The sequence below is a fragment of the Daphnia pulex genome, chromosome 8 (genome assembly GCF_021134715.1).
Source record: "Daphnia pulex isolate KAP4 chromosome 8, ASM2113471v1".
In the NCBI taxonomy this organism is placed as follows: Eukaryota; Metazoa; Arthropoda; class Branchiopoda; order Diplostraca; family Daphniidae; genus Daphnia; species Daphnia pulex.
In genome coordinates, this window is record NC_060024.1 from 466,493 (window position 1) to 534,528 (window position 68,036).

The 68,036-nt window shown below is 40.6% G+C and overlaps 10 protein-coding genes across 11 annotated transcripts; 5 read left to right on the plus strand and 5 right to left on the minus strand.

Moving 5' to 3' along the window:
• Positions 1–2,798: 2,798 nt before the first annotated feature.
• On the minus strand, positions 2,799–7,195 carry LOC124201188. Its single transcript, XM_046597679.1, has 3 exons — positions 7,066–7,195; positions 3,475–5,471; positions 2,799–3,402 (listed from the first exon to the last, which is right to left on the minus strand). Exons 2-3 carry the CDS (start codon positions 5,458–5,460, stop codon positions 2,836–2,838), a joined length of 2,553 nt encoding a protein of 850 aa, XP_046453635.1. The 5' UTR covers positions 5,461–5,471; positions 7,066–7,195; the 3' UTR covers positions 2,799–2,835.
• Positions 7,196–7,877: 682 nt separating this feature from the next.
• On the plus strand, positions 7,878–9,773 carry LOC124200905 (pre-mRNA-splicing factor 18-like). The gene is made up of 7 exons (XM_046597267.1): positions 7,878–8,112; positions 8,323–8,464; positions 8,536–8,696; positions 8,770–8,946; positions 9,009–9,138; positions 9,201–9,364; positions 9,438–9,773. Exons 1-7 carry the CDS (start codon positions 8,050–8,052, stop codon positions 9,666–9,668), a joined length of 1,068 nt encoding a protein of 355 aa, XP_046453223.1. The 5' UTR covers positions 7,878–8,049; the 3' UTR covers positions 9,669–9,773.
• Positions 9,774–10,546: 773 nt separating this feature from the next.
• LOC124200906 (26S proteasome non-ATPase regulatory subunit 2-like) lies at positions 10,547–14,674 on the plus strand. Its single transcript, XM_046597268.1, has 10 exons — positions 10,547–10,784; positions 10,867–11,210; positions 11,273–11,665; positions 11,734–11,878; positions 11,948–12,158; positions 12,223–12,456; positions 12,539–12,852; positions 12,918–13,444; positions 13,795–14,000; positions 14,072–14,674. The coding sequence occupies exons 1-10, from the start codon at positions 10,671–10,673 to the stop codon at positions 14,365–14,367; spliced, it is 2,784 nt and encodes a 927-aa protein (XP_046453224.1). The 5' UTR covers positions 10,547–10,670; the 3' UTR covers positions 14,368–14,674.
• A 1,461-nt stretch (positions 14,675–16,135) lies between these two features.
• Positions 16,136–27,143, plus strand: LOC124200907 (sodium- and chloride-dependent GABA transporter 1-like). 2 transcript variants are annotated; one of them, XM_046597269.1, is made up of 15 exons: positions 16,136–16,791; positions 20,970–21,323; positions 21,441–21,458; positions 23,215–23,346; positions 23,436–23,537; positions 23,609–23,777; positions 23,910–24,042; positions 24,204–24,338; positions 24,424–24,527; positions 24,667–24,791; positions 24,998–25,110; positions 25,229–25,360; positions 25,587–25,790; positions 25,887–26,054; positions 26,147–27,143. In XM_046597269.1, the coding sequence occupies exons 2-15, from the start codon at positions 21,050–21,052 to the stop codon at positions 26,255–26,257; spliced, it is 1,920 nt and encodes a 639-aa protein (XP_046453225.1). In that variant the 5' UTR covers positions 16,136–16,791; positions 20,970–21,049; the 3' UTR covers positions 26,258–27,143. The 2 variants fall into 2 exon arrangements, with proteins under 2 accessions (XP_046453225.1, XP_046453226.1); XM_046597270.1 differs by having other exon boundaries at positions 20,973–21,323.
• Positions 27,144–27,512: 369 nt separating this feature from the next.
• On the plus strand, positions 27,513–30,836 carry LOC124201204 (centromere protein I-like). Its single transcript, XM_046597706.1, has 17 exons — positions 27,513–27,641; positions 27,715–27,805; positions 27,868–28,109; positions 28,179–28,290; positions 28,358–28,554; positions 28,623–28,732; positions 28,798–28,955; positions 29,030–29,127; positions 29,189–29,294; positions 29,361–29,467; positions 29,534–29,606; positions 29,666–29,802; positions 29,861–29,985; positions 30,052–30,193; positions 30,259–30,379; positions 30,462–30,541; positions 30,654–30,836. Exons 2-17 carry the CDS (start codon positions 27,715–27,717, stop codon positions 30,729–30,731), a joined length of 1,977 nt encoding a protein of 658 aa, XP_046453662.1. The 5' UTR covers positions 27,513–27,641; the 3' UTR covers positions 30,732–30,836.
• An 880-nt stretch (positions 30,837–31,716) lies between these two features.
• On the minus strand, positions 31,717–32,896 carry LOC124201206. The gene is made up of 3 exons (XM_046597709.1): positions 32,583–32,896; positions 32,242–32,488; positions 31,717–32,177 (listed from the first exon to the last, which is right to left on the minus strand). Exons 1-3 carry the CDS (start codon positions 32,774–32,776, stop codon positions 32,064–32,066), a joined length of 555 nt encoding a protein of 184 aa, XP_046453665.1. The 5' UTR covers positions 32,777–32,896; the 3' UTR covers positions 31,717–32,063.
• A 1,661-nt stretch (positions 32,897–34,557) lies between these two features.
• On the minus strand, positions 34,558–36,247 carry LOC124201208 (60S acidic ribosomal protein P1-like). Its single transcript, XM_046597711.1, has 4 exons — positions 35,287–36,247; positions 34,997–35,159; positions 34,717–34,809; positions 34,558–34,653 (listed from the first exon to the last, which is right to left on the minus strand). Exons 1-4 carry the CDS (start codon positions 35,362–35,364, stop codon positions 34,640–34,642), a joined length of 348 nt encoding a protein of 115 aa, XP_046453667.1. The 5' UTR covers positions 35,365–36,247; the 3' UTR covers positions 34,558–34,639.
• A 352-nt stretch (positions 36,248–36,599) lies between these two features.
• LOC124201205 (endophilin-B1-like) lies at positions 36,600–38,203 on the plus strand. The gene is made up of 8 exons (XM_046597707.1): positions 36,600–36,742; positions 36,817–36,958; positions 37,038–37,166; positions 37,229–37,353; positions 37,417–37,518; positions 37,574–37,687; positions 37,746–37,961; positions 38,020–38,203. Exons 1-8 carry the CDS (start codon positions 36,680–36,682, stop codon positions 38,140–38,142), a joined length of 1,014 nt encoding a protein of 337 aa, XP_046453663.1. The 5' UTR covers positions 36,600–36,679; the 3' UTR covers positions 38,143–38,203.
• Positions 38,198–39,216, minus strand: LOC124201207 (40S ribosomal protein S18). The gene is made up of 5 exons (XM_046597710.1): positions 39,065–39,216; positions 38,719–38,904; positions 38,555–38,656; positions 38,408–38,499; positions 38,198–38,342 (listed from the first exon to the last, which is right to left on the minus strand). The coding sequence occupies exons 1-5, from the start codon at positions 39,065–39,067 to the stop codon at positions 38,267–38,269; spliced, it is 459 nt and encodes a 152-aa protein (XP_046453666.1). The 5' UTR covers positions 39,068–39,216; the 3' UTR covers positions 38,198–38,266.
• A 9,804-nt stretch (positions 39,217–49,020) lies between these two features.
• On the minus strand, positions 49,021–49,555 carry LOC124199599. The gene is made up of 2 exons (XM_046595438.1): positions 49,465–49,555; positions 49,021–49,355 (listed from the first exon to the last, which is right to left on the minus strand). The coding sequence occupies exons 1-2, from the start codon at positions 49,553–49,555 to the stop codon at positions 49,021–49,023; spliced, it is 426 nt and encodes a 141-aa protein (XP_046451394.1).
• Positions 49,556–68,036: the final 18,481 nt, after the last annotated feature.

Here is a 68,036-nt window from a genome sequence, read left to right on the forward strand (position 1 = left end):
TTTCGGTCTTGTTTTTTTTAACTTTTGCATTCTTAAAAAAACGATGGCATCAGCTGAAACTTTCTGGCGGCTTGGCAATAATATTACTAAACATGACGTTGACGGTAGTATTGCTTTAGGTTATCGGAAATTCAGATCCTTTTTTGGGACTTTCCCGAGTGTGTGTGCTGCTGCTTATGACAATTTGTCTCATGCCCGTCCCATTAAATCGCGCCCAGAGCATCTTTTATTGACATTATTGCATTTAAAGCATTATGCTACTGAACACATAAGTTCTGCTCTAGTTGGAGTGTCGGAAAAAACATTTCGGAAGTGGTGCCATATTTTCAATCGCCTTCTCGCAAAAAAGGCCAGTGATAGGAGACAACATGAATTTCTTTGGGGTTTATAGATAATGCTAATTTGTTTTCATATACAGATTGAATGAGAGAATCGGTTCCATAGAGCCCTTAGAGGCTCAAACATTCTGGTCTTAATTGATGGAGTAGATTTCAGAATCATGGAGCCATCGCCATTCAACCCCAAATGGTACTCCCATAAATTTCATGGTCCCGGTCTTAGATACGAACTAGCCATTTGTATCCGAACCAGAGACATTGTTTGGGCTTACGGCGGCCTTCCCTGTGGCGAATGGTCAGATCTTAGGCTAGCCCGAGATGTCTTTATTTTCGGTCTTAGGGAAGGAGAGAAAGCCATTGCCGATCGCGGTTACAAAGACCCAAACTTTTTTGATTTCCCTAAGGGAAACAATGATGGGAAGAAAAAACAGGTTTTAGCAAGGCACGAAACATTGAACCGACGATTAAAGCAATTTGACTGCTTACAACAAAGATTCCGCCATGATCTGTATTTGCATCCCCTTTATTTCCATTCTGTAGTAAATCTAACGCAAATGATGATTGATCATGGGGAAACATTGTACTCAGTTGACTTTTAAATTTCGACAAGAAAATAAATCTCAATCTCATTTCAATACAAATGTACTTCTGTGTACTCTTTTGGTGTACATTTAAGAATTAATTAAAGTTAAACTAAAACTAGGTAATATCTTGTAAAACTCACATTTTACCGCTGCTCCCAGCAAAATCAAAGTGTGGTGTATAAATTCAGATTTAATACTTTGACAGCCACTCGCTACAATAAAATCTTTTAAAAACGACTAATATTTTTCTTTTCTTCCGTTCAAATTACTTGTTGTGTACTGCTACAAACAAAACAATATTTGGTTATTTTGTCTCGTTTACAATGTTATTTCGCAATCAGAGCCATTGTTCCTTGACGCGTGGTTTTTATAGCCGGAAAAGTAAGATACTGTTATTGGTGTTGTCTTGTGACATATTAATTCAAAAGCAAGTTATACCTTCTGCTACTCCCACGAACAACCAAGTTTTTTTTCCAGGAAACACGAGCAATTTTGAATCATTCGAATCATTCTTACCAAGCAACTAGATCGGATTTTCAATCGCTTCATGCTCTGCTGTTGTGAGTGTGATGCGACGGTGTCTCGCTTCTCATATAATGTAATATATGCCGCTTCTGATCCTTGAATTTTTGTCCTAATATCCTTTTGGCAGACAAGAGAATGTTATCCAATGTTGAATGAATAAAATATATTTTCGTTATAAACCTCTGAAGAATAATTTCAATGAGTTATTATTTAGTCTATATTTATCTGTCTTTGGATGTGTAAATAAAATTTAATTATTTTGTGTTTTTATTTATCCTTCCTTGTTACTTTTTCATTTCTTTTTAAAGAGGGTGGTTTTAAAAGTTTTGGTTTTCAGCAGGTGAATGATCTATTACAATAAAACCTTGGCCTTCGACTTTACAACTTACAGTACGAAATTGGAAAGGGGTTTCATCAGTTCATTTTGGCTGTGCCTGTTGCCATCGCCGGGATAGCTTAGGCAAACCTCTTGGTCAAAGTTACGATGGTGGACTTACTTAACAATGTAATTGTTACTTATTGTCGACGATTGCCAGGTGCCCGTTTTGGATCTACTGTGTTGTACGTATGGCACAAAACAGCCCAAATGAGTCGTAAGTTGATTTGAAACTATATTACATCAATTAGCCTGTAGGCCTACATATTTATTTGTCTTAAATTTTTTACTGGTCCAGCGCCAGCGCTAATGCACCAAGAATCAAGTGATGAATAGGCCACCTTCTGCGTTTTAGAGGCGGGCCACGGAGTCGAAACTTTAAACGTAAAAAACTCGTAAAGTAAGTTTAGTTAGAGGCAGGGTACAGAACGGAAACCCGCAAAAACGACTCTTTTCAGTTTTTTTTTTTTTGTATACCCGGCGAATGATATCTTCTTGTTGCTTATATTTAAGGTGGGTACAGTACTGGTCCACTTATAGAACCGGCCTGTGCGCGGTTCTATAACCGGGTGGTTCGATATGCGAGCACTTGATCCCATCCCCATCTACCTTCGATTTTGTCCATACGTAAAAGCTTATTGAGTAAAAGTAACATCAAGTAACATCGAGTTATTCAATGTGCCGTGGGTGGCGCTGAAACACGGCAGAGCCATTTCGGTTCTATATTCGGAATGGTTCTATGATCGGGCGGTTCTATAAGTGGACCAGCACTGTACTGCACATCTTTTTTTACTCGACTGTACGTCATGTTGATACGACCTACAATCTTCTCCATTGGCACGTCTATGACACTGCTGGGACAGGAATTCCTATCTGAGTAACGATTCATAATTTTTAGTACGCCAAACACCATTCACTATTTTTCTCTTGCTAAGGACAATTCATTGATAGGTGACAGAAGTAAAGAACAATTGAAACAATTGAAAAAGTTTATTGTGGTTACTTATCGTCCTTAAATTAACAATCTTCTCGTACGATCATCTAATTCAAAGTCAGATTCATCGGATAAAGTAAAAATTGCCAAACGATTTTTTTCAACCGCTTCGTGATTAAAATCTCCGGAAGAATAGACAGCTTCCTCCGCTTGCAAAGGATCCTTGTCATCTTGTAAGAAACTTCCACCATGATACTCGACGAAACAATTCCTTTTCTTTGATAGGCAGAGAAACACTTTGCATTGAGTGCAGCGAGAAAAAGGTCGGGACTCCCTTTTGCACTCAGTTGTTGCCTGGCACCACTCACATCTTCCTCTCTTTTCGTCGAAAATTGGTAGATGAAGTCCGACAGCACTGAAACGTAGTTCATCTCGAACACTCAGTCTGCTTTTGCGGCGCTTAGGCCCTGGAGTTGGCATGGGATGAAGGATGGGCATCGAACGACCTTTTTGACCAGCTTGGAATTTTTCGGAGTTAAGGCCGTAGGTCAAAAGCCCAAGCGTAACGCTGCGCTTGAACTGGAGAAGATCCATACACGACTCATTTTTCAGAAATTTTTCCTGTGTTACTTCATCCTCTTTGGTCTATAAAAGACAAGAAAAAATCAGTTGTTGTGTAAGCAAAGAAAACTATAATTTTGACAATTTCAAACTCACCAGGTCACAGAAGCATATCCAGCTGTTGACTAGGCACGTTTCCATGAGAGAGTAGAAGAGCCGGTGCCACCATTTCTTTGATTTTCGGTCTCTCTCGTAAAGGGAACGCAGTTGGTTCGCCGTGTCTACTCCGCCCATATTATCGACATACTCGGCGATTGCTTTGGGACAAGTTTTCATTCGGAATGAACCGTCGCTCTGCTTCGTTTTGACCTCAACAATCTCTGAGCCGTGAAAGTTGGAAACTAGACGAAACGATTTAATGTCTCTCCAGATAAAGAGACCTTTTTGGCATGTTCCCGGCTCACCACCGAACTTGGCTACAAATTCGCCCGGCTTCAGGTTCGACTCTTTCTTCTTCATGATCGGTTGGTTCAAACGACTTGGAAGAATAGTCCCAACAGCATTAATCCCCTTCCTGTTGAGCTTGTCCAAAAGGCTTATGCTTGTAAAAAACTGATCGAGGGTCACTACATGTCCCTGCTCTGTAAGGGTCCGACAGAGATCGAGAACAACTCTCTCCACCGCCTCGTTGTTTCTATTTGTTTGCGTTGCACCCAACTGAGACCCGCGATAGATCCCGAGCATATAAGTGTACCCTTGAGTGCAGCAACGACTCCAAATTTTGAATCCTCTCTTAATCGTCTTGCCTTTCAATGTCTGCCTAAGCATCGAGTGGCCTTTGTACTTTACCATGCTCTCGTCGATGCTTTGCCACCTGGGAGGCTTGCGACATTCATTGAAACGAACATTGAGTATGTCGACCAACGGTTGGATCTTTTGAATAGAATCACGCCGTACCGTCAACTGTTCCTCATCGTGTAACTCACCCGTATTTGCACAAGCTATATGTTTGGAAATGAATTTAAACCGCTCACGCGTCATCGCTTGTTGAACTATTCCTAGACCAAAGCCGGAGTCAGGTTGACGTTCCCAAAACATTGACAGCTCCGGTAGACGATGATAACCGATCAGGAACTGTATGCCGAGGAACGCACAAAGTTCGTGTCTGGTGACTAAGCCATCTATTGGCATTTCGGGCTTTTTCTTGCCTTCAGGCTTGCCTCCAATTTTTCGAGACGGTGGCCTGCCTTTTAAGTCGTATCTCCAGGAGCTGCGGATATAGCTATTGGTTGCTTCTAGCAAGAAGTCCAAAGTACTACATCCACCGAGCATTTGCATGAAAACGTTGATGGGAGCAAATGTTGGATTGAATTCAGATAGCACTGTGCCTTCAGGTGCAACTGGAGCAAACTTGATCGCTTTCTCTTGGTACATCAACCCCGGTACATCATCATCAACTCTAGACTGTCTCCAAACGCTCCAATGTCTGACTTCCTTCCAATTACGATTAATGGCTTTCTGATGAGCGATCTTTTTGGCATCAGCCCTATTCCGCGTGTTTAGTTTCACAGGTTCAGAGTTCATTCGTTTGGCCAACATAGACGGGTGTGCTGTAAGCACCCGAGGTCCACGACATTTCAAAGTCGCATACCTGAGACCGATCTTTTTTCCTGAAAAGTACCGTGGTGCTTCGACCTCGTGATCGACGGTTTCAGAAGTAGACCCTTCTTTGGCTGAAGAGTGAATCTGTTTCGGTGATGTGGAGCAACTTGCTGGACTATCATCCATCGTCTTTCTTCTTTTTGTCGGCCAAACTGGAGGTAAATTTATACGTTCCACTGTGAAGTGTGAGCGTTTTGTGACAATGGGCTCTTCTTCCGCATCGCTGGTCCAAGCAGTTTGTTCATCTTCTTCGGCAATCTGCTCCTCCACTGCAACCGGCTCCTCTTGATCATATTGAGAATAGATCGTTTCTGTATCACTATCGATGAACGACTCTTCTCTCTCATCTTTTCGTTCCTTTTCTTCTTTTATTCGCAATATCTTCAACGGAGATGATTCCACGGCTTTAGAAATTGAAAGCGATTTAGCCTCCGATTTCTTACAATTTGTGTTTTTTTTCTTCTTCTTATCTTTGTTCATTTTTATTCAACCTGTAAATGCACAGTCGAATAAACGGGACCTATTAGTTTTCTTGTAATTGCCAATAGGATTACATATTCACTATCAATATCTTTCATTCAGTTACGGAACAGTATAATCCCGAAGTTTTTTTATCAAATATGTTGTCACGGGTGTCTACGAGATGGCGCGTTCCGTTAATGGAACCAAAAATGCGTAAAAAATGGAGAAAAACCATAACAAAACTTTATGGATAAGACGTTATAGGAGTTAATTCACTTTTGGGTGGCATTGTAATACTTAAGTTCATCCTCATTATTCGCTTTGACTGACTATGGGAAAATTTAACGCCTTATTCGCACTGGAAAAATTAATAATTTTTTGACATTTTTTCCGTATGGGAAATGCATTGTTAAAATAATATCAGGGACTTTTCAGCATTGCCAGGTCTGAAATTCCCAGCTTTCTGCAACCATAAATATTTGGTGAAAGGGATAGAGATCCTCAACAATCGATACATCTGGAAGAGAAATGGCTAAAAACGTAAAATATGATATTTCATATACGCAACTTCGATTTCTTTAATACAGATAGAATATTATGAAATAATTCGTGGGGTATTGGGAACCCTGCTAGCAATTTTACGTCGCCAGGACGGACTGTGTGTGTCCTTTCCGGACGATGGGATATCCCATCGGTCCGTCCTGAGTCCGTACGCGGGACATCCAAATGTCGCGCCCAAGGATGTCCCACCGTGGACAGTCAATGGACGTCACCAAAGGACATAGTAGGGAAAGAAAATTTTGGGGATTGAAGAAAAGAAATTGGCGCGGGTGAGTCGGGTCACCCATCCAACTACTTCTTTCACCGATGCTGCTGCATTTTTATTTCTTTGCCACGTCTTCATCTAATGTGGCATATTTCCTTATTTTAATTGTACAATGAATAGAATAATAACCTAGTTCTTATATTTGCACTTAGTAATAAAGTTTTAGATTGAATTATTGCAACAATATTTTAAGGAGGAGAGAATATTAAATATGGAATAAAGCGAAGATTTTATTTCAATTTAATATTTACAAAAATTAATGTATTTTTTATAATTACAAAGAAATCATATCGTAGATTTACAGATAATTAAGTTAAAATAATGTTTTATTACACCGCTCATCTCCAATATGATATTTATAGACTTTATCATGTATGGATTATATACGGTGGGAACTGGGAAGGTAGATGGATGTCAACAGGACATTCAATATTTATTGTCCTAAATGCGTCCAACTTTTCCATCCTTCGGACGTAAAAATTGGACGTCTATTTGACGACCAAAAAAAATTATCCTATGGATATCCCTAGTTGTTCCCAAAAGGGCGAGACGTCCCTTGGATGAAGGGACTAACATAGGATATCCTATGGATATCTTGTGCTAGCAGGGAAGGGCCTGATGAATTCAAGAAGAAAGTTTGAGACAGACATTATTTTCCCAAAAAACCGTGCTTTTGAAGCACGAAATCAGCATGCTGACAGAATCTGGTACTGTTTATTTGTTGCCCTTCGTTGAACTAACACACAGACACTTCGGCTTCCCTTTTACACTCAATGGCAGCTTTTAAATTTATTTACCTGTTATGTGATGAGGTACGAATTGGTTCCAACTTTTCTAGAGGAGTATATTTCACTGACACAGATGAATAATGAATGAATCACTTTGACTCAGTTAGTTGCAAAAGCTTGGCATCGTCTGCAGTTCTGCACTCTCCTTTTGCCTCCCCGGTTGCCGGATCGGATTATTCCATTATTGAAATTTGAAACCATTTAAATCACTTTGCCAGAGAGGTAATAGAATAATAATTTGTATTTTAAATTATCAACCTTTTTTATCATTATTTTATTCTGATTTGATGAAACGGGAAAATAGTATAGAAAAATAGATGAAAACAAAGTTCCAAAACATTCAACCTGCCCCTAGCGGCACATTCTATAGCTCTGGCATAGACAAAGACCACTGGTTGAAGCTCTTCATAAGAAAATTAACATGGCCAACTGTCGCCAGAATTCTTGCTACCCTTCCTCCGATTTCTCCAACCCCGTATTACTTGTCCTGCCCTCTAGTGTACGTTTTCATCTCTACACTCTGCTTACTTCTATTCAATTGCAATGATTAATTGATTTCTCTGCTTTTGTAATTAGCTAATGTCAAAATTTAATACAATTTGACTTCTTAATAAAAATTTTTAAGGCAAAATTACCTAAAACTATTAAACGCCAGCAAAGAATTTTACCAAGACAGAAGGAAAACAATCTTCGTCTGCAAAACCCTTCGTAGCCTCGGTGCAGTACAGTACTTTGTCCGCTAGAGGCACTACAATCGATACGGGAGCTCGGGGTCAGTAGGGATAGGGCTAAAAGGATAGCACAGCATCAACCAGTGGTCTTTGTCTATGGCTCTGGCCTCTGGGCCTCTGGTGGCACTCTCATAGTCTCAAGCCATACTCAAGCATATCTTTATGCAGTTTACTTCGCAGTCTATGGTGCTGTGCTACGACGAAAGTTGTTGATCTTGAATCTTGATTGCTGAAAATCTGGAAAAATATAAACGCTATTAAGATGGATTTTTTGAAAGCTGAAATGGAACGCAAGCGCAAAATGCTGCAAGATAAAGACATTATGGTAAGTTGGGCTTCATCAAGATCGTTGTATATTTAAAAATATAATTCCTTACTCAAAACAACAGATTCATTTTCATTGTGCATTGTCATAGTTTCAAATAATCATTTACAGATGGAAATGCATAGAACAATCGAATTGTGTATTTCTAAATAATGTTAGGTGGAAAATTATTTGAAATTTTACATAATACTCATCAACTTTCTTGTTTAGCCTTCAAGCAAAAAATACTTCAGACGTGGAGATCTGGTTGCGAAAGAGAAGGAAGAATATATAAAAAAACATGCAAATTCATTTGCAGTTAAGCTGTCTGATGGACAAGGCCCTAGCAGAATAGCTGATAATGAAGGAGGAGGTATTCCAAAAAGTTTTACATAACATTTTCAGAGATAACAATGTTTTTTTTATTTGTTATTATTTTTCTAGTTCTAGAGGAAGATGGAGTAACTGTGGCGGTTCTTCCTAGAAAAGAAGTAATTCGTAGATTGCGTGACAGAAATGAACCCATTATTCTGTATGGTGAATCAGACATTGAGGCTTTCAGAAGACTTAGAAAATTGGAAATTTCAGAACCTGAAATCAACAGGGTAACAATCCTTACAGAAAAATGTTGTATATCAGCAAAAAACATCAATATTTTTTGTGATTTATGATCTTTAGGGTCTTCGTAATGATTTCCAAGAAGCTATGGAAAGAGTAGATGAGGCTTATCTGAATGACATTCTTGCCACCAAAAAAGATGAAGATGACCAGTCAGATGATGGTTCAAGCAAGCCCAAGGCTGGTGACGTAAAAGTCATCGCAGATGCAATTAGTTACGAAGAAATTTTAGAATTGGTTAGAGCAATTTAAATTACTTTGAAATTTTTGTATATTCCTAACAAAATTTATTCTCTTAGTCGAAAGATTTGGGAAAAGGAAACGGTGATTTGGATTTGAAAATCATTAGCCAACTACTTAGATTGCTGCTTCAAATCTGGGGTCAAAAACTTAATAGTCGTCCCGAAGCCGAAAAAAGAAGCGTAAAAGGTATTGTGTCTTCCTGTTGATAATCTCTTTGTTGGGTTGTTTCTAACCATTGTATGTTAAAGGTAAACGAGCTTCAGCAACTTACGGTCAGACGCAGCAGTACTTAAAGCCACTGTTCAAGAAACTCCGCAATAAAAGTATCCAGGACGATATTCTCGACAGTTTAACCATTATTGTTGGCCATTTACTTGACAGAAATTACGTCATTGCAAATGATGCGTACTTGGTAAGGTGTCGGTGAAAATTATCTATCGTTCTTCTTATGTTGATTCGCCGTCTTATTTCTATTTTGTTTTTAGCAAATGGCTATTGGTAATGCTCCATGGCCTATCGGTGTCACCATGGTTGGTATTCACGCACGTACAGGTCGAGAGAAAATTTTTTCCAAACACGTTGCACATGTTCTGAACGATGAAACTCAACGTAAATATATCCAAGGGCTGAAAAGACTGATGACAAAGTGCCAGTACTTTTTTCCTACCGATCCGTCTCGCTGTGTGGAATATGGAGCGACAGAGCTTGAATTTTAAGCTGTTTCGAGACGACGAATATGTACTGCTACGTTTGCCTCGGGCACATTACATTTGTTTACGTGTCTTCACGGTTGTAAATATAAAAACGAAGTTCCTCGCTGATGAAACATTTTATTAATTTTTTTTTTCAGTTTTAATTCAGCACTTAAATTTGTTTGTATTCAGCACTTAATTTTATTTCTATTAGACTATTAGTGTTGGACACATGAAAATATGGATTTTATTAGGCCTAACTAATATATGCGGAAATAACTAGATAAGGTGAATGTTGCCTGTGCTGGATGATATTCGCGCTACAGTGTCGTTTTTTTTCTAATCAATCAGTGAGTCTTTTTTGTGTCTATATAATATTGAATGAGGTGATAACATACATGAATGGTTTTATATAAGTAAGTACATAATTTCGTTTAGAATTTGGATTTATGATTTTTTCGTCAGAAACAGCTAAACTAAATAATAGTTTAGAAACATTAAATAAAACACTTACAACTTGCGGGCTTATTTAACCTAACTTTGGCTTGTCAAGCAGTAGAGAAATCGAAAGGCTGTATAATACCATTGGCCTCCTTCTCTAAAAAATCGCATATTTTTCATATAATGCTTTCCACAGTCAAAATCTTAAAGAACTTTAAAGAGAACTGATTTTTATTTTTTTTAAATAATTTATACGGCCTGTCGCCTGCCTGTCCTATTCCTGGCGACATTTTTGGGCAGCAAAAAAATTTAGTTATAACGTAATAAAAATGGAAAGTAAGTAACAAAGATTTCTCTCGCAAGTTTATTTTACAAGAATAAACTTTGTGAATTTCATTAAATTATTACTTATTCCTAGTTATAAAACAACTTTAATTTTTTATTGCAAACATATTCTCATTTGGCAACGAAGCATAGCCCGGCTTATATGTCTATTTCGTCTGTTTTCAGCTTGCGGAAACAGCTTCGTCATATTACACACAATCGTAAAATTTTCAATCACGACAAGTCAGTTTAAAAGGGAAAATGACTGCTGACAAAGAAATTAAGAAAACTGCACCAAACGGCGAAGAAGAAAAAAAGAAGGATGAAAAGGAAAAAAAGGGAAAAGCTAAAGACACGCCGAAAGAAGAAGAACTGGTATAACACTTTAAAATGACAGTATTTCAAATAAGACGTCTTATCATAGTTTGCAATTTTTTGTCAAATTCCTCTCATGTAGTCTGAAGAAGATAAGCAGCTCCAAGATGAGCTGAATATGGTTATTGAAAGGTTGACGGAGAATGATGCTACCTTATGGATGCCCTCTCTAGAAATCATGCGTACACTTATTTGTGCTGCTACTACTTCAATGACAAGTGTTCCCAAACCCCTAAAGTTCTTGCGTCCTCATTATGCTGTCTTGAAAACAATTGTCGAAAAAATTACTGATCCCAACACCAAAGCCCTTTGTGCTGACATCATATCAGTTTTGGCAATGACAAACACTGAAGGAACTGAATGCCTTCAATATCGTTTGATAGGATCCAAAGAAGGACTAGTAGAATGGGGCCATGAATATGTTAGGTAATGAATTCTTGATTTGGAATGTTATGGTCAACTTTTTAATATTTTCATGCTCATTTCAGGCATTTAGCAGGGGAAATTGCCCAGGAATGGGATGAAATCCCTTTTGAAGGAGATGAAGGCAAAGCAAAGAGAGCTCAGTTGTCTGCTCTTGTTGAACAAATTATTCCTTTTCAAATGACTCACAATGCTGAAGCCGAAGCATGCGACTTGCTAATGGAAATTGAGCAGTTGGACATGCTGGAGCAACACGTCGATGAAGCTGCCCACAACCGGGTTTGCCTTTACCTCAGCAGCTGCGTTCCATATGTTCCCGATCCCGAGAATGTTAACCTTTTGAAAACAGCGCTTTCCATTTTCCGTAAATTCCAACAGTGGCCACAAGCACTTAGGCTGGCTCTGCAGATCAATGACCATGCACTGATCGAAGAAGTCTTTTTGGCTTGTAACGACGGGTGAGTTAACTTACTTTGTGTAACAAAGCACATTCGTGGACGGTTTAAATATTAATATTTCTTTTCAGAACTATGCGAAAACAGTTGGCATTTATGTTGGGGCGGCAACAGATATTTCTTGAGCTCAATGAGGAGTTGGAGGATTACGACGACTTGATTGAAATCATGTCCAATACCCACTTAAACAACCATTTCTTATCGCTGGCACGAGAGGTAATATTTGAGATGGATTCGTTCGTCAACAAATTTTGCTAATCTGAATGCTGCATGATATTGCAATAGCTGGACATCATGGAACCCAAGACCCCCGAGGACATCTACAAATCTCATCTGGACAACAATTCTCGTTCTGCGTTTGGTGGTGGTCAAGTAGATTCGGCCCGCCAGAACTTGGCATCGTCTTTCGTTAATGGATTGGTCAATGCCGCCTTTGGCCAGGACAAACTTCTAATGGAAGACGGGAACAAGTGGCTCTACAAAAACAAGGAACACGGTATTTGAATTGACTATTCTGTTTTGTTTTGCAACCGTTTGTACTCACCAAATTGTTCTCTTAGGAATGTTGAGTGCAACAGCTTCGTTGGGCTTGCTGCTCTTATGGGATGTTGATGGTGGTCTAACGCAAATCGACAAATACCTCTACTCATCGGAAGAATACATTAAAGCGGGCGCCTTGCTAGCCTGCGGTATTGTCAACACTGGCGTTCGTAACGAGTGCGATCCTGCCTTGGCTCTTCTTTCTGACTATGTTTTACATAGCAGCAACGTGATGAGGATTGGTGCTATTCTTGGTCAGTTTTGTCCTCTTTGGTTTTCACAGTGACAGTTGGAGGGATGAGTTAGTGATGTCTGAATATTTTGTAATTATTTCAGGTCTTGGACTGGCATATGCTGGTTCCAATCGCGACGACGTGCTCAGCTTGCTGCTCCCTGTCCTCTCACATCCCAAGTCGTCGATGGAAGTTGTGGGTGTCGCCGCCCTTGCATGTGGCCTAGTAGCCGTGGCATCGTGTAACGGAGACGTCACTTCAGCCTTGCTTCAAACACTCATGGAGAAGAGCGAAGTGGAATTGAAAGATACCTTCTCTCGTTTCCTACCTCTTGGATTGGGTCTCACTTATTTGGGAAAGCAAGAAGCCGTCGAGGCCGTTGTTTTGGCTCTGGAAGTTCTAGCCGAACCCTTCAAAGTAATGTAGTTTGAATACTTTTATTTGTTTTTTCTTGGAAAGTTGCTCACCATTTCCTTCTGTAGTCCATGGCCAGCACGATGGTTGAAGTGTGCGCGTTTGCGGGGACGGGCAACGTTCTACGCGTCCAGCGTTTGCTCCACATTTGCAGCGAGCACCACGAACCCCAGGAAAAGGAAGACAGGAAAGAGAGCAAAGAAACGGCGGTCAAAAAAGATGAAAGTGCCGCGGCGGCTGCCGGAGCAGCAGCAGCAGGTTCTGCAACAGGCACTTCGACTGCTGCCGCCTCTTCCGGCGCCCAAGCGGATTTGTCATCTCAGCAAGCCGTGGCTGTCATTGGTCTTGCGCTCATTGGCATGGGAGAGGACATTGGGGCCGAAATGGCCTTCCGCACGTTGGGTCATTTGCTGCGTTACGGAGAGCCTTGCATCCGCCGAGCCGTGCCACTCGCTCTGGGATTGATTTCAGTCTCTAATCCTCGTTTGAATGTCCTCGATACACTTTCCAAGTTCTCCCACGATTCCGACTCTGAAGTGGCCCTCAACAGCATCCTGGCCCTCGGTTTAGTGGGTGCCGGAACCAACAATGCCAGGTACGTCAACAACAATCCCTCCTAGTATCCCGTCATTGTTGTTATTGACAATGTAACATGAACATCCTTGGTATGAGACGACGTTTCGTTGGCTGGTGGCGGGTGGCGGGGGGGTTAGTAGTACATCTTTAGAGAGTTTAGTGGTTTCCTGAAAACGTCTGGTGGTCCGTCATGTTGAGTGTGATGGGCTGACTGATTCGATGAATGAGCTGGCAGTTAATTGATGTTTAACGAAGGAAATCAAAACTGAAGGCTAATGTCATGTGTCATGATCCACTCGCTCGTCTGTTTCTCCGTAGCTAATTTAGTGGCTCATCCGGTTTCATCACTTGACTTTCCTCTTTTTCTAGATTGGCCGCCATGTTACGCCAACTGGCCCAGTACCACGCCAAGGATTCCAACGCCCTGTTTATGGTCCGCCTGGCTCAGGGATTGACACATCTGGGCAAAGGCACGTTGACCTTGCAGCCCTATCACAGCGAAAGGCAACTCATGAATCCGGTGGCCGTCGCCGGATTGCTTTCCACTGTTATCGCTTGCCTCGACGTCAAAAACAGTAATCACTTTCGCAGCACAATTAAAGCGCCCAGTTAATCAATGGGTTTCTTTTTTTTTTTTTTGTTCTAGTTATTCTGAGCAAGTCGCACTATCTGCTGTACACATTGGCCGCCTCCCTCCAGCCGCGGATGCTGATTACCTTTGACGAGGAATTGCGACCGCTGCCCGTCTCTGTCCGGGTCGGTCAAGCCGTTGACGTGGTGGGACAGGCCGGCAAGCCCAAGACCATCACGGGATTCCAAACGCACACGACCCCCGTCCTCTTGGCTCATGGCGAGCGTGCCGAATTGGCCACCGAAGACTACGTTTCATTGACCCCCATCATGGAAGGGTTCGTCATCCTCAGAAAAAAGAAGGTCGATTAAATTCACACCCAAGATGTCTGAAGAATGTATCTCTTGGTTTGTTTACCTTGTTGAACCACCGTCCTTCATCCGACACGCCTCTTCCAGATAATATTACTTTCTTTTTCTACCCCCTTGCTCACGTGTCGATTGAAACAAAAAAACACACTTGATTTTCTTTTTCTTTGGCTATTTTTCCTCTACCCTCCGCTTTTTTTGTCGTACGTGTATTCCCCAATTGGTTCAATCTTGAATTGGAGTGTCGGTTGAATGGGACGAGTGGAAGAGAAGAAGTAAAAGAGTTCAATACAAACGTTCCCGCCTTTCATTTGCTCTTGTAAAATTTATTTATCAATGTCTTTCTTTGTTCATCGTCGTTGTCGTCGTTTTTTTTCCCTTTTTTTTTTTTGTTTTTGTGAAAAACGGCTAAAATAATAAGTGAGAGAGATATGGTAAAATGATGTGTGTGTGTGTGTGCCCAGTGCCGCATCTGCCGTCTTCTCAGTGTCCGAGCAGCTGTGCGTCGGATGCTCCGGCATCTGGAGTCTATCGATTGGGTTTTCTCATTTTTTTCTTTTTTTTTTACGGGGTTGGAGGGCGCACAAGTTGACGCGCGCAGTGTCGCACGCAGATAGAGCGAAATAAGTTTGCTTTTTTCATGTTTTCCATCATGTTTTTTCTTTTGATTCTTTTTGATTCTGGGCGATTTTTCTTTTCTCAACATGTTGTACTGTACAGTCGACGCTTGACATGCGTCGTTGTGCTATCAATTCAGGACTCGACACATATGGAACCACCTTAATACTAGATACAATAAAGAAATATCAACATTTTTGTAGGTTTCAAATGAGCCATTGAGGTGCACGGAGATATCCATCACGCATTTCCTGCCCAGTTATTTTTTGTTTTTTCATTCTTCCGGCGGGAGAGTTAGACAAATGAATGAGATACGGAGATGAGCATGAGTGAAAGGGATATAATCAAACAGGTTTTCCAATTCATCAACATCAGATCACATCAGAGATCTGAGATTTATTTGTAAATAGGAGATACACAAAAAAGCTTCCCGTGGCCTTTGGCAAAATCTTGTCTCCTTTGCCGCTATCGGCATGTTTTTCTCTCCTTTATTAACGACGTAAACCTATTAGGCTTTCTCTTTTTTTAATCATTGAGAATAGCAAATCCGCTGGATGCTGCGGCTCCCTTTTTTGGGGGGTTATTTCCTTTGTGTTGCTCCGGATCTAATGCAGCAGCTGCTGCGTTCGCGTGCGCGCGCGCCTCGGACGTTTATTCCTTCTTCTTCTTCTTTACTCGCAGCCGAGAAGAGAAAATGGAAGAAAAGATGAAGAAAACAACAACAGGAAATAGATCCGTCTCGGTGGATTAATTCATAAAATACTTCCGGTCCCATCATCAACCAGCCCACGAAAAGAAAAGAAATAAAGAAAATCTGAAGACGATGGCACAGCGCGGCCAATTGTTGAGCCAATGGATATGGCGCGTGAGTATTTCCTAATGGCATCGGCATCGGGACGTGCTGTGTCGATTCATTTCGATGTGAGCGTCGATCAAAAGGAAAAAGAAAGAAAAGTGTGTGTACGTCGATGTGTTGCGTCTCTGGGCGAGTGTGAGGAGGGCGGCCGTGTGCATTAACGATCGGTGGCTGCCGTAGAGATTGAGGAGGAGGAGGAAGGAGCGAGGGAGCGTGCGCGCGGCGAGTTTGAATTCAGTTTGGCTGCCACTATTGTACCGGTATATAGAGCGGCTCGGCACATCTCGCCTTTGCCCAGATCGAGTTGAATAGATCCAGCGCTTGTTGTGCGTGTGTGTTAGCGGACATCATCGGCTCTAACGCTATAACTCGACCACCACCACAGTAGACGCACACACTCGACGTCCTATACGGGACTGTAGGGAGGGAGCAAACCCAGCAGTATAGTATCCATATCCTCCTCCTTCTTCTTCTTCTTCTTCTTCTTCTTCTTTGGCTCTATCCAAGTCCATCAAAAGCCCCTTTGGGTCTTGGGCCAGCAGCAGCAGCAGCTCTGGCAATCTCCTCCTCCCCATATCATCAGTTATTTCTCTTTCGGGCTGGGCTGGTTGGACGAATAGGAGGAGCAGCACAGGACCGTCCCGTCCGACTGGTGGCCGTGCGTGTGTGTGTGTGTCTCCTCTCTTTTTTGACTCGTGTCGTACAGTCAGCCACGCCAGTGAGTGACGAGTCAGTGAGTGTTGGTTGGTGGTGTGGACGCCTCCTGCTCTATTTCACTCTCTCTCTCATCTCTCTCTCTCTCCTTGTCCTCAGCTCCAGCAACAACTTGGCCGCCCGTCGCCGTCGTCGTCGTCGCCGTCGTGTATTGTCTCTCATCAGCTCATCTTCGCTTGACTTTCGGTCGGATCGTTTCATTCTTCCATCCGTCCCTCGACTCACCCGACACCTTCCAGGTCAGTTTTTCTCTGCAATTTATATCGTTCCCGTGCCATTCTTATAGACGACGAATGTTTCCGTCTCTCACAATAGAATTGCCGATTGCATTGTTACGGGCGCCAGTTTGTATTTGGTTTGATGTAGGTACTCGTGATGGACGGCATTGTCGATGGGAAATGGCAGGCCAATGTTGCAGATGCAAGTGTCAGCTTTTAAGCATTATAGAGAGACGAGCGTTTGTTGTGTGTAGTAGTCAAAACGAGTCGCAAAGTCTATTAGAAAAGACTGAAAAGAAAACAAAAAGAAAAGAGACTAAATAGGCTTAAGCAATGGAAGGGATAGAAACACGAATCGGAGGATTTGTGATTCTTTGCATGGGCTTGGCTATAACCCAATCAAGCGCGGCAATAGAGCGGCTGAACGTCGCCCAAAATCTACAAGACGACCAAAGAAAAAGAAAAGAAAAAAACAAGACGACGACGACGACGATGGCGGTGCCTGTAAAAATGGTAGTAATCCCGCCAGAGTAGGAGTTTAGACATGCACTGTGAAATTATCAAAAAGGAAAGAGCCCTGGCGGAGAGGGAGGAAGGGAAAACAAAGTGACATCAAGAGACTATCAGCCGGGGCTTTTCTCTGTATTTCTTGTGGTCCTTTTGTTCGGCAGACTGATGATGATGATCCAACACACACACACGCACACACTCGACAGGCTTCTCCAGTCGTCGTCGTCGTTGCCGTCGAGTAGGCCAGTCTCCAGATGTCAAGTAGTCGAGTGCCGATGGTTGCTACTTAGACAATCAATGATACAACAATGAGAATATCATATCGAGTTGATGTGTGAGTATTGTTACGTCGAGTTGGAAAAAAGAGGAGGCCTCGAGAGATGGAAATCAAAGGCACTCCCATCAGCCATGCAGCGCCAGAGTTTCTCGGATAGAATATCTATATAACTAACACAAGCGAAATTCAATTTGGCTAGAGGGGCTTTCCATGTCTAGCAGACACACACACTCCGGTCGCAGGCAGCGTCGTCGTCGTCTCTCGTTCCGTGTTTCGGCGGAAAAAAGGTTCTGAAAAGCCCGCGGAAGAGTTCACCAGCAGTTCTCTTTACGCTCATCCATCACGGGCACCAGAGAGTAATAAAATAAGAGACCCACCAACCAATCTCTTGGCTTTCCAATATTTTAGGGTTCAAACCGAGTTCGAATTTGAGAACATTTGACTGTGTCTCTCCATTTCCCCCCCTCCTTAGGGGAAAAATGGTGAAAACCAGAAGAAGAAGAAGAAAAAAACCTGACCATCCTCGACCTTTTTCCAAAGGTTCCATTTCCAATGTCGTTTCAAATGTCAAACAATAACGGCTCTTGTGTGCTGAAAGACTCCTCTTCTGGTTTTAGTCTTCCGACTTTTATTTATTGGTGTCTCTCTTAATCAGAATCACAATCTGCACGTCTCGCGACCTTTTCTCCCAAAACTGGAAATTGAATAATTTAGTATAGTCGGGCGGGGGGACGATGATGATAACTGTGTGAATTTTCGCAATGTCCCCACCCTATTCTGTGATTGAATCGCCGAGTAGATAGACTGCACACTCGCCATCTTCTTTATATATAGTAAATAGGTTCCCCCCCGAAAGAAGAAAAAGAAGAAAATAAAACGAGATGACCCGGAGATTAAGCCAACCAATTTATTAGTTGTCAAGACTAAAATGGCAAGTGACTGGCGGCGATGAGGAACCGAGCCGAGGTTTCTTGCTCGGCACATCCACAAGGGATAAATAAAGGATACTGTTATGTTGCCAGTGCCCCTTTTTTCTTTTCTTTTTCTCTTTCTTCATTTGTTCCTCCTCTCTTCGGTGTATTAATACGGCTGCTGGCCCATTGGTTGCCTTTCACTTTATTAGTATACGGTCGCCCTCTAAATCTCCGTGGGGTTGTCAAGCTGTTACCAACAACCCAAACTGGCCACAGCCATCACCAACTTCTTGGGGCCGTTTTTTGATTGAGAACAAGGCCCCGGAGGAATGATTTGTAGTGCTAGTTGCCATAGTCTAGCTGCATCATTTATTATATAGACTGAGTAATATTGCTAAAACTCAAATAATGAATGAGTTGAACCGACGTGTAGCTATAGACTCCTTTGCTATATAGGAGAGCGCGTCTCCGGGCAACCAGCACGGACAGGTCGTTTAAGTATAAACGACCAGGAAATCCAATCGATTTGCTCAGCTTTTTTTTTTCCTTCTTCCTGACTCGGGTTGTTGCGGCTGTGCTGGCGTCTTTTTTGGCGCGCGGCATATACAAAGTCGTTGCGAGCAGATGGTTAAGTGAATCTGATATCTGACTTCATTTCCCTCCATGCTAGTCCATCTAAAGCTCCTCTGGTGGATGTTATGGCCAAAGAAAAAAAGGGCCACAATCCTCTGTGCGTGCTGCTGCTGTGAGCTTTGTTGTTCCCCGTAATACTCTTTGTGTGTGTATCATAGAATTCGGGATGTGTGTGTGTGTTGTTGTTGGGCTGCTGAATCGATCGTCGATCCCGTCCGTCCGTGCTGCTGATGTGGTACCGTGCACATAAGAGTATAGACACGGCAGCTTCATGTGCGTGTTGCTATTCGTGACATCACGTCAGACGACTGGATGCGTTCGCTATGCTCGTCGTGAATGGCTGGCGGTGATAAATCGGCTCGGTTGATTCCCGCTCGGTGCGACAGTCGAAAATGCGAATTGAATATCCCGCCCCGCAGGACAAAAAAAGGAAAGAAAAAAAGAATCAAATTCCGGCAGACAGAAAGATTTGAACGTCATGAAAAAATGATGGGCAAATTGGTCGATTTTCCACCGAGTATCAAACCCACCCGCTTAATCAAATTATAAGAACGGTGCAGCTCAGCATTGTCATCAAGTAAACAGTTGGCAATTCCGACCCATAGTAGAGCTAGCCAACATTCCAGAGGAGAGGGAAGAGGAAGAACGAGCAGAATGGAAAACGTCCGCACGAGTTCCACAGACTGTCGAAACACGTAGATATTGTCCGCCTTCAGCTTCGTCCCCGCTCAAATATGCCATGTCCCCATCATATTGTCCGCGTCCTTTTGATTATATAGTCGCAGGAGGAATTTCAACGAGATTTGGCGCCCAGCTTTAAATACTATTAGAGTCATCCCCATCTTTCATTTGGTTTGGTTTTTTAAAATCCGGCTAGAGAAAAAGATGGAATTTGTTTGATCATTTCCTCGACGTGCCTTTACGCGCGCTATTATAATGTCGAGCAGGGCCCAAAAGAAAAGAAAAGAAGTGGCCTGTGTCTGTTGAGAGAAAGAGCAGCTCGATGCATCACTGCCAATTCAGCGTGTCGTGAGCCGGCCGGCCGCCAGCAGCAGCTCGAATATAAGGTACATCGTAAAACATCACTTACTGGCCAATGGAGAGACTCGCTCGAGTTGAGAGAGTCTCTCGCGGTGATTACCAACTTCCTGGACCGACTAGTAGTTCAATCAGCACGGCCAAAAAAAGAAGAAGAAGAAAGAGATGAAAAAAAATACGGGCCTTCAATTCGGCCATTGTTAGAGAAAAAAATAATAAAAAAAGATGGGCGTCGACGACAGGATGGAATAGTATAGAAGAGACGGTGAAATGATGGATCGACTCTACGGCGGAGATGGTCATTAACACCCCACCGCCCAGCAATGCCCCGGGATCATTTCTTTCATGCCTTTTGTTTTCCCGGTTTTTTTCTTTGACTAGTCTCTCATTTTGCATTGAGCTTTTTATTTTTTCCCTCCTCTGATTTTATACGTGTTGTGTCTTTTTGGTTTTGTTTCCCAATCTGGCCCGGCAGCAGCCATATAGCCAAGTATATAGCACGCAACGTACTACACTCTACGATCCAGTGTCTGCTGTGTGTGTGTAGCGAGTTGTTATTGGTCTTTCGATTTCTCGTCCAGTGATTGCGACAGCGCAGCGGAAGCTGTTCATCTCAATTACAAGTGTGTAAACGTCATCCTCAATCCCCATCAAGTCCAGCGGCTCATGACCGAGTTATTCACAAACAATCGCCTCCGCCCATAGTTTTTCATATTCGGCTGACAGCTGCTGGCGCCTGGCCCCTTCAATTCAAATTCCAAACTACTGCGATATTCATTCCAGTTTTCTCTTTTTCTTTTTCTTTTCAAAATCAATTGAACGCACAGCAGAGGATATTACACAGCGTCTAGCGGTCATCACCTGCGTTTGGAATTGGATTGCAGAGCGCAAAAGTGCTGGGATCGCTATGGCTGAAATGTCGGAGAAATCCAAGTCCAACAAGGAGCGATTTGGCGACGACGAAGGTGAATCCAACGGGCTCCTTCCGGCCGCCAGCAGCAAAGGACCCACCGTCAGCGCCGCTACGCCCGCCATCGTCGAGTCCCATTCGTCGCTGGTGCCCGTCAAAACAGACGACAATCTGCCAGAAAGAGGCGAATGGTCGTCAAAGATCGAGTTCATCTTCTCCACCGTCGGATACGCCATCGGATTGGGAAACGTCTGGCGATTTCCGTACCTGTGTAAATAACACCATTTTCAGCAATAATTTGAATTTGAACATTTTTCATTTTCCCTCGGACCCCAAATCTAAAACTGCCTTTGTTTGAAATTTAATGTTTTTTTCTATTTCATTTCAGGTTACAAGAATGGCGGCGGTAAGTCAAGCGATTTTCTTATTTGTAGTATACATCCAGTTGATGATGAAGGACTTGATGTATTTTTGGGGGGATCAAAGCTGCTGGGGAAACGACTCTATAGTTTTTGCCGAGAGGTGGTCTGTATATTGGGGCTATCAAATCAAACACAACTGGGAGACGTTTAAAAGTTTCCCTGGGAACATATTTGACCGAAGCTTTTCTCGTGTCCACTGGTGCGGAATTTCACCTCGACTGGGCGGCTTATATAAGAAGAATAAGAAGAAGAAGGAGAAGAAGAAGAGCTATGAGCTGGTCTGTGTGTGCCAGCCACCCCTGCGCCCGTCTATATAGTAGTCTTCGACTGTGATGTTGTAATTCGGAGAGAGAGTGAGAGAGAGAGCGGCAGCGAAATTGGACTCTTTCCAACCATGATGATGCGACGTCGTCTCTCTGTTTTCGTGAGCTCTATAGGATATCCAAAAGTCTAGAGTGTAGCTAGAGGAGAGGAGCGCGGCTTTGTGCTTTTCGTCCTCGACTCCCTGTAGAACGTCCTTTTCATCTTCTTCTGTTTGTATATACATACACATCTTATATACACAGAAAATGTTTCTCTCTCTCTCTCGGCTGGCGTTCTCTTCGTTTCCTTTGTTTCCTCATTCACCAGAGAGTCACCAAGCACCAGCTAGAGCTTTATTCCCTCCCGTATATTATTTAGATTGGCGCGCCCATGCAGCCCCCTATCATATCGCCAATATAGGAGGCGTCCCCACCCAACAGAAGATCATTCGATTTTTCCTGCTGGGCTCTTTTCCAACGTTAACAAGATTCACTGTGACCTAATATATTTCAGCTTCCGGGGAATGAAAAAAAAAATAAAATAAAAGATGAAAAAGTCATCACCTGACACGGCGGCCCTGCTGCTGACGTCTTAAAAAGAAGAAAAGAAAAATTGGCCGTTTTTCTTTTCTTTTTGGGTTGGGTTGGGTCGGGTCGCCCGCCGGGTTCGATTACTTAATAAGCGGCGGGGCTCGGTGCATATATGGACGTGTTGTATGCGCTGGTGCTACCCGCCCGCCAGCGCGCGAGATTCTCACTTGAACAAAAGAAAAAGTTAGCCGAACCATCACTCAAGCGCTCCCCGCTCCTGGATTACGATCAATAATGCCGAGTTGAAGGCGCTCGTTTTCCCCCAGATTCCGGAGCAGCAGCATCTCCCTTTTCTTCTTCCGCCTCTCTATAGTGTACCACTACTATACTAGACTACTATAGACGGGGCTGGGCTGGGCGGGCTGGGGTACGTGATGGTGGTCCTGGTGGCTGGATGGAGTTTGAGCGAAATGAGAAGCGTCCCCAGCAGCGCGCAGCGAAGGTTATTTTCTCTCTTTCTCTCTCGCCCGTCTCCGCTTCTCTCGACTACTATTTCGCTTGTTGTAGTAGAAACCCGCAGAGTCTGGCAGAATCGATAGCGCGCGCTTCTCCTCATGCTCCACATATCATTCAGCAACGTACCACCGCTTTTCTCTTCATTCCGAGCTCCTTCTCATTCCTATATACGTACGTACGTACACCGTTGGGGCGAACCGGGGGTTTTTCGGCGGCGAATAACTTCCATATAGTCGATGACTTTTTCACCGGATTTCTTTGTCCCGTTTTGATTATGACACAAAATACGGCGGCTGTTTACATGTATTTGTATTATAGTAGATTGTATATTTTTTTCCCCCCTTTTTGGTTGCTATGATTACGTCACGATGGTGGTAATTTGATTTGGCAGGAGCTTTTCTGGTGCCGTATTTGATTACGATTCTCTTCGCCGGTGTCCCCATGTTTTTTCTGGAGTGCGCCTTGGGTCAGTACTTGGGAATTGGCGGCCTGGGAGTCTGGAAAGTCACGCCCTTCTTCAAAGGTGATCAAAACTATACGTCACTTGAATGATACTTGAATGATGTAGTAATATGAACGATCCTAATGCTATCAACCGATCGAATCAATCAGGTGTGGGCTACGCCGCCGTCATCAACGCCGCATGGCTCAACATCTACTACATTGTCATCTTGGCTTGGTGCCTCTTCTACTTCCTCGTGTCTCTCAGCAAAGGTATATATCAACTAATAACCAACTATCAATATACTAGCTGATTACTCACTCTAATCTCTCTACTGCTGCAGTTCTACCGTGGGGCACGTGCGACAACTGGTGGAACACGGAAACGTGCGTGAGCGCCTACTCGCGCCAGAACCTCACCTCCTACATTGAGGGCAATACGACCTTCTACAACCTCAACGGCACCATCTACGCGGCCGCCAACCTCACCGATCCCGTCAAGGAATACTGGGAGTACGTGTGTATAACTGTATATGCCATGGCCAGCAATTGGCCGACCACCCAATGGCATCTTCCAATGCGATGAGAATAAGAGGAGAGGAACTTGATTGAAATTAATTGTGTCTCTTTTTTGTGCCACCGCAGGCGTCGCGTTCTCATGATCTCGGACGGGTTGGAGGACATTGGCGAACTTCGCTGGGAACTGGTGGGAACGTTGGCCGCTGTTTGGTTCATGTGCTACTTTTGCATCTGGAAAGGAGTCAAATGGACGGGCAAGGTCAGTCGGCCAATCATTCGCCGTTTTGATTGTTTCTCTCTTATGTTTATGTACGACGAGGAAAAATGAAAATCGTCTCATTTCCTGCTGGCCCTTTTGTCTTGCGTCGTCTTGACTCGTATTGATTTTTGTCCTCCTCCCACACCACCAAACCCTCCCAGGTGGTTTACTTCACGGCCCTGTTCCCTTACTTCCTGTTGACGGTGTTGCTCATTCGTGGAGTTACTCTGCCCGGCGCCGCCGAAGGTATCGCTTTCTACCTGACTCCGGATTTGTCAAGGCTTCGAGACCCGGAGGTAAGTTATTCTTCGAATTCTTTATCTTATTCCACTCTTCCAGCCAAACGGTTGAATTGGACGTTATTTCCATTCCCATCAATAGGTTTGGATTGATGCCGTGTCTCAAATCTTCTTCTCTTACGGTCTGGGAGTCGGTTCCCTCATCGCTTTGGGAAGCTACAATCAATACAACAACAACGTCTACAGGTGAGAAACGGTGGTGGTCTCGGGCAGAGATCTCGGGTGGTTTGGGGTCTGGTCTGTCTATTCCGTGTCGGGCGACAAATCATCGTACTATGTTTACAGAGAATTCCTATAATCGTGCTGTGACGTTTGTTTTGATCAGGCAATCGCTGATAGTCTGCGCCATCAATTCCGGGACGAGTTTCTTCTCCGGATTCGCCATTTTCTCCGTTATCGGTTTCATGGCCAAGGAACAAAACAAACCAATCAGCGAAGTCGCAGCTTCAGGTGTGTGCAGACCATTGAACTTTTCTATACGTGATAGCAATGATTAACACATGATTGGTTTTTGTGCTGGGACGGCAAAATAGAACTTAACTAGAGAGAAATCAAATGGCTAGATGAATTGTGTTATATAGAAATAAGGCTGAACGCTATAGGGGGTAAAACAATTCAAATTCGTTTCATTGCTTCATTGTTTTTCCTACTTTCAGGTCCTGGACTGACATTTTTGGCGTATCCGTCGGCTGTGTTGCAGCTACCGATTTCTCCTCTATGGTCGTGCCTCTTTTTCCTCATGTTCATCACTCTGGGATTGGATTCGCAGGTTAGAAATCAATCAATCATTTTTCTTTTTAAATGCATACCTTTACGGTGTAGCCCTACGGCTGTTTTTGTCTTGATGAAACAGAAATGAAATATTGACTTTTGAAATTGTTTGGCAGTTTTGCACTCTGGAGGGCTTCATAACGGCGGTGGTGGATGAGTGGCCTCGCTTGTTGCGCCGACGCAAAGAGATTTTCATCGCCGTTGTTTGTTTCGTTTCTTTCCTTATTGGACTCTCCTGCGTCGCTCAGGTAAAAAAGAAACAAAAGAAACAGAAGAAAAATTGATGACTTAATTATTTTCGAACGTGTTTCCCCCCCGGCGGCGAGTCCGACAGCAGCTCATTTTCCCCTTATGGTTAATGTCTATAGCAATAATCAAACAGTAGCCAGAGCTGATCAATTATTCCGTGTATAATGATGCGTCGATTTCACCTGTCTACTTGTTGTGTTTGTTTGCCACCTGCTCTGTCATTAGGGAGGCATGTACGTTTTCCAGCTCTTCAACACTTACGCCTGCAGTAATCTGGTGCTCCTCTGGCTCATCTTCTTCGAGTGCATCGCCATTTCGTGGGGATTCGGAGTCGATCGCTTCTACGATGGAATCAAGGATATGATTGGATATTATCCCACTCGTTGGTTCAAATTCTGCTGGTGTTTCACCACTCCACTCATTTGCATTGTTGGTTTTTCTTTCTTTCTTTTTCTTTTAAATTTCCTTATTGAAGTTGTTGAAAGTTGTTAGAGAGTCACACAACTTTTGATTTGGGTATTTTAGGGCGTCTTTATCTTTTACCTGGCCGAGTTCACACCTCTGACTTACCTGGACTACCACTACCCGTGGTGGGGTCACTTCATCGGCTTGCTATTAGCCCTCTCGTCCATGATTTGCGTTCCAGCTTACATGGCCTACGTCGTGTGGAGGCAGGAGGGCAACCTGATGGAGGTAATTCAATCAAGACATACAATACGGCAGTCGTCTACTAAACAGACGGTTATTTATTAATGAAAACTTTTTTTTTTGCTTTTTTCAAACAGAAACTTCGTCGCACGATGGACGAAATTAGGCCCAAGATCAGTTTGGAGGAGATACGTAACTGGCACGTGAAGCCTGCGACGCCCAGCAATGAGGCTGTGACGGCCGTCTAGAAAATCATTTCTTGTCGTCCGTTTTGACCGCCAGCGGACTAGTAGTCACCTATTCTACCAACTGTCTAGCGAACGACTGATTCGCCGTATCTACATTTGGATTTGACGGCGTCATCTTTTGTTTCATATCAGTTGCTGTTTCATTGGGTTTCATTTTTTGATTTTTCTTTCAAAATTCCCCCCTCTTTTTTTACTTGGATTATTTTTTGGGTTTTTGGTTTGTCTCTACGATCTTTTTGGTATTCCAATGACTTTCCGACTGCATCTGCTTTTGGCCGGAGCTGTTCACATGTTCAATACGTCTTCCATTGCGAGGCCTCATAATATTTGAATCATCCACTCTATTATTGTCTCTACATATAACGTTCTTGGTTCTTCGTCTTTGATGTCGATTATTCTACAGTCGATTCTTCCATGGCGCTCTTCGTCAAACCAAACAAATGTGTGTAAGTGTTACGTCTCCGAGTAGATTTTTGATGATTGGTTTTTTTTTGTCGTGTCCACCCGTCACGTCTGATCTTTTATTTTCATTTCCCTCAACGAATTGTTCCATATTTGGGATCCAACTTTTTTACGATGAAAATCAATTCATTCCTTTGTACGGCAACATATCCACAACATATCTTGGATATTTCTCAATGTTTCTATTGCTTGATAGTTAAACCCTCTCCCCACTTTGTCCCATCATTTGATATTTGGATAAGTCGCACAATCCCTTATTGTGCTCTGGTAAAAGAAGAGCAACAGAAACTCGCTTGGTAAATCGCTAGTTGTAGTATCCGTGTAGTTGTTTTTGCATTGCCGGATTGGCGTTTACCTTTCCCCTATGGTCTGTACTGTCATCCGTCAAATACAAGTAAAAAACAAAACAAAAAAAAAAATTACAAAAAATCTTACATAATTAAATGCAAAAAAATCCGAAAAGACGCTTTGGACCAGAGCTATAGAACCCAGATACTATCGGGTACTATATCCTAGCTCTGCTTCGAAATTTACCGCTTTCCTTAATCGGCAGAATTTAACATTTTTGAATAAATTCGACAAGTAGGTATTTGAAATATTATCAACTGGTGGTTGAGCCGATTGAGTTACAAGTTTACAACTTACAATTGTCACAATTTACAGATTGTCGACAGAGCTATCTACATATTCTATTTCTATAGCTCTGGCCTGGTGTCTGGCCCACTGGCTCTGTCCTCTGTTGTCGCCTTGTCGGAGCTTGGTGTGGCAGAGAGAGAAGGAAATTTGAATATCCGGCAACACCGAGGCTCTGAGAAACCCGGGAAACGGCTGTCTTTCCTGCTGCTCTCCTGCTACCGTTTTCTGCTTGGTTCACACACCAGACAGCCCAAGTACGAAAAATAGTGTGATTAGTGCCCATAAGGTAGTATTGAAAACAGGCGTTTGTAGTATGCGTTTGTTTTGATTAGACTCAAAATATTCAAACGTTCAACAAGATGGCTGAGGCTGAGAGTGACGATGACCAGAGAACGGAAAATAAGTCCAGTGATGGCATGAAAATGACTGAAGAGGAAATTATTAAAACACGTAATGTTACTTTCTACCTTTCCTTTTGTATGTTTGACACTTCTAACCTATAATATTATCAGTTCTATCAACATCTGCTGTCAAGATGAAAGATTTGGTGCCAAGTGGCCCTTTAAAATCTGAAAATGCTATGAAAGTGGCAAAATGGATTCTGACAAGCAATTCTAAAAAGAGGAGTCCTAATGCGATTTTGCAGCGAATCAAGTGGTTGACAGCAGTTGTTCAATATGGTATTGTTGACTCTCTAGTCGGACTTGAAAATATGTTAACTCCTTTAATACAGCTGATCTACACTGCCAAATATGTAATACTCATTTACACTTGATCTAATTTACATTATTAATTAAACATTCAATATTTAACTTCTATTCAGCAAGCATCAGTTTGCCACCTACTCTACATGATTGCAACACCCAACATGTACAAATTTCAAGTGGAAAAAATTACCAAGAGCGTTAATATTGTGGGCCTTACAAAGCCACTAGGTAACTGATTTTTTTACAGCACATGTTCATAATTCAGCCTTGAAAACCAATTAATTTATTAATGCAGCTGGTCTTTTGAGTCGTGTGAAATCCCTTCGCCCTGATTTGGTTCCACAGACTATCCCTCATCAAAGCGATGCCATCTCGTTTCCTCAAGCCCCATTTTCGATACGGAACGGTCTGTTCGCGCTTTCAGAAAGCATCAAGGAACGCAATGAAATACCCAATCAAGTTACTTTCTCCATCGAAACTGGAAAACAAAGGGTACAATTTTTTTTTTCACTACGCTCCCTTCATGAAATTAGTCTCTAATTCCGACCATTTAAAAATAGACGAACAAAAATATGAGATTAGACATCATTCCACGAGTTCAGCACTTCAATCTGAAATCCTCTTTTGAAGTCGACTTTCGAAAAATGGTGCCCTTGTCTCGATTACAATCGTAATTAAAATTTTTCCAAATAACTTTAAAATTATTCACTCATGTTCTAATAATTTAATATACAGATTTGATGACCTGCTGAGTCAAATAACTTCAGTTGAACTACCGAATCATGTAGGATCACTACTGGGCAAGAAAGAATATCACTATGTCCTGTCTTTTCATTTCACGCCGCGCATGGAAGCGCTGTTATCTCAGTGGCTTTATAATGTTCTGTATCACGGTTTGTTGAATTGCGCATGATGTTTTCAGTATTATTATTCAATTTAATTATTTGATGGTGTCATCAAAATGAAGAGTTCATGGAAAGACCACAGGTTCACGGCAGAGAAGGAAAGACGCTACTTTTACAGAGAATCTTAGAGTTCCAACAAAATACTGGACGGAATCTCATGGTATCATTAATTCTCTTTTCCTTAAACTTTAAGAAATTATGTGAAATTCTTTTTCTTTAAGGTCGTTTATAAATTCCTATCGTTATATCTCCAAACTTGGGATGGAATTCAATTCCGTGATCAAATTTTTCAACTTTTGGCGCAAATTCCTTTTCTCTCATACCCTGGTTTGTTTTAATCATTAAGTTAATTCGAATATTTGCAGTAAGATTGAAATTTTTTTCCTAATTCAGATCTTTATGGAAATTTCTTGCAAGTTTTGGAGGGTTTGTTTCACTCCTGTGATACATCACATCGATTAAAAATCATCGATGTATGTCGAAAGCTCATTCATAATTTGGTATGTAACTGTTGTTTCTTTTACAGCTCATGCATTGAAATGAAACTTAAAGACATTTTTTTGTAGCTACTTCAACAATTTGGGTCTGTTAAAAAAGCCAAATTATTATTCCAGAAATCGGAAAAAACAGTTTCACCAGGTAGTTCATGTATTAGCTTTTTTATTTAACCACCTGCTAACAAATATCCGATACTTTAGATGAGATTTTGAAGTTAGTGGAAGGTACCTACGTCATCAACGAAGTTATACGTTTTACCGAACGTCTTTTCAATACGGCCTTAACGTCTTCCTCCGATTCTTCACTTGTCTTAAATTCCCTTTTGTTTCATTTATGGGTAAGCTACTTTTTGAAGTCCAGTTAAAATAACATCATCTAACAAATCTGATGCGCAGCTTATTGATCTGGAATCGGAGTTTAAATTGCCATTCCGGACCTTCTGTCAACCTATTGCCGTTTATATGGCCTTGTTTTCACCGGCTCCAGTGACCGTTTCACTTGTATGCAAACTTATGTGCAAGTAATTAATTCTTTTATTTTTCAAGCTAATAAAGATATTTATTAACTGGAATTTCTTGAAATAAAGGTACGGTGAATTAGGGCGAAATCAACTGATCGCTATGTCTCCACTTCCCGAATTGGGAGAATTTCATCAAGATTCGTTGGAGGAAGCTGCCAGATTGAACCGTTATATTATCGATATATCGAGATGTTTAGTTTATCACAAGGTTCCATTTTGACATGCTTTTCTTCATCATGTATCATTTTGAATATTTATATGTTTTCTCGGCAGGCCTTTGCACCAGGCGGAAATTCGATGTTAGCGCTATTACCCCGGAGAAACCTGAAAAAACTGTCCAACTTGGGTTCTTTCCAGTCATCTTTTGTTTTGGAAAGACATCCTGCATTTACTGGTGAGTCATTGATTTTTCGTGCTTAATCTTAATACTAATTTAATTTACTCCCGTATTTTAATTTATGCGTTGTTTGACGTAGGTATTTCCCGTCGATGGCTCAAGTCTAAATCTGGAAATGAAAAGTCTTTGAAGCTCTTTGAAGAAGTTGATGCCGATTTGGTTAGTTCTCTCATAATTTTGAATAAACAAACAAACAAAAAAAAAAAAAAAAAACACAAAAAAAGATAAAAACAACTATTAAGATTAATTTGATATTAAATTTTTTTTTCAGGATGATTACACTCGATACTTGTTGGGTCGTTATACTGCAATAATGGACTATATACAACAGTTCCATAACAGCACTTGACATTGTGAAAATGAAATGTAACAGAATATTCTTCGTCTAAGATTCTTCAATTTCTTGAGAATTTTATAAGCACAGTACTTCAATAAAATTTGCTCAAGTTAAAAATTTCTGTTTTATTCTTCTTTAGTCAAATTTTAGCAGTAAAAAATGTATTTTTTCAGACTATACATCCTTTATGAGCGATACGCACATCGTTTTTCGGTTAAAGAAACTAGTGTGGAAGGCAATCGGTTTCCCTACATGAAACACCGTTGCTTAAACAAAAAACAAACATCGTGCTAGCGAGTGCCAAAGTCTGTAGTCAGAACTGAACGTAACCTCATCTGAAGTTAATTAAAATTTTGGTTTTCCTCTCCCGTTTAAATTGCATTTGTCAAAATTAAATACTAAGCAAATAACACCATTCAAACGGGAAAAAGCCGTCGGGCTTTTTATTCTTAGTAAAAAAATTATATATATGCCCAAAGAATACGGAAAACTGTAATCGACCGTAAGCTCAGTTAATTATTATGTAAGCCGTTGCTGTCGTTGAATATTCATTATCATTTATGTCGCCCTTGTCTTTCCTTTGTCTTTGTTGTGAAATTCAGTGAATTACAATCTGTTAAAACTATAGATCACGATATTATGGATTACGTAATGAGCGCACCGGTCTCATTTTTCCTTCCTACACATTTCACGAACCATCATTTGTCACCTGATAACTTGAACAGATTTTCTCAAAAAAGTGAAAACGTTATGATTGTTATGTAAATAAACATTTTGACTAATGTATAAATTAACTTCTGCAGAATCCGATTGCGCAGTAGTGGATCAAACCTGAAAGGCCTCAATAATAATAGGCGTTTCATGAGGTTTTAGCTATTACATTATGAGGAAACTCACGGTAGTATTTTATTCAAAATTTTGTAAATTTTTCCTTGTGTGAGAAAATTATGTTGGCTTACATCCTGTAAAACGACAAAAAAAAAATTTGAGTCGCGTGTTTTTCCCCAATCCGTTTATGAATAATGAATGAATGTGAAGTGGACACTAGAAACGTTAGCAATGTTTACTAAGGTTTTAAAACTACTTCTATTAATTAATGGAAAAATAACTATTTTTTGCTTCTAAGAATGATAAGATAAGATTACAAAATTTAGCCGTACTCATATGTTTAAATATAACGTTTCTTTCAAACCCTTTAACATAGTACTTAGCACTAGAAGTAGATTAGTAAACCATTTTTACCGACACGGAAATAAATTGTAACTATTTACACAGCGTTTACTAAAAATGCATGTTTAATTGTTGTCATCATAATCTTGAAACGTTCGTTTATATTGTCGTTGGTTAATTTCCCGGCAAAAATCTAGCTCCGGTCAAACGAGCCTGAGTCGCATTATCCGTTAGCGTTGGTTCAGGAGGAGATTGGCTACTGAACCCTAACGAGTGAATCCGATAGATCTGTGGAGATGGTAAAAACAATTATTTTATAGGAATTTAAAACAGAAAATCACAGTAAACATACATCCAGTCCTGATTGCTGATTTGCATTGTCAACTGAATGTGAAGTCGAGTCATTGTTTAAGGAAAATGTATTTTGATTTTGAATAATAGATGAAACAGTTGGAAGAGGTGAACTCTTTATTATTGTCTCGTGGCTTGGAGTTGACATTTTTTTCTTCGATGTTTGTTTTTTACAAAAATGAACTTTCACAACGACGTAGACCACTAACAAAAGAAAGAGCACAGCTGATCCCAAACCAAGCACCAATCTGTAAAATTCCAATTTAAGCACACACATATTTTTATACTACAGACGTTCTGAAAAATTGCCGAAGAAAATGATGTCAAATGTGTTTCTCTTACGCTGTTGCTGTCATCGAGTTATCAGTCGGATTCTCGTTGGGATCCATTATTGGATGGACTGGTGAAGCCACAACGTCAGCTGAATGATCTTCATTTGCGGCGACTAATGATCCCTGATTCATCAGCAAGACGTTATTATGATCGAGGCTTGAAGAAGATCGAGAAAATTTAAGATCGGAGTGTTCGTTGCTCATTCTGATATCCTCCGTAGAACGACGGTTGAATTACAATTACAGTTTCACTGGCACCTTATTAACGAGCGCGACTTGACTCGAAGGGAAACTCACTCTAACTGCTGTAAGCTTGAGTGTGTATCCATTCACCTGTATTCCTACTTTCCTAGCCGTAACATGTCATGAACGCATATTAAAAACACACACCAGCAACACGTGACAAATTGTGTTTTCAATAATTCCGTATCACGACCGTAACTAATGTAAAAAGCTGACAATTTTCCGCCTTCATAACATTTTTCATTAATAACATTATACATAACTAATACCCCAAACTTTGGCCATGCTTCCAATACCGTACCTGACTTAATCTCCATCACGCTACTTACAACAGGAACATGATCTGCAAATTCATGGTTCAAATCAGGCGACCAAAGTCCCCTTAAAACAACCATCAGTCCATTTGAAGCAACTGCTTATTTTACTGATAGGTTCTACTTGTACCTTAGAAACTATTTAGTGAGGCGACATTATTTGGATTTTACATAAATCTAAAGCAATATTCCGCTCCCTTGCTGCGCGCGGCACGTTTCATTGGAATACACACTGAGAATGTATATGGTAACCAATTTCAAACTTTGGCTTTGGCCGCTGGGAATCTTTGACTTGTCCGTGAAGGCCTGTCGTTGCCGAGTTCGAGCGCTTTACGATTGCCTGTATTAATACGAGATGAAACAAAATAACATTTCCTCAAATTGGCTGGTGTTGCTATACCTTCTTCATCGACGCACGCGGTTTGTAATATCCGTTATATCTTGAAGGCAATAATATATATAGGTGACATTTTTATATTACTGCCTTCATCGTCGTAATTCAGGTTTGTTTTTTTAAAAAATGTGTAAGTTTTGCAGGCATCGCACCTTTCTGTCTCCAGTGTACTGAATTCTGTCGGATTTAATCCCTTTCGCAACTCGCCACAACCCGAAATGCTAATCGTAATGAAGAACTTGTGTGAACGTGAAGAAGTAACGTTTCTAATCTTCCTTTTGTTTGGTTCTTATTGAGCTCACAGGGATTGTTTGTTTACTGGTTGACGTCCTGTCCCGGCTTTGTTTAAATGAAATAACCATGAAAGTGTCAATGCAAATCAGTTCCAGAATCATCCAAAACTTTCTTCTCTAATATTATCGTCAGATAGGGTGCTACCATCACCCTCACCGACTAGTTCCTTTACAACTCTGATGGCCGTCTGAGACTTGTGACAAGTAACTTTGTCACGTTGACACGTTCCATGCAAAACCCGGTGTTGTCTAGACTGTAACGAATTTTTAGCGTCGTTTGTTAAAACATGTCTACAAATTTTTGCATATTAAAAACTATAAAGCTTTATGTTACGATCTTACTTTATCTGTGGTTTTTGCTCTAATCCAAGACATGAAATATATTCGAAATTATCGACTTTGAATGAACATCAGAACCACATGCAGCTGGAAAAACAATATTCTTTTTCAGTTTGATCAGCATGGACAACTTTCCTCGAATCCAAATGAGACTACCGACATTTCTATCTAAACTCATGTTTACAATCAGTCTACAATTTGCATATCAGTTAATAAGACGGCAAGAAACGTGTAAAACTAATGAAGACGCTTCGTTCAACCCAAGAGTTAATGGTATGACTGATCAACTAAAATACCCTAATCCATGATCCAGTCATAGAAAATCGTCTAACTGCCATTAGTTCGATATTAAGGTAAGAACAGACCATTTTGGATAGAAACCATACAACGAAGCAAGACAGATTTATGGAACTCCTGATGTATTTGCACAAGACACAAAATTGGCCCATGACTTGACACAAAACAGAAGTGGATTGAATTCCCTTTAGTCAAACAAACCTACAATGAAAAAAAAAATGGTTAGATTGGTGTGCAAATTTTTAGAGATTGTAAGTAACATACCAAAGCCCATGTCATCATCCTCCTCTTCGGACTCTTCCTTCTTCTTCTCCTCCTTCTTTTCCTCTTTGGCTGCTGGGGCGGCAGCAGCAGGGGCTATGAAATAAACATATTTGTTACAGTACCACATTAACAAGCACAAATAAGATATATGATGAAGAGGCTTCAGACTGCAAGGAGTTTTGAAATCACAGTAATTTCATACGATTATTTAGCGAACCATCCGTTTATCATCATTTTAAAATTAACATCTATTGACAGCGTGATATCAAACTAGTATTACCTGCGGCAGCAGCTCCAGCTGCTGGGGCGGCACCAACTCCTGAGCCGACGTTGGTGATCATGCTCTTAAGGTTAAGACCATCCAAAGCCTTAGCGAACAAACCAGGCCAGTATGGTTCTACCTTAACATCGGCAGCTTTCAAGATCGTTTGGATCTTTTCAGCCTACAGTTTAATAAAAATTGAAGTTACCAACATGTGCAGAACTCCGATACAGAACAGCCCAGTCACCTCAACCATCTTGACATGTTCCGGTACAAGGATAATTAACAGTGTGAAAAAATATATTTACCGTGATGGCTACATCATCGTCCAAAAGAACGAGAGCAGCGTAGACACAAGCCAATTCGTCTCTGCTTTGATCAGCCATTTCGATGAAGTTTCTGAACGGATGTTAACAGATAAATGCAAGTCGCCACAAGGAAGGCCTTAGCTCGAAACGAGGACAAGCAAAAGAATGGAACTGAACGAAGCTATTTTCCTATGAGCAGGACGTCTGGTGGCAAACGTCGCAAGTTTCGCAGGGAAGTTGAGTAAACAGTAGGTAACCGAAACGAGTTTTAACAATTGCAAAACTTTTTCCTTCTTCGAAGTTAAACATTTATAAACATGTTTATAAATATTAAAAAAAAATTATATTTTATTGAAACTAATTAAGTAAATCAAATTTTGTCGATTAAAATTGCATTTCTGTAAATTTTAGAGCGGGAATTACAAATCTCATGCTCGTCATGGTAGGTACCAGGTAGTAATCGTAACTGCCGACCGTCACGCAAATAAGAAAAGAAAAAGACTAGGGATACAATCGTGATGCTCTGGCGTTAGCAAACGATTTGCGTACTATATAAAGATTTTGTATATTTTTTTGTAATTTTCTATCAAATAAAATAAAATTGAATTTGAATCAATTAGTGAATATTCTCTATTGCATATTTTACTTTTTAAAATCTGGTTTCTGATTGAAATTTAAAGAGTAATAATTGAAAAAAAAAACACTCACAGCTATATCCATTTCATTATTAACTGGCAGTGTTTGTTCGAACGTATGTTTTCAACTTTTTATAAATAATACGCGATTACCAGAGCTGATTACGCATAGGACAAGTCATATAGAAAAGAAAAACCACCAGATTTTTTCAACTAGAGATTATAAAGGTATATGGCTTTTTCTGATTGTCCAAGATTTCGCTTTTATTTAAGCTCTTTCGTTTGTTCCTACAGGTAAATCAATGAAATATTGTACGGGAAAGCGAATTTTCCCGTTTCTTACCCTTTGGTTTTAAAATAAATAAATTGCCATTTGAATGAAGCAAATTGGATTTTCAAAATTCAATTAAACTCAAAACATCATAATGCAAATAGAGTGACATGTCGAATTGAAAAAGTAACCGCGTAACTCTGTTATTAAGACCTAGTAGCTAGTAGCCAGCATTGTAGTTATAACTTATAACACGATTCTTGAAACCGCTAGGTGTCCTAAATTTGAGGAGGACTTCGGCAAATCAGCACGCAAACACTGAAAAGTGAAAAGTTGAAAACCACTTGTTGCAACTTGCAAGCCAGTGAAATATTATTCTGATATTCTCAAACGGCATAAAGTAGCGCGTTTGAGAAACTGAGTGACAATCGAAGTACAACGAATATCTATAGTTCAGTTTTTGTTACTAAGAAAAAAAAAAACTACAATGGAATTCAATGTTAAAAAACTTGTAGGAGATGCTGGAACTTTGTTTACACGAGCGGTTCAGGTATTTTTCTGTCACTTTAAGACTGTTAATAGGTTATGTAACATTATGCCTGGTTTTGTTTATGTACTTTTCAGTTTACTGAAGAAAAGTTAGGTACATCTGAAAAGACTGAGTTAGATGCTCACTTTGAAAATCTTTCTCAAAGATGTGATTTAACAAAGTCATGGACTGAGAAATTAGTTAGGGATGTTGATTCTGTGCTCACGCCTAACCCAGGTATGAATATTCCAAAGTCTTTATTTTCTTTTAATTTCCCTTTTTTTTTAAACATTCGCACAATTAATTTGAATTCTAGGGAATAGAGTAGAAGACTTTTTAATGGATAAAATTGAAAGAAGAAGATTAGCACGTCTGTCCAATTTGGATTATTTAGGAGTAGACATGGTTGAGGCTGGCAATGATCTAGGGCCTGGGACTTTATATGGTTAGATTTCAACACATTTAATTATTTTCCCATTTTATTGATATATATTGTAAATATTGTAGGTAGTACTCTGCTGAAAGTTGGACTTTGTCAGCAGAAACTGGGTGCTCTTGAACGTGATTTTGCTACTTCTGCAACTCAAGCCTTTGTTGATCCTTTGAAAAAGTTTATGGAAAGTGATTTGAAAGTAAGTTTAAAGGTCCACTGGTATTGTGTTGAACCAGGAGTTTATTAAACATCTTTCTGATAGTCAATATTAAGAGAAAGAAAGTTACTTGAATCTAAGCGCCTGGATTTGGATGCTGCAAAAAATCGCCTTCGAAAATCAAAGACACAGTCTAGTCGACAAATGGTACTAAAATTTAATAATATCTTAAACATGTTTTTATGAAAAATGTATCACCTAGGCTGAACAAGAGGTAAATTTTGCCCAGATAGAATTTGACCGTCAGTCTGAGGTAACTAGGCTGTTACTTGAGGGAATTGGACCTGCTCATACTTCTCACTGTAAACATCTACAAGTAGGAGAAAATGTGTAATAATTTTAAAATACTGTATTTACGACATTGATCCATCCAGGATTTTGCAGCCGCCCAAGCACGTTATTTTCTAGCCTGCAGTGCAACTCTTCAACAATTACAAAAAGAATTGGGTGCTCTTAGCTTGCAAGTTAGCACCTCTGATATCACATTTAATAATCCTAGTACACCTGGATTATCTGAACGTAGGAAAGCTCGCGTTATCTGTGATTACGACAGTCAAGATATTACCGAGTTATCACTTATTGCGGGAGAGGTATTTATGAATTACGTTAAATTCGAATATAATATAATATTATCATTTTTAATATTAGGTTATTGATGTTGTAAGCACTATTCCCAATGACCCAGATTATGTACAAGCGGAAAGAGGACACCAAGCAGGAAAAATCCCTTCAAGTTACTTGGAATTTATTGATCAATCTCATAGTTCATGATATATTCAATTTTAATGTTCACTTAATATTAAAAGCTAAATAAATTAATATAAAATTTGAATTCCATGAAATGTATTTCCTGTTAACAAGATTCCACAGAAATGTACTCGAATACAGATTTTGTTTACTTCTTTTTCGAGACACCAACTGTGCGTCCACGACGACCAGTAGTTTTCGTATGTTGACCACGAACTCGGAGGCTAAAATGCATAATGTTTTGTCAAAACAATGAAATATGAATGATAAAATAATGAAAAAAGTATACCCCCAGTAATGACGTAGACCACGGTGAGCGCGAATCTTCTTCAATCTTTCAAGGTCCTCACGAAGCTTGTTCTCAAGCATGTTGGAAGTGACCTAAGAAAAAACAATGATACACAATCCAAATGCAAAGCACAAATGGGCAAGTTACCTGAGAGAATTTGCCATCCTTGATGTCCTTTTGCCTGTTAAGGAACCAATCAGGGATCTTGTACTGTCTAGGGTTGGCCATAATTGTGATCAATTTCTCGACCTGAATGTAAGTTGGTAATACTTTAAACGCCTGTAAATTCTTAATTGGATAATTAAATATACCTCTTCCTCTGACAGTTCACCGGCACGTTTAGTCAAGTCGATGTCGGCTTTCTTGAGAACGACATTGGCGTAACGTCTACCAACACCTTTAATTGAGGTGACGGCAAACATGATCTTGATTTTACCATCGATATTGGTGTTGAGAATACGCAAAATGTGTTGAAACTTCTCAGGGAGTACCAGCGACTTCAAGTAACATAACACATTAAAAACAAAGAGAATATTATTTACTATACCAACAAATCGTAGGACAAAAGTAGAGAAAAATACCGTACAACAACCTGCATTACTTTATAACTATTCAAAACTAACGATGTCAAAGATTTAGTCAAATGAAAATGCTTACCATGGCGAAAGGATGTTAGTGTAATCCGTAGACCAACTTGCCAGGAAAATGGAAAGAATTGCAAGCTGAAGCTGCACACGAAATGAAAGAAATGTTAAATGCGACGCTGCCAGATTAATGTTTTGAGTCGGTACGCCATCGCTACGGCGGAGGCCAGACGGCATACACCAGTTTAAAACAAGGGAATTACATTTTTAAGATTCCTACACTTGAACTTGTGGCGCCAACTACAACGGAATCACGTATTTATTTACTATTGCTACAGGGGTACCCCTGATTGCTAGATGGCGAAGGTCGCAGTTTGAAAGTGAAATCTTTGAATAAAAAAATCCGCGCAGTCCGCGAGTAGAGTAGTAGATCTCTGCCGTGAGCGAAACGAATTGAAACAAAATCCGGGTTGTGCATTTTGATTTCAATCCTGAAACTAGTGAAAGGAAAAAAGTAAACATACAAGTTAAGTCCTATGGATTGGATGAAATAATGGAATTATAGATCGCTAGAGATTTAATTCAATGTTTAGAAAACCTAAAGCTTGTGTATTTTATTATCATTTTCCTTTTCATGTAATTTATGTTGGAGAACAATTCAGCACAACTCTTGAATTTGGTACGTTTGAAATATTCAGTTCATGCTTCTTTCCTTTAATTAGGGACCAGGGACACAGGGATGGGACTTTTGATTCTTCCCTCCAGGACAGTCAATGGATTCTAGTCGACGAACGAGAAAACGACGCGACATTAAAGAAAAGGGGTCAACCCAAACGAATTCCAAATAGCATTTTTCCATTAATTTAATTTTAATAAATTAATGAAATTTAAAAAAGTTATTATGTTAAACCCCCTTAAAAATATTAATTCCATCATGAATTATAATTATAACTTCGGTAAAAAACTTCGCTGGTGCTAAAAGTGTCTTAATAAAAACAAATTGAAATGATAAAAGCACATTGTAACAGAGAGTGGATAAGTCGATAATAATGTCGAATTCAGTTTAATTGTTCGGATTTAGTGAATACAGTAAACGATTTTTTGCCGACTTTATCTTCAATTATTTATATTTGTTCGATATCCTTATTTCTACACCTAGGGTAGCTGTAAACGATGCGCGCGCTTCCTCTGGGAGAAGTGTAAGGTGCGATGTCCCCTGTGTTAAAAGATAGGGTTATCGAACAAATTAAATTGTCAATTACCTGCGTTAGCAAGGCACCCGAAGGGATGTTTGCGATTTTTTTTTCATTAAAAACTAGATTCATTCATAAAAAACAATGGTCATGTTGTTTCTTAATGCCAAATGACAAAAAATTTTAATTGCCTGACTAATGGCGCAATTGAAATCCATGCGTAGTTCTCTATGCAGACTAATCATCTTTTCGAAATCGAAGTGGCGCTTTTTGCACTTACACGTATCCTTCAACAATTAAAATTAATTTTTGTATTTTCGCTTGATTACCATCTAGTGACAATCGCCAAAACTATAGCCATCTAGTGTGCAATCGAGTACTAAACCCACCCATGCCAGCAAAAAATAAAAACGTGAGTGATTAAAAACCCTTCGGGTATTATTCATAAAACTAAAACACCAAGATTGGAAGGAGGAAAATTTTATCCATGATAAGTTTAAATGAAGACGGGCTATCGAATGGCGTAAGTCGCGACCCGCTTCGCCGTTCGAGAATGGCAATATTAGCCATTAAAGTTTTCTTCTTTAAATGAAGATTGCGTAACCTTACTATGACTAATCCAACTCGACGAAGACGAAAACCAAAAAATTTAATTTTTTTAAATATTTTTTTTTGTTTTTGTCCGATCTCAATTACTCAATCTGCCGCTGTTTTATTTATGTTTTAGTAAAAATTCCGCATTGCGCTTCCGTAAAAAACCGGAAATTTGGAACAACACGCTCAACCACTGATCCAAAAAATTTTAAATTTTCACAGTATTATGTACAACCATGACTTTCAACACAGTATTTTTTTTTCATCATAATCGGTGAGGTACCGCGACAAAAAAAATAAAAAAAATACCATGGAATGGGAATGGCCCAATGTTTTTTTTAGGTCTGGAACAAATTATGCCAGATAACATTTTTTATTTTCTAGGAATACAATTAGTTTTTTTTTGATTTTATGTAAAAAAGCCAAACACAGTTTCCCGATATATGGATAGGTGGCTCAAAACAAAAAAATCGCCGTTCGGATTTTTTTGTAGGATACTGTACATCCATTTTTGGCTGCCCTTCCCTTAGTTATAAAAATTCGAAAACAATTCCAGAAGTAGCCAACTATTATAGCTATACTAAAAAACATTCAATGCCCTCCGTCAAAAACCCGATTTTTGGGAACACCGCGATATTCGACTTTTTACATAATTTTCTCTCGAGCGCTTCCAAAATTCTGGTAGGTACTGTACAAGACAATAAACAACATTGACAAGCATTTCAATGATTCAGTAGTAAGTCTTATCGCAGCTTCCAGCCAAAATGCGTTACAGCGATCTTTTAGTGGAGTTTGCAAACATAAATTGAAGTCGACAAATTGTATGCATACTCAATTTGTTTACAAAGAATAGAAAGACGTCTAAGGCCGATTTGTCGCCAGTTGTCTTGTCTCGTTTTGCCCATGGCCATCAAATATATCAACGACCACAAGACCTTCCACTCTTTTCTCAAAACATATCTTTATCGCTCCGTGTACTTCCCCAATTGATTTCAAACTTTCTGTTCTCCAAAAATAACAAAACAATGGTACTTTAAGCGTTATTTGATCGAATGTTATGTCGTTAAAATGCGCTACTCTCATCAATTGTATGAAAATTTGCTCACCTAAGACCTTGTGTTGATGCGTTTATTAGTTGTGTTTCAAAGTGAGTTTTCTTCTGACCCCTAACGGTCTCACCCCTCAAACATTTTTCAGCTGCCGTTCAAAGCGGTTATATGCCATCGAGTAGTTTCAGATAAGGTTCAAGTTCAAGTGCAAGGCATTTAGAGGCTGGAGATTCCATGATTTCCGCGATGCGTCTTTCTTCTTAAGATTTGAGAGAAGACGATAGATTTGACCAGTGATCCGTAGTAACATCTCCCAGCTATATATAGATGGGTCAATGACATTCCCGATTTTTTTCTCAGCATCCTCTTTCTTTGATGAGACAGTGAGATGAAAACTTGTTGACGTTTTAAACTGACTCACTGACCAAATGGGTCACATCTTTCGATCGGTCAGCCACACAGCGGCGGTTTGACACTGAAAAACTAAGTAGTTCAGTGGCCCACGCCACTTGTTTGTGAAAATTCACTTAACAAACCTGCAAAACACTTACTATTTTAAGTATTCACTTACTTGATTACTCCTTTTTATGAAACAAGTATGAAAAATTGCTCTAAGTATGAAAATGCGTCAAGGAGTCTAAGTGTAGCTGCACTTAAACGATCAGTAGTTGGGGCTATGGTATTTCCAATCCTTTCAACAATATTGCGCGCTTTTGTATTGTCGATGAAAACGTGGATTATATGTGCATAGAACGTACGCTTCATAACCACAGTAACGTAGAGAAATGAGCAACTGAAATATGGGTTTGAGTGCCGTTGAAATAGTTTTCAGGTATAATGTCATGTTTATTAGTTCAATTCATTGAAAACATACACCTACAACATGTTGTAATAGTTTGGGTGTAACGTGAAATATTATTTTGCAATACAAAAGACTGCAGACTGCAGTCTTTGCAGTCTCTGCAGTCCTATTTTTGGCCTTCGATCCCGATCCCGATCGTGTTTTTCTGTTTGGATCACGATCGCGGTCGCGATCACGGAAAAATGATCGCGATCATGATCGCGCGATCGAACGATTGCGATCGTCACAACACTGTCTGCAGTGGACAATTGAATAACAAAGAAGAAAACTGAGAGATAGCACAAAAAGTTTCACTCGGTTTTACAACAAATGAGAGGTGGTCATCGGAAAAATAGAGAGTCATCAAATTTTCGAAAATGAATTCTTTATCGTTGTCTAGATTAGAATCAACACAGTTGATAATCTCCAAAAGACAGGCATGGAATTTTCTATTGCTTTAAGAAACACAGATCCTTTCTGACAGAGTCTGCCAGATACTTTCAAGGTCTTTACAGATGAAATAACAAATTTATTTCGACTAAGCAAGGCAGGGGGGGAATACAGAGAACCACGCCGACAACCTTGAACTGTTTGCTTTTTATATTTATAAAAAGCCAAAAATTGGAAATCTTTTCCGCCACAGAAAAATTCCGCCTCCCCCTCAGATTTTATTGCAAGGCCAAGGAGTTGTTGGTGGTTGAAGGCCAACGAAAACTCAACATTCTTATAATTACAAATCCGTCGCATAACTTTTTTTAGTGGAGAATTTTTGGATTCGTATCTATAACAAGAATAAGAGTATCGCGGTGGCCCGTGCAACTTAATCTGGGAAATGAAATGGAGCAAATAATGAAGTTTGGGGGTAATTGAATAGCCAGAAATCTTGGGATATAGTACAACAAAAGCGGAGTTATGACTCTCTATGTCTAACTGAGTGATCTTTAGCTGATCCTCGGTAAAGGTGTAACACTGAAGAGATGCACATATGCGCAATAGAAGGATATAGTTTGTATACTGTGGGCTTTCATCGCAAGTCACATATTGCGCAAGAGATAGGGGGATCATAATTGACAGTGAAGACATTTAAGGAACGGAAAATGATAATTTGCCGTCGCTCATTACTTCATCAAATTTGATTTTAGGGGGAGTAGTAAATTGCCTTTGCGATTTCAATACAGATAAATAGCAGTTTACTTGGTCAAGATCTTTCCTCTTTTCCGCAATCAAAACTCTCAGTAAGAGTTTCAGTTCCAAGTTCAGGAATCCCTCGTCAGAAAGGTGCATATAATCACTAGGAAAAGCTTTGGTTGCATCGAAGCTATGTAAAGACGAAAGACACGATTGTTCGTTGATGCCATATACTTTCGAGAGCTCTTCTATGTCTTTTACGTTTTCAGCAACTTCGATTTCCTCCACTTGAGTTTTATAGCTTAGTACATCTCGCAATCTACAGTCATGTTCATGATGGACCAAGTCCATCTGTTCCTTTTTTATGTGACACATTCGGCAAGGACTTTCAGCACAACTGACACTCTCTTTAAATCCGGCCATTTTATTACTTGCTGGCATATCTCCGACGCAGTTTGTAAGAAACCCATGCCATTCCCGCTCTTCATTTCTAATCAACAGTTTAACGCCCATTTGCAAATCTGCGAGGTCTTTCAATACCGGTCTCCGAAATTAATCATACCGTGTTTTTTAAGAAGAGAACTGTTTACTACGCCGAGTAGTTGTATGCTACGCAAGGTTGACTTAGAAGTAGGAGGAAGATTCATCAAACTCCAGTAAAAAAACGCCAACTTTTTGCTCCCCTTTCTTGCTTCCGAGCGGATTGGCTGGTTCAACCTCGTCCCAATACAATTGAAAGCCCAGTACTACCCCATTCAATCGTATAAAAAGTTTGTGGGTTTTTACATAGCTCCCATCCCATACATCAGAGTAGACTCCTTTGTCTCCAGTCACTTTAATACGTTCAAAGCTGTTGAGAGTGGCATCGTACACAGACTTAACGGACAACAATTGTTGGAGTGATTTTAAAAATGGAATGATGTAACCTTTATCTTGATTGTGTCCAATTTGTAATGTGCCATCTGCGATGCGCTTCCAGTGATACTCCGCGCAAGAGGAACCGAGCGAAACACAAAGCGGAAGAGTTGTAGGGAAGTTTCTTGCCCAGCATCACTCCATTTTGCTGTGTGTTTTGTAGATTGGGGCCTTGATTTCCGCCATGGCCTGTTTATATCCAGGTTTAGGTCTCGTTGACGAAGGCATCAACAAAGCCAATTTATGCTTAATAAGTAGATTTAAAAAAATTACAAATGCGTCGTCAGCAATAAATGTGGCACAACGCTAGTGCAAGACTATATAAGTTACCTCAAATTCTGTTAACCGCCTCGCAAAAATCTCGTCAATATTTCTTTGGACGAAGGCAACAGTTTCAAAGCTTAGAAAATGCTCATGTCTGAGGGCAAGAAGAAAACCAGCCGTGAAGATTTCTATTGAAATAGCCGGTCCAGTTATAGTTGCATCTGTCACGGAAACTTCTTCATCTTCATTTGCTGGTTGTAGTGCAACAGCATCATTCTCAACTGAATCAGTTTCACAGTTAAAATCTGCGTCCAGCAGTTCTATAAGAAAAAAAAATATTCAAGTCACATGGTGCATAAAGCATAATCACAAAATCACCGTATTCAAGTGCCAGGCAATATAGCTTCGTAGTAGATGTATTAAACTAAATATACCATGATTTTGGAGAGGTGGATTTGGTCCTCGATTATGATGACACAAATACCAATGCCGACGGAAGGTAGAATACACGGTGAATGCTCGATTGTTGCATGAGTCAACAGAACACAGAGTAAAAAACGGTTTTGTTGCACTATGATGTTCTACAATGTGCAAGAAAAACCATTTGTGGTATCTCAGTTTGATTATCGCACATAGAACACTTAATTGCCCTTTGAGACGTCATTGCACTGTACGGTGTTGGTGTTATGCGACGACGCATGCCACGAGTGCGAGGAAGAAAACTTTCCCATTCACAACCATACATGTGCCTCACCAATATGAAATACTTTTTTTCTTATCAACAAAACAATACAAAGTTTACTGCAAAAAAATGTTTACAGTCACAACATAAATCGTGCAAGTTTAATATTAAGTAGTTAAGTACTTACAGAAACTGTGGCTAAAACTTGTCTGCTAGGGAGTACCGCTAGTAGTACTGCTAGGGAAACTGAATGCTGCTAGGGATAACCAAAATTAACACTGAAATGGTTGAGGTAGTTTTTTTTTACCCTTTGCTGTTGACAGAGAAACTTTACGCACATTAAACGAAGAGGCCAAATCAAGAGGGATGCGGGTCTCATCTACGTTCAGGTAAATAATGAAAGGATAAAATGTGCACCAAAAAAATTTACTTACGTCTTTGACTAATAAGCAGAAAAAAAGTCGACATCGTCATCGTCGTTACCAAGGAACTCCATTTCAAATATGAAGTACTCTCATATCTGAAGAGAGAGTTAGGGCTGAAAGGATATTGGGGGGGGGAATGTGTGCACATGAGATGGTATACCGACTCCTTCAGGTTGGTTCACTTATACAGTACCTTCCAAAAGTCTTTGGAAGCCCGAGAGGACCTTATGCAAAAACGCTGTTTTTGCAGTCCTCCCAGTACTACAGTTTTTAACCAAATGCTTTCAAATTTGGTATGTACATAGCTAGAAGTAGTGAGAACACCTCTGATTTTTTTCTGATTTTTTTTTACATTTCCTAAAGTACTTTTAGCCGGTTCTAAAGTCTTTAGAATGCCGAGAGGACCTTATGCAAATTAGGCCACTTTAGCCTTTTTTTTGCAGCTGAACGGATAGGGCTAGGGAAACGCGACTTTTAAAAAAAATCGACCTGCGTTAGCTTTATATCAGGTCTGATTTTCAATTTTTTTGATTGATATTTCAAAGTTTCATTTGAAGTTAAAAAACGAAAAAGTAAAATTCCCCTTTTTTCCGCACACACCCCTTTGTTTTTTCGTTGGCGCGAGAGAAAACAAAGGGATGGGAGCGGAAAAAATAACGCTATAGGCCTACAACCACCGAAAGAAAACGAGGAAACCGCCACGTCGATTGCTGAAGCCAGCAAAGAAGACGCGGCTTTTGCTTTCAGGCGAACATTTGTACACGCTAATACCCTCAAATGTGATGAAATAATAAGAACACTTCCCGAGTACAAAAGTTTTCAAACGGTTATTATACATATCAGTATTATTATATGGGTCACGCATTAACTTACCTTTTTACTTATAGGTATTGCATGACTTCGAGAGGGAATCATTGGGCATTACCACCAGAGAGATTTTTACTTCTAGGCTTAATAATCATCTCTCGTATTTTCGGCTATTTTTGACGACTGAGAACAAACGTGAGGACTATTCTGACCTCTCGAATCTCGAAATTATTGTACACGTCAACAATCTGGCCTCTACTAAAAAAGGGACACGGCATGACCCACCACTCTTCGCTATTGAAAGGGTACTGATTGTCTTTCACAACTTATATTTAATGGCCAATAACCTTCTTTTATGCAATAATTCCAGGTCGGTGGCGTCGTCCCTAACACCCGAGCTGATAATACCAGTCCTCACAGCATTCTTTTCTTAGACAGCAACAAAGCCATCAAGAAGATGATTATTAAGCCTGGTAGCGGCGTCTCCTATACAGTTGAGGGCATCGAGGGCAATATTTCCGTAATATTGCTGAATATCTTATCGATGATCTATTATACATTCGACATTTGCTACCCTGCCCTATATGGAATTTTAAAAGTTGTAGACGATTTGTGTTTAAAGGGCTTTCACCGGTATAGTGAAGAGAGTTCACAGCCTAAGAGACGACGAATTGGGCAAGGAAAAACTCGATCTCGTCTAGAAACCAAAAAAACGCCCGATTGTGTGTCGAAGTTTTTAAAGTCTTATTTTGCATTTCTGGATAAAATGAACTTACAGCTATAAACATGCCTGTATTTCCATTTCAATAAACTTGACTCAATAAACAAAGAGTCAAAGATCAATGCAATCAAGCATTGATCTTTGACTCTTTGTTTGTACGTCATTATAATTACGATTCTTATATATGGAATGCAGCAGAAGACTATTCCATAAAAAATTACCATAAAATGTATGGCTTTCAGGCATTGCTTTTTATTACAGATTCACCAAACAAGTATTACGATACTTAATTTTAAGTACCGGTATATTTTTAAGTACAGATTTCAGATTCAGCTTCACGTACACTAAGACCATTTTTCTTAAGAACGTACTTACTTAATAAATAAGTAGTTAATTGCAATCAAGTGTTAAGATTTGAGGCCTACTTGTATTAAGTACCCAAATAACTCTGCAAGTAGATTTGCACAAACAAGTACATTTTTTAAAGTGCGCGACAGAATGTCAGCTGGATTATCCTCCGATGGCAAATATCTCCATGTTGCGGCATTCTGTTGAGTAAACTCTCTGATCTTCTTGACCCGATTTGTAATGAATTGACGAGGATGTCCTTCAGACTTGGAGATCCAAAAATGAATGATTTGGCTATAGCTCCAGAGAAATATTTTCATCCGGATGCCTTTCTTCTTTAAAGCTGTTATGATGGTCGTGGCTAGAAGAGTGCCGAGATAGGCCGCCATCAATTCCGCTTCTGGAATTGAGATATCTCTCTCTCCTTCCCGCTGGCTATCCTTAATAGGAGTAATGTGTGCTTTCGACATTACAAATGCGGTTTGCTCTTTGTAGCAAAGATATGCGACGGCTCCATAGGCACGCCGACTCGCATCGCAGAATACATGCAGCTCTTGAACAGCGTCAACTGATCCGAAATGGGACTTTGGCAATGACATCAACTGCTGGTCGACTGCGACGTTTATTGAATCCACGAACTCCTTCCATCGTTTCAGGTGATCGGAAGACAATTCGTCGTCTATTTTGAGGTCTGATATGAAAATATCTTGAATAAGAATCTTCGATGAAGTGCCCAATGGTGCATAAAATCCAAGGGGATCATAGAAGACTCCATTTCCTTTGAGGACGTCTCTTTTTTGTCACGACATCGGCTGCTGAGAGATTAGGTGGTTGAACGTTTAACGTATCTTTCTCCTGATTCCAAATCAAACCAAGAGTTTTTGATAGACGTGATGGGTCCCTCCCTCCCTACGCCAAACTTTTTTCAACAGCACCATCACTGAATCCCCAAGCTTGCAGGGGAAGATGAGCTTTATCCATGATGCGATTGGCTTCAGTGTAATAATTAAGAGCGGCACTGGGGCTCCCACAACCAGTTATGATGTTGACGACGAATACACTTTACAGCATATCAGCAGCTATTTCGGAGGTCGACTTCTTAAGATGATGCATCATCAACGCGTTGAGGATGAAAGCAGGTGATGACTTAGCTCCATACGGCACCACTCTGAATCTGTAGACTGCTACTGGAGACTCAGGGTTGATTGGATCTTCTAACCAAAACCAACGAAGGAAATCTCGATCGGCCTTGTGCAGATTAATATGATGAAATGCCTTTTCCATGTCGGCAACGATGCTGATGGCATGAGTTAGGAAGTTGATTAAAATTTGAGTTTGGTCGTTGTGCAATGGTGTAACAGCTTCGACACAGTCGTTAAAACTGACTCCATTCCATCCTTTACATTGACAATTGTAAACAATACAGATTGAAGTAGTAGCTGATTCCCTTTTGACATAATGATAAGGGATGTAATGGCAATTTTTTGCGAGCTCTACTGCAGGAACCTTTGCGTTTGAGTTGCTCTTCAATTAGACGAGAAACCACGGCTAACATTTCTGGTACTTTCTCTAAACGTTTAATAATGGCTCGAGTCATGCTCAGAAAAAAAATGTCTGCTGGCATCATTCGTTTTGGAATAAAAAATGGAGCTCGTACAGTTTTGTTTAGAAAATGCGCCATACAAAAAGTACGCAAAGTGTAGGTCTATTGTTTTGCGTTTTCCGTTAGCGATGTATGAAAAGTTCAAAAATATTTTTCTTCCTTTCAAGAATTCTGAACAAGAAAAAAATACTGCCCCTATTTAAAAAGAATTTAGACCAAGGCCATTATTTAGTTAACGAAGGTTATTGTATCGTTCAATGACAAATGTGTTATATCCTGTATGGCATATTCCATTCGTTTTTTTAATTGATTTAAAACTTATGTATTATTTATTGAGTAAAAAATATGATTTTGAGCGTATTTATTATACCCACATAGTTTATAAAGGTTTTATGATTCAAAATAAATAATTGCAAAAGTGCGAGAGAGAAAGAATTTAGAATATCAGGCTTCAATGTTTATTTGTTGATTGACAGATTATTTCCACAAACCTTTGAACAACAACCTATTTTATGGATAAAGGTAAATCCGCAAAAGCTTCAAAAAACAAAAAAAACAAATTTGATAGGAAGAGGATATTCGATAGACAAAATATAAGAATGTGCAAGAAGAAAAGAGAGGGCTGATTTCAAATTCGCGTTTTCTAGCTGCGAATGTTTTTTCCCTATCTTGATGAAAAAATCGTTTCCTATTTGGATCACACCGGGTTGTATCATATCGGATGTTTCGGACAGAACCCAACCGAAACTCGTACCTCTCTTAAAATAAAATAAAAGGCAATTGAAAATCGAAATTAAGTCATAATGAATTCAGTGACAAAAGATATAAAGAAAATATAGACAACCATAGTTTTATATACCTCAAATTTACGAAACATCAACGAAAGGCATTCAGAAGTTTGGACGCCTTTTACCTTTTCTCTAGGGTCATTACTATAGGAAAAATATTTATGTTAGTAACTCAAGAACTATCAGGGAATAATCGGACGAGCCTGAAAGAAAAAAATCTATTACAAAAAATATTCTCGTCATTATAAATTATGGTGCTAACGAAAATCTTCTTTGGCTTGTTTTGCAGAAGCAATAAGTTCCCTCGCGCTAGTTGACGAAGCGGTTTTTCCAAATTTAGATTCAGCCTCCTCTATTATCGAATCTTTTATCTTATCCCATGTTTGAACAAGCCTTTCTAACGGCTTCCCAGTTATAGCTTCAAATTTTTCTAATACCTAAAACATACTATATGATTCAAAGTGGAAAAACATATTAAGACAAACAAATACCTTCTGCTTCATGTAGCGTGATTAACATCGGGTATTTGTTTAATATCATATCAGCCGTTGTCTTTTTATCCTTCACAAAATCCCGTCAGATTTTGCGAGTTACAGTTAGGCAATGCAACATTTTTTGCTTGTTGGCCCTATTTACCGTGTTGGTTCTTATATATATTTCAGCTTCTTTGACTTCCATTGGCGAAAATGTCTTTATTCCAGTCAGCGGCGAATTAGTGTTGTTTTTTAGAATTTTCTACTTCTCACGGCTTCTCTTTTGCCGGACATAACGCTCTAGAGTCCCAGTTTTCGTTACGGGATCGTAAAATATTTTCTATTAGAGAAAAATTTAAATATAGTTTTAAAGACTGCTGGGATTAAACATGATTACTGAGTAATCTAAATACCGAATTTCCCGTTTTGGGGAAAAAATGCGTAATAGATTCGGCCATTTTCGCGAATTCCTTTGGGCTCGGGTACTTATCTTTCCGTCTAATTTTTCAAAGTTAATGCATAATCATTAAAAAAAGTAAATGATTAATGCCCTTAACTCTTTGCAGTTTAACATAAGCCAGCGACCAGCTGCGTTCATAATTAATCTAGTATGAATTGCCGAAGGTATCTTTTCTTTCTGAATTACTTCCATTAACACGGCTCCCCTTTAATCCTCGAATTTCTTGCTTCCGCATGCTTACAATTATGGTCTGCAATGGATAGTACTTGTCCTAGTTTACAGTAAACCCGATGACAAAAAAAGCATTAAATTTAATACCTTAAATATTGACTATAAATAATAGCTAGCTTGATAACTAGCTTTACTATTGAATTATAAATTCATAGTTTTATCAATTTCTATAGAGGAGAAACGGCCTTACGTTCATGTTTTCGTCCTGGTGAAGGTCTGGCATGTCTTCATCTTCATCTGAATCGGTTTCAATCGTTGCTTCTTCTTCCACCTCATCGTTTATCGACTCATGATTATCCTCATTCTCTAGATCTTCCATTCTGTTGTCAAACAGCAATCCTTGACTATCCCCGACACTATCCATCAATTCTGCATCATCACCATTGTCTTGGTCTTCCATCTCACCCACATATTCAACCCTTTCTACTACTACACCAGCTTCCTCACCCCTCTGTACTACTACACCAACTTCTTCAACCCTTTCTGCTACTACACCAGCTTTCTCACCCCTCTGTACTACTACACCAACTTCTTCAACCCTTTCTGCTACTACACAAGCTTCCTCACCCCTCTGTACTACTACACCAACTTCTTCAACCCTTTTTACTACTGCACCAGCATCCTCACCCCTCTGTATTTCACCAGCTCCGACACCCATCAATACTACATCACTAGGCGCTTTAACAAACAAGCGAGTCCCATCAGAATGCAACTTAAACAATATTTTGTCAGACTTGATGACGGTTCCACGTAAGTTGACAATTTGGCAGGGTCCGGATAAATTGAATTCTTCTTGTGCTTAAATAATGATAAAAACGCTAGTTAATATGTTTACACAAATTTTGTAAGTAGTTTCATTAAAAACTGTATCACGTACCTTCAGAAATGAGCTCTTCAAGGGTAGAAGCAACAATAAATGCCATATCCGTATTACAGTTAGAATTAGGATTCCCGATACAAGGGTCCATCCACATACTTAATTAAAAACTGACATTGTATAAATCACTGAGCATAGACTTCAAAACGATAATCACGAGTAAAGCGCTTACACAAGACTCAGCATTTTCTGAGAGTGTCGAAATATTTCTCGCTCTCGACGCCCTCTGCCCGTAATTTCGGTACAATCGTAAGATTTTATTTGAAGGAAGGAGGGGACTAATAAGAGACTAACAAAATAAATATACGCCCACCTTAGTATTCAGTATTCTGTTAGCTAGTCTGTTTTCGTTTCTGCACAAACGAAGATCGATATTTTCGCACTAGATCAAAAATAGTTTTCTTCAAGTTCACAATTTCAATTAAATTTTTTTTGTTCATCTATTACAAATTACGAGTGTTTCAAGTGAGTTTTCAGAAGCGAATATTTGGTAAAGAAAGAGGAAAATCAGTTTCAGTGCTATTACTTATTGGTTTTATTTTCAAAAGGTGCTCATAATCATGCTGAATTGCCCGCTATAGTTTTGCAGCGATAACTTTGTTCTTATTTCGGCTCTACGAAAACATTTCCGTGTACATTCCAACAATGGAACCCTTGATTTCCTTATCGTGTGAGACCTATGATAGGAACGTTTATCAAAGGTTTCAATTTACATACGTCATATGAAGAATGTACACGCTGATGCTGTTGTGGATCATGAGGTTGGCGAAAACGGAGACACTCAAGGTCATCGACTTGATTTGGGGGCGGTATTCCCATGGGAAGCCCACGTTGAAGAACTGGAAACTGACTTTGTACTACAAGACACTCAGGCGAATGAGTCAACCAAAAATTTTTAAAAAATCCTTGATGTAATAATGCTTTTCGTGGGCGGCAAAATGTGCCGTATTCGGCAACGTTAGAATTTGTCACATGTATGAAGTCGTTTACTGATTTGTTGGTGGGAAAACTAAAATCACTTCTTAATGTTTTTAATTCTCATGATAATATCGTAGTGCATTAAGTAGTGTTTCCGCTGTTTTCGATTCTTTCAAAACTGAACATCGCATTCGCAAAGTGTACGAAAACCATTCTCAGTTTATTACCCCACAGTCACTTTCTCTGAGTGCTAGAATAGATAACGAAATGACATCGCAAGGAGTAATCAAAACTAAATATAAACCCAATGTTGCTCAATATATTCCAATTTCGAAAACCTTGAAATCACTCCTGCTGAATGACCCTCTTTTCTTGAGTAAGATAATCGAAAGTTACAACCAACAAGGGGAATCTGGGATTTATCGAAAATTTCAAGATGGGTCAAAGTACAAATCATTTCGTTTTGAATGGGACGGGAGCTGTGCTTAGTCAATTTACCGGAGACAACTTGGCAATCAATCAAATATTTGGCTTGACAGAAAGTTTTATCCACGATTATTTTTGTCCGTTGTGCTATTGTACTCGAGAAGAAAGCCAGAATTATTTCAAAGAAAAAGATTTCCACTGTAGAACCCCAAAATCTTATAAACTAGATATTGAAGCCTTATTAAGAGACATAAATTGGTTACGTTAGGGGAGTTAAGAAATTTTGCATTCTGAATCGCTTAAATTTTGTTCATATAATGGCAAATTGGATCAATGATTGCATGCATACATGTCTCCAAGGCATTATTCCGTATGTTTGCGGTCTGGTTCTTAAAAGTTTAATTTCCCAGAAAATTGTTGACCTTGACGAAATCAATGACGAAATTTCGAAAATATTTTCAATGATAAAAATTGATAAAAAAAACAAGCCCGGTAAGACAAGGATTGAGCAAAAATAATGGTAATGAAGGAATATCATTAAAATGTCCGCTGCACAATTGTGGGCTTTTATGAGATTTTTCCCTTTGTCATTTGGTGATCGTATACCGGTTAACAATAAATTTTGGCACTTACATATTAGTTTATCTGAAATAATAGATATTGTGATGGCTCCAAAACTGCCAGAATCTTTGTTGTCTTATTTTGAAATCATTTACGCTGGGAGCTGCGGTAAATGTTAACTTTTTCAATAAAAATGTAACCTACGAGATTTCTACCTAGAATTGCTTTCTTTTTTAAAAGATCCAAAAGAATAATTATTTTCGCACTATGGGTCTATTGCGTACATTGATTCACCATTTGCAATCATCAATTGTGTTAAATTAATAACGGCATGAAAAAAACAAGGGTATAAAAATAGAGCAGGGTTAAATCTATCTTTCATACAGCAAAACTGTTTGATTCGCCCATTGACCGCTTCATGTCTCGCTAAGATTCTTTTCTTTCGCTGGTCTCCCTCGGGATTTTCAAAGTAATGCTGGCCCTGGTATCCCTTATCAGCCAATGCCTCTTCTCCTGAATTAAGACGGTGAATGAAAGCATCTCGAGCTAGTCTTAAGTCCGGCCATTCACCACAAGGAAGTCCTTCGTGAGCCCAACAATGTCCCCAGTGAGGATGCAGATTCCAACCTTATATCATAGCCCAGGGCCGTGGAATTTGTGGTAATACCATTTGGGGTCAAATGAAGATGGTTTCATTATCCTAAAATCTGTTCCGTCTAGAGAAACGAAACTGGTTGTACCTTTTCAAAACGTTTCTCTCAATCAAGCTAAATATTGGAAATAGAATCAAAAATGTATCAGCCTGTTTTATTATAAAACTATTTCAGATGAACCACTTATATTTACCACTGACAGGTTCGCTAAAAGGCGAATAAAAATCATAGACCATTTGCAGAAGGTTTTTTCAGATACTCCAACAAGGGTTGCGTTTACACTCTCGATGTTGTATTGCTTTAGCAACATTAGTCCCCACAAAATATGCTCTGGTGTTGAATTCGTAGGACGTCGAGTAGATAACTTGTTCCAAACGATTACGCACACCTGTGGCGATGTCCCCAAAAAGGCTCAACATTTGCGATAACCCATACTGAGGCTTCCTTCTAAGCGATTCCCACTAAATTAATGGCCAATTTTCCAAAAAGCATCACTTGAAGCCATTTTTTAATTTAGCGATCACTAAAACCACTGTTTTAAAAAACCAAACTGAAAGTAATAAGTTGTCTGCAATTATTTCTAAAGTGTTGCCAGACTAATATTTGCCAATCTATTTATTCCGCATTAATTAAAAAACAGTTGATTTCGCCCTAATTTGTGCAAAAGTTCAATTTCCACATTTATTTACACCAAGTTATACCATTGAAAACAAAGGTTTCGCTGAAAAATTTTAAAATGCCGAAAGTAAGGTTTCGATTCGAAAGTAAACTTTCGCTGAAAACGAAAATTTCAAGAAGCATATTGTCAGTCAATATGGGCCCTTATGCCATAAGTTTTGCATAACTTATGGAGTCTCCAGTCCACCTTACGCCAGATTTCGAGCATAAGTTTCATAAACGTTATGCAAAGCAAAATCTTTGGGCAATCATAAGGGCGAAGTTTCGATTTTTGGCCAAATCCTTGTTTCATTTCATTAACAGGTTATGGGCCCAGTACCTTATACCAGTTATTGATAACATACAAGATGAATTCAATGCGAGATGTCAATCATATTGCCAAGTTCAATGGTCAGAATTTCCTCTTCGGGAACTTGGATTTTGGATTCTTCTCTAACAAAACGAGTTGGTCAAAGTTGTAACTGGAGAAGAACGGGTTCCTACTGAGGTATACAGCAACATATATCTTACATAAATGATTCAGTTGATGTTTTACGTTCCTTATATTAATCCATAGTTAAGCAATGAAGCACAAGTAGTCACTATAATGCTGCTGCTATAGCAAGCTGGCACACCAAAGACACACTTGCCCGTGGTTATCTCATCTCAACTATTGAAAGTCAACAACAAAGATCTCTAATCAACTGCAACACAGCTTACGAGATGTGGATACGACTATCGGCACAATACCTTAGAAATGCTGTCGAGAATCGGTATTTTTTTTTATTGCAAAAGGGCAGCAGATCCCAGAAACCGAGTGAGGTTCAGTGTATAAACGCGAGTATTAGATTTGCAAATGAGAGTTTGTCATTGGTATAAAATTGATACAGACATTTAAAAAATATTTACAGATGATGGGGAAACTGGGCCTTGTTGACTGAGCTGGTTCAGGCAGAGACCTAGAGAACCTGAGCACGGTTCGGTGGTTGCACCTGGCCGGCATGGTTGAACCTTCTAGATCATCAGCCGATGATCTCCGGTAAAGCTGCGACCAGGCTCAGGGACTAGGGTGCAGTCCCCAGCTCGGTCCATATTAGCTAAGAGGGGAAGAGAACGGAATTCGAAGCAGACGGTTGTTCAAGGAGGGTCTTTTCCTCTCAACGACTACAGCTCTGGTCTGTACTCGCGAGTAGGGTGTGGCGCATCAATTAACAACTCTAGCCCATGACTGACCGGTCTCTGAGACCTCGACAGAGCGTCGCGAGCTGGTGCTTTGTACTCTAGTGGTGGAGTTATCTAGTGACTGGGGGGGGGGGGAAATTTAAGACGATTAGTTCTTTTAAGATAAATGACTAGTTTGTTCCAAAGAAGCGCATGTTTAGGAAAGTCGGACAGAGTTGGGGGCCAAGGTATTTTCAGGTCTTCAGCAGCAATTATGAGAGGGCGTCTGTAGAAAGAATGGACAGGGCAGAAGAGAATATAGTGGGACACTGATTCGACAGGGGAGCCGCAACTGCAAGCCGGAGAAGGCAAAAAACCAAAGCGGTGCTGGTGCTGATTGAGAAGGCAGTGCCCTGTGATCACTTGTGGGGTGAGCGCATTTGACTTGAGTTTGAGCAGGGCGTAGGAAGAGTGGACGTTTGGGAAAAATTCACGAGTTGACAAGCCCGTTTTGGAGTTAGCCCATTCCCTGTTCCAGTTGGCTACCAGGTGGGATTTTATCAGGCCTTTCGGAGAGAAGTCGGACATATTGGTTGAAGACTGATACCAAAAGCGAGCCAGGAGGATGGCTGGTGATGCTGGGTTGGCGGCAAGAAAAAAGTAGATCTTGGAGCCCATTGTGGCGATTCTGGCAAAGTTGTCAAGTTCGGCTTCAGTGAGTTTTGAGTCAGGGACATATATGAAGAAACGATCCGTTAGGTGGATTTCAAAACAACTGAAAAGCGAAAAAGTTCGTTCGACTATGTCCAGGGCCTTTGAGAATGAGAAGCAGGTTATCTGGCGATGAGAGGCCTTGGAGGAGAGAGAAGAGCTGACGATTTCTCTTATGCCAGAGTGGTCGAGGGTGACAATCCCTAAAACCAGCGGAATTATTGTTGTGGTGGGCCTGCACGAAAAGTTTCAGAGTTCCTGGGCAGCAAGGATCCAGTGATAACAGGGTTGGAGGAAGGATTGTGGCTTGATATGATAAGATCCAGGGGGATGTAGGGCTAGTCGGGCACGAAAGACAGGTTCAATTTTGTGTGAAGGGTTGAGAAAAGGAAGTAATGAGGCTATGGTTGCGCGTGATGACGGAGCGAATGAGAGATCGTTTGGACTAGATTGGAGGCGATGAGCAGAAATCTCTATTACGCGAAGAGTCAGCGGGAGGAGGTTAAGATGAGAATAATTGAGTCAGTGGAAGCGGTTTTGAAAGCACAGGAAATCATGCGTGCTACTAAGCGTTGGAGTGATCGGAGTTTTTTTTGTCCAGCTTTCTTCTTGACGATGGAAATCCAAACAGAGCAGCCGTATGTGACTATAGGTTCAACAACGGAAGAGTATAAGAAGCGCAGCCGACTAGGGTCCTTCCCAAAGTACTTACGCACGCAGCCATTGATTGCTAAGAGAGCACGTCTGGCCGACACACATTTAGCGCCCAGGTGGCCACGCCAATTTAGTTTGGCGTCCAGCAAAAATCCGAGGAATGATACTTCCAGCGAGGGGATGATTTTGATTCCATTAATAATGAGAAAAAGGTGGGTGAGAGGAGAGAGCTTGCGTGTGAAAAGGAAAAAGACGTTATGATGGCATTGAGGAAGAGTTTCCTGCTGTTTAGCCATGCTTCGACGACGTTGCATGCGAGCTGAAGATTCTGGGTAGCGATGGCTGGGTCTTTATGTGAAGTTGCTACGTTAGTGTCGTCGGCATATGCCGCGAATAAGACTGGAAACAGGAAAACTGTTCTGAGTAGGTTGTCAACCAACAAATTCCATAAAAAAGGGGAAAGGACTCCTCCCTCGGGGCATCCTATATGCACCGTTTTGACGTAGGGCTCGTTTCCTATGGAGAAGACAGCTTTCCTGTTCGAGAGCAAGCTGTACACAATTTTCGTTAAGTAGGCTGGGCATGATAGTTTGCTTAGGGCTGCTATGATTGCCGGATGCCAGGCTGAGTCGAAGGCACTCTTGATGTCAAGGAAGGCAGCCGCACACGTTTTTTTTCCATAGAGGCAGGTTCGATGAAGGATGTCAAAGAGTGGGCGGCCGTTTCAGTTGAGTGGCTCTCCCTGAACCCGTGTTGGTTCTGACTGAACCATTCTAGATTTTGAGCAATCCAGTTGAGCCGGCCAAGGATGATCTTCTCCAGGATTTTTGAGAGGTTACCAACAAGACTTATCGGACGGAAGCTGTTCAGGGTAGAGTAGTCGAGTTTGTTTGGTTTCCCTATGACAACCACCTTTGAAATTTTCCAGCTTTCTGGGAAGAAACAAAGGGCGAGACATGCATTTAGAATCAGGAGTAGATAGGGTTTGATCAGAGGAATGCAAAGAAGTAGAAGGGACGCGGAAATTCTGTCTGCACCGGGAGCAGAGTTCGGATTTAAAGATGCAATTGCTGATTCGAATTCCCAATCTGATATTACGGGTGTTGGCACGGAATCCACACATTCTGTTTCCAATCTCGCCTGCTCTTCAATTACATTGTGCGATTCATCATAAGGCGGTTCAGTCGGAAAAAAGTGGTTCGCGCAAGCTTCCAAGATGGTCCCAGGATCGGATGTGAGTGCCCCGTTGATTGCTAGACTGTGTGGCAGTGGAATGGATTTTGATTTGCCAGTGAAGGATTCTAGGGCCTTGAACGGATTGCCCGTTGTCGCCTTGGCTCGAAAAGTAGCCCACGATTTGCATTTGGCAGCACGGAGAGCACGCTGGTAGATGGATTTGCTGCGCTTGTATAACAGCGCACTTTGATTAGATTTACATTTGGACCAGGCCTTGTAGTGGGAGCGGGTTTTGTAACGTAAGGAGCGGAGTTCTTCGGACCACCAAGACAATTTTTGACAGTACATGCGCGAGGAAGATTAATTTTAGACGCATGGGCACAATAGGGTACACGCACGTAAAATAAAATTTTTTGTTTTTATCACGCCTAGAGTAATTTTTCACAAGGATCATTTTTTCGAGAGGTTTGTTACCTCGAAAAAATTTATCTCGCGAGATATTTAAGTTTAAAGTTGTATTAGGCTCCTCCTTCCCAAATTTGGCTGTTCAGCCATCTTTTTTAGGAGGAGCCTAATTAAGGCCCCAAACAATGCAGACGAACAGCTGTTGAGTAAGTTTTACCTGTTCTTTTAATAATCGATCGAGATGTTGATCGATATTCTACCAATCGATTATTAAAGTACAATGATCCCCGTGAAAAATTACCACAGGCTAGATAAAAACAAAATTTTTTTATTTTACGTGCGTGTACCCTATTGGCAATGGTGGAGAAGATGGTCGCGATGAGTTCTTCTACAGCAGAGATCTGAGAAGGGGAGTACGAGGAAGAAGACATAGTGAATGAGAGAGTTTGGCCTTAAATAGTTCATTATCGATTTTCGGAGGAGATGGGACTGGGCGTTGGGAGTCGAGGTGATGCCTACGAGTGAAAGTCGGGATTACCACGTCGAAATACAGATAGGGGTGATCTGAGAGTGAGGGAGTTGGTAGAAAGAGCCAGCGGGATACATTGACTTGGTCGCCTGTGAGAGTAATGTCAACGAAATCAGTTCCGCCAGGGACGAAGTCCAGTGAGTTCAACGGCTGATTTGCTACGCTCATCTTAAACTCTACCAGCAGCCTTTATAGTTCAGAGCCTTTTTGGTTGGTGTTTACACTATTCCACACTGGGCTTTTGGCATTCGAGTCGATACATATGAGAGAATTGGGGGACGCAACGGAGTTGAAAATTGAAAATAATGATGACGAAAATTCGGGAAGGGAAATAGATGGCCTTAGGTAGACTGAAGCGAGACGAAAGGTACCAATGTTGGTGTTGATGGCTACACAGGTGGAGAAGTTCGATAAGTGACAAGTCGAGAGCTTCCCCGATCTTACTATTTGATCACGAACGAGGATGGCAGAGCCGTATGCATGGTCGGTTGACAGCTGGTGAAAGGAGGAAAAACTAGGGGGGATGTTGGCAAGCACTGGGGTGGTGGCAGAGAAGGCAAAAGGCTCTTGGATTAAGGCAACGTCAATATCGTGGTCTAGAATAACCTGTGCTAATGCGAGAGAGGCGGCTTTGCAGTGCCTAAGGTTAATTTGGATGCATCTTAGGGTGTTTGGCAAGGTTGATTTGCAGGATGGTGGAGAGGTTGGATAGCTATTCATTGGAGTCTAGGAAAGTAGGTTGGGTCTAGGTAGTGATAGAAAACCGATCGCTGTAAAGAGGCGAGTGGCAAGTTCCTCTTTGGTTAGATCTTGGATGGCAACAGCCGAGTTTTCCTCAATAAACAGTTGAAGGTCGGTTTTCCCTTTTTTACTTAACGCGGGGACGTCACTGCTGGGTGATAAGGCGAGAGAACAATTTGTACTACGAGACGAACCGGTGAATTGGCTGAGTTTGGGTTTCGTGGCATTGCACGCAGCGGAGCAGCAGCGGTGGCTATTATGTCTAGCAGCAAAACGTTTGTCGCAACTTAGACAATTCCGAAAGTTATTATTCGGCTGGCCATGAGAGGCCTCGCCGTCGCTACCCATGCCCCACCCAGTAGGAGAGAGGTTGAGCAGAAACAAGACTCAAGTAGGGAGTGAAGAAAGAAAGAAATGCAGGATATCCTCTTCGACACTGGGAGGAATGCAAGGACGAACAAGGCGTCAGAAGGAAGCTACGACTACCCCCGGTTCCTCCCCCCCCTCACACAGAGCATGAGCAGAGTGACCAGCGTCCAAGGCACCCCAAGGTTTCCACCAAAAGATTTACGGCACTTCCTCAGAAGCCCACCTTGGCCTTCCTTTGGCGCCAAATGAATGTTTCCGGAATCGTTTGCTCAATTCGTCGTTTATCTGTTTTTCTCAGGAATGGAAGATGGTGAATCCGTTTCACTTTCCAGTGCGCAGTAAGAACCTGGTGAATGGACGTTACGCCAACATGCGGCTGCAGCTTTATCAGGTCAACTGCAGGTCGTACCTCCTGGACTTTGAGATTCTCAGCACGGATGAAAACGAACATGTTAGTTCAGGTAAGTGCTTAGCGAAACGAGTTGACCTTTTGATCGTTGGCACACAGAAATTGATTTTATCATTTGGAAAATGTATCCATAGATCCGGTTGTTTCTCAATCACAGTTCTAATTGGCGGAGGCCACCCGACGATGGATTTTTTGAAATGTGTGCATCTTTGATTACGCAACTGTCCCGTTGATAAATACTTCTTTTTACTATAGCGAAGATTGTCCATATTATTTTCAATTTTTTTTTGTCTTTTATTTGTCCATCAGCTACTAACTGTTTCTATTTCTCTCTCTTTCTTAATATTATAATCACGTTCGCTTTCCATCGTAGATTTATCGTTATAACTAGTCAACAAATAATAAATACCCTGTTTGGAAAGAGGTCACGTTAAAGAAGTCCTATTCATTCCCTTCATTCCCCCGACAGAATACCAAGACATACGCGGACATGAAACGGGACTAGCACACTCGCACACACACACAACACGACATATAATAATTAATTAAATGCGACATATAACATCGGCACGTAACACAACCAACAAAATAAATAAAATAATGAAAGTAAGACTTACAGGCAGCATACACAGATTTGGTCAGTTTGCTCATCTTTAGACACTTTGATTTTGCCAAGGCAGATTCCATAAAGAGATAACCAGTAGTGCCTTTAGGAAATGCCCTTTTTTTTTAGCAATTGATTATCCAAAAATTCTTTGGTAATCATATTCATTTTGCACGAGTTACACTGTCGGGGAACTTGTGGCTGTGCTGGAGGGAACAGAACTGAAGGGCAGATGAAATTGAGCAAACTGTTAGAAAATGCCTGAGGCAAAAACGTGCTACGACACGCGCGCCTAAATGTCCTAAAAGGAGGATACGTTTTTCTTTTTCTTTCATAATAAATCTAAATATCTGTACTTGGGCAAATCCCCACTGCATTATGAATGAATATTAAAGAACCGTTTTTGTCTTTTGTTAATGGATTGAATTCGATAGAGAAGGATGAATGAGATAAAATCGATTCGGTTTTTGGGCATTGTAGGTGGATTTCTGTCGAGTTAGCAACGTTGCGACAGTGCGGCCATGTTGGTGGTTTTGACAGAAGAGAAGGGAAAGCTGACTACCCGAGTCGTCCACTGCCTTGTCGACGGCTATGTCGGTTTCTACTGTGACGCCCGGCACAACACCCGCATTTTTTTTATCGGGAATCGAAAAAGACACAATTCATTCAGCAATAATTATCTGTCGTACTAATTTTGTGTCCGTGTCTTGGTTTGCAGAAGGAAGAAAGCTGTTCTCGTGTCCTTTTCCTCGCTGTAAATGTGTGTGATTGTGTGTGCCCAGTTTGTCTGTCTTTGCCATCCGAAGGGAGTATTGATTTTCGGTGTATCAGTGTCTGAGAGTGTGAGAGCCCAGTGCGTGTGTGTAGCCGGCGCCGCTTACCACTTAACAAAACAACACTACTTGGAGATTAAGGCTTCCTTTGGAGATGACTTCCTTTGGAGATGGCTTCCTTTGGACGACACGAAGACAGACTGAACACTGGTCGAACTACTCGCTCAGGAGTACGAGAGAGATCACCAGGGATAAGCTCTTATGAGCTAATAACACAACACGAGGGGACTAAGCCTTTCTCGGTTGTTGCTTATAACCAGACCGGACGGGGTGGAATCTATACCACTCACTCCCTGCTTAAAAAAATTTGAAATAGAACTCCGCAACTTACAACTAACAGGGTTAAATCACTATCAATTATCAATCAGTTAGCAATTTCCAACGTACAGAACGAATGAGAGTGAGTGGACCTGCTTTTTGGAATGAAACAAATAAATAAATAAAAAAATACCGAATAAGATGCTATAATATGACACGAGAGGGGCATCTGTGAGGGCGAGATATAGGGAAATGAAAAAGTAAAGAGAAGTTAGGCCACTGGAAGCTCAGTTTGACAGATGATAGGGGGAAGGGAAAACTACGTACGGCTATAAGGGGAAAAATGGTTACGAGAGAGGCGATATGAAAATATATAATTTATAGATAAAATGGTATTCTACAGAGCCCTGATTCACTCGCAAATGAGATAAATCAAAGACTACTGAAGAAAACAAACCGAAAATAAATAAATTATCCAATTTGGTGGGAGCACAAAAAGCACAACACTAGGTGTAGCAGACGAGTATGTGGTACGTATGTACTTCAAACCAGATTCTTTGAGTATCGTTTCAAACCAGACAACGACATCATGGTGCATATAACTGAGATAGAAACCATGGCCACACAACTTACTGATATTGGAGCAGAAATCGACGCCATTTCTATCATGACGAAGATCATATGTACCTTGCCACCCAGCTATCGAAGTTTTGTCACAGCGTGGGATAGTGTCCCATTTGCAGATAGGACCATGGCATTATTAACATCCCGTCTACTAAAAGAGGAAGAGATGGCGAAAAGATGGAACACTGGAAAACCGGATGCTCAGGATGCAGCTTTTTTTCGCCCACCAAAACCCGTCTTATCCACAAACTTTCAACCTCAACTCACGTGGTCGTGATCGTTCCAGACGTTGTGGCCGTTCTAACTACAGGCAATAACCGTATAGATTTTGCAAATATCGACGCTGCAACATTGCTGGCCACACCATAGAAGTTTGTCGAAAAAGAATTCGAGATGAAGAAGATGCAAGGAAAGAAAAGAACAACGCAAGTGCTGCTAAAGCTGCATCAAATCAAGAAAAAGAAGACGCTGATAACCCTGAACAACATCTCAATGATGACGCTTATTTTTCGTCTTCATGTTTCATTGGACGAAGCAATTCAGATTGGTTCGGAGACTCAGGTGCTACACAGCACATGAGTGACCAACGTTCCTTCTTTTGCACCTTCAAACCAGTTCTTTCTGATTCGTGGACTGTTAGTGGAATCGGGTCTACTCGTCTATTCGTGCGTGGATACGGAAGTATTGAATTCATTGTCAAAGTAGGTACCATCAAGCGAATAGTCACTATTGAAAATGTCCTTTATGTACCCAATCTTGGCACGAATTTAATTTCGATTGCTGCTGTTACCGCTGTTGGCCTGTCTGTACATTTCATTGAGACCAAAGTCATCTTTAAGAAGAACAAAGCAGTTGTCATGATGGGCGAGAGGATTGGAAAAACGCTTTATCATTTGTCTATTCTTCCAAAATTATCAGAGATGCAACAACAGACAGACACAGCACTCCTTTCAGTACCACCATCCACACCAATCGACGTGTGGCACCAAAGATTGGCGCATGTGAGCTACAAGACCATCCTAAAGATGTCATCTAAACAACTGGTAAAAGGTCTTCAACTTCCGGCAAATATCAGCATACCCAAACAACCATGCCTGGGATGCGTTTCCGGAAAAATTCAGCGTTCCCATTTTCCAGTTGGGCGTGAAAGAGCGAACAAGGTTGGTCAACTAATTCATTCCGACGTGTGCGGACCAATGCACGTACCAACACCAGGCGGAGCAAAATACTTTGCACTCTTCACCGACGACCACAGTAGATGGCGAGCAGTTTATTTTCTAAAGCAAAAATCAGAAGTAGCTGAGTCTTTCAAGAATTTCGTCAACACTCTTCGAAGTGAAACTGGACATATCGTGCATACACAGAGAGCAGACAATGGCGGTGAATTCGTGAATCAATCCTTTAAAGCCTGGCTATCTGATAGAGCCATAAGGATTGAAACATCTGCACCCCATTAACCTGAACAGAATGGAGTCTCCGAAAGAGCTAACCGGAAAATCATGGAAGGCGCAAGATCCCTAATCTATGCCAAACACTTACCACTAGAACTTTGGGCAGAAGACATTGCCTGCGCAGTATACTCACTCAACCGCGTCTGCAACAGCGCGTCCCCACTCACACCGTATGAAAATTGGTACGGTAAGAAGCCTGATATTTCTCATCTTCGGATTTTTGGTTCGACTGCCTTCATTCATGTTCCAAAAATTGAGAGACGCAAGTTGGAATCGAGAAGTTTCAAATTCTGTTTCGTTGGATACTCCCTTACACAAAAAGCTTACCGCTTTTGGGATCCCATCGGTAGAAAAATTAAAATAAGTCGGGACGTAATTTTTGATGAAAATTGTAACATTTTTTCCCATTTTTCACCACAACTAGACGATGTCAGCAAATTTTATCCAAAACCGACAAACCCTGCTACAACACCACAACAACAAATAACCAACATCGTTGACGTGATGCCTCTAGTTGCAGGGGAGATGGATATTCAACAAGAATCACCACCTGATTGTTCAGAACAGCCAGATACCACATCGTTACATCCAGAAGATGATCCAGCTCCGTCGGAAGATATTCTACCTGAAAATGGACATTCAACCGAACGTGGACACGACCCTCTTCCCAGTTCGACACCACCAATTCGCCACTCGCCCTACCCGTTACGAGTTCTCGTGTACCAACCCGTCATTGGAGCTCATTTCTTTCAACTGATGTCCAGATGACAGAAATATATGAGCCGACATCCTATTCTGATGCAATGGAGTGTGCAGATGCACATTTTTGGAAAATAGCCATCCAGGAAGAATATGACTCACTCATGTCCAACAAAACTTGGTACCTCACACCACTTCCAATCAATTGTAAGCCCATCAAGACTCGTTGGTTTTTTACATTCAAACAAGGTACCCAAGATTCTCCCCCGCGATATAAAGCAAGATTGGTTGCAAAGGGTTTCTCACAACGACCTGGGATTGATTTTGAAGAGACTTTCTCACCCGTAATTAAATATGACACTCTTCGAGTAATCCTATCTCTTGTTGCCACTCTTGATCTAGAAATGTCGCAACTAGATGTACAGACTGCTTTCCTGTACGGCGAAATAGAAGAAGAAATTTATTTCCAGCAACCCGAAGGATATGTCCAAGCCGGGCAAGAAAATTCTGTATGCCGCCTCCAGAAATGTTTGTATGGCCTCAAACAAGCGTCACGAGTCTGGAATCGCCACTTTGATAGTTTCCTCAAACGTTTCGGCCTACAATCAAGTGATGCCGACCCGTGTCTTTACTTTCGTCGAAACAACAAAGAAGTTCTTTTCGTCCTAATTTGGATTGATGATGGATTAGTAATCAGTGATGACGGGAATCTGGTAAAACAAGTAATTGAATATTTGAAGAAATATTTCGAGATGCGGTGTACTCCTGCTAATCATTTTGTTGGCATCTCCATTACTCGAAACTGAAAAGACAAAATCCTTTTTACTTATCACAACCAGATTACATTAGGAAAATCCTAAAGAAATTCCACATGATAGACTGCCATCCTAAAAACCTTCCAGCTTCGCCCGGATGTCGTCTTACTCAAAATGTTGGTGAAGATCCCCTGGAAGATGTGCCATATAGAGGGGCAATTGGAAGCCTACTATATTTGACAATCGTATCTAGGCCAGTTATCGCATTTGCAGTTGGTCAAGCGGCACAATTCTCTGAATCACCCCAGAAACATCATTAGATTGCAGTTCGAAGAATTTTTGCATACCTTAAAGGAACGCAAGACTACGGTATACGTTTTGGCCTCAATCACGATCGTCTAAAAGAATACTCAGATTCGAATTTTGCTGGTGACTAGGTGGGCCAGTAGCATGGGCCAGTCGCAGACAACCATGCGTTACATTATCGTCAACAGAATCGGAATTTGTAGCTTCCTGTGAAGCCGCCAAAGAGGCAATCTGGTTAAAAAGATTGATGAAGGATGTCAGACCGGAATGGGATGGAACTATCCCTCTAATGTGCGACAATCAATCTACTATCCAGCTTATCAGAAATCCGGTTTTCCATCAACGGACCAAACATATCGATGTCAATTATTATTTTGTTCGCGAGAGACAAAAAGCTGGGGACATTGACGTATCGTACATCTCAACAAATGATCAACTGGCAGATCCCCTAACAAAAATCCTACCTAATCCACGATTTTCTATCCTACGGGAGTTAATGGGAATTTTACCTGTCCCGTCAAAGCAAAACTAATTCTCCTCTCTGATTCTTTAGATTAATCTTACATCTGTTCAAAGGATACTCAGACTGCCCTACATCCCATTAGATGAAGTAATGAGAAGAAACCCTGCAACAATAATTTACTATATTGTTTGAATTTTTGTTGTTGTCAATCTGATTCCTTCTTCACATCTTCATACATGCTTGAGAGGGAGTGTTGAGAGAAAGCAAACATGAGTAGACTGAC

Bases quoted from the DNA above. Each gene is read 5' to 3' on its own strand.
- LOC124201208 (XM_046597711.1), bottom strand. From the start codon at position 35,364: ATGGCTGATCAAAGCAGAGACGAATTGGCTTGTGTCTACGCTGCTCTC. The intron at 35,160-35,286 runs GTAAATATATTT...ATTAAACTGTAG, and splicing joins ACGATGATGTAGCCATCACG to GCTGAAAAGATCCAAACGAT. The intron at 34,810-34,996 runs GTAATACTAGTT...TTTATTTCATAG, and splicing joins AGCTGGAGCTGCTGCCGCAG to CCCCTGCTGCTGCCGCCCCA.
- LOC124200907 (XM_046597269.1), top strand. From the start codon at position 21,050: ATGGCTGAAATGTCGGAGAAATCCAAGTCCAACAAGGAGCGATTTGGC. The intron at 24,528-24,666 runs GTGAGAAACGGT...TGTTTTGATCAG, and splicing joins TACAACAACAACGTCTACAG to GCAATCGCTGATAGTCTGCG. The intron at 25,361-25,586 runs GTAAAAAAGAAA...CTCTGTCATTAG, and splicing joins GACTCTCCTGCGTCGCTCAG to GGAGGCATGTACGTTTTCCA.
- LOC124201204 (XM_046597706.1), top strand. From the start codon at position 27,715: ATGGCTGAGGCTGAGAGTGACGATGACCAGAGAACGGAAAATAAGTCC. The intron at 28,555-28,622 runs GTACAATTTTTT...ATTTAAAAATAG, and splicing joins TCGAAACTGGAAAACAAAGG to ACGAACAAAAATATGAGATT. The intron at 28,733-28,797 runs GTAATTAAAATT...TTTAATATACAG, and splicing joins CCCTTGTCTCGATTACAATC to ATTTGATGACCTGCTGAGTC.
- LOC124200905 (XM_046597267.1), top strand. From the start codon at position 8,050: ATGGATTTTTTGAAAGCTGAAATGGAACGCAAGCGCAAAATGCTGCAA. The intron at 8,465-8,535 runs GTATTCCAAAAA...TTATTTTTCTAG, and splicing joins AGCTGATAATGAAGGAGGAG to TTCTAGAGGAAGATGGAGTA. The intron at 8,697-8,769 runs GTAACAATCCTT...TATGATCTTTAG, and splicing joins CAGAACCTGAAATCAACAGG to GGTCTTCGTAATGATTTCCA.
- LOC124200906 (XM_046597268.1), top strand. From the start codon at position 10,671: ATGACTGCTGACAAAGAAATTAAGAAAACTGCACCAAACGGCGAAGAA. The intron at 13,445-13,794 runs GTACGTCAACAA...CTCTTTTTCTAG, and splicing joins GCCGGAACCAACAATGCCAG to ATTGGCCGCCATGTTACGCC. The intron at 14,001-14,071 runs GTAATCACTTTC...TTTTTGTTCTAG, and splicing joins TTGCCTCGACGTCAAAAACA to TTATTCTGAGCAAGTCGCAC.
- LOC124199599 (XM_046595438.1), bottom strand. From the start codon at position 49,555: ATGACTCGAGCCATTATTAAACGTTTAGAGAAAGTACCAGAAATGTTA. The intron at 49,356-49,464 runs GTTCCTGCAGTA...GTCAATGTAAAG, and splicing joins AGAGCAACTCAAACGCAAAG to GATGGAATGGAGTCAGTTTT.
- LOC124201188 (XM_046597679.1), bottom strand. From the start codon at position 5,460: ATGAACAAAGATAAGAAGAAGAAAAAAAACACAAATTGTAAGAAATCG. The intron at 3,403-3,474 runs GTGAGTTTGAAA...TGTCTTTTATAG, and splicing joins GGATATGCTTCTGTGACCTG to ACCAAAGAGGATGAAGTAAC.
- LOC124201205 (XM_046597707.1), top strand. From the start codon at position 36,680: ATGGAATTCAATGTTAAAAAACTTGTAGGAGATGCTGGAACTTTGTTT. The intron at 37,167-37,228 runs GTTAGATTTCAA...TAAATATTGTAG, and splicing joins AGGGCCTGGGACTTTATATG to GTAGTACTCTGCTGAAAGTT. The intron at 37,354-37,416 runs GTAAGTTTAAAG...TCTTTCTGATAG, and splicing joins TTATGGAAAGTGATTTGAAA to TCAATATTAAGAGAAAGAAA.
- LOC124201207 (XM_046597710.1), bottom strand. The intron at 38,657-38,718 runs GTATATTTAATT...ACTTACATTCAG, and splicing joins GTGAACTGTCAGAGGAAGAG to GTCGAGAAATTGATCACAAT. The intron at 38,343-38,407 runs GTATACTTTTTT...TATGCATTTTAG, and splicing joins GGTCTACGTCATTACTGGGG to CCTCCGAGTTCGTGGTCAAC.
- LOC124201206 (XM_046597709.1), bottom strand. From the start codon at position 32,776: ATGAGCAACGAACACTCCGATCTTAAATTTTCTCGATCTTCTTCAAGC. The intron at 32,489-32,582 runs GTAAGAGAAACA...GGAATTTTACAG, and splicing joins AACTCGATGACAGCAACAGC to ATTGGTGCTTGGTTTGGGAT. The intron at 32,178-32,241 runs GTATGTTTACTG...CCATCTCCACAG, and splicing joins ATCAGCAATCAGGACTGGAT to ATCTATCGGATTCACTCGTT.